Raw genomic sequence first — 72,089 nt, forward strand, 5'->3', positions numbered from 1 at the left:
TTGCCCGACCACCAATCGGGAATCACGGAACACCCTCGCTACTTTCCCTCCCAAATGTCTAACCATCTGGGAGCCCACTAAGAGAGCCTCATACTCGGCCTCATTATTAGTTGCTGGGAATCCCAACCTTAATGACTTTTCAATGACTAGTTTCTCGGGGGATATTAACACAACTCCAACCCCGGCTCCCTTTCGATTTGATGCCCCATCCGTGTAGACTTCCCATGGAGTGATATTTTCCATTCCGATGGACATTATTGTCATCACGGCATCTTCGGGAGTGAGCGACCGTCCGTGAACTCGGCCACGAAGTCGGCAAGGATTTGCCCTTTGATAGCTGTCCGGGGCATATACTTGATATCATAAGCTCCCAGCTTGGTTCCCCACTTTGCTACACGACCCGTATAATCCGACTTCCGCGTGATAGCTTGTAGAGGCAACTGAGTGAGTATTACCACAGTGTGGGCTTGGAAGTAATGAGGCAATTTCCTTGTTGCGTGCACCACGGCTAGAAGCGCTTTTTCCAGCAGTAGGTATCGCTGTTCAACTTCTTGCAAGGACTTGCTGACATAGTATATTGGTTTTTGGACCCCGTCATCATTCCGTATCAAGACAAGACTTATGGAGTGATTTGTGACGGCCAGATAAGCATATAGCACTTCTTCCTTCTCGGGCGTCGATAATATCGGCGGTCTAGATAGGTATTGCTTTAAATCCTCAAAAGCCAAATTGCATTCGTTAGACCACTGGAAATCTTTCCACCTATGCAAAAGGCGATAAAATGGGCGGCACCTTTGTACGCGGACCGTGAAATGAACTGTTCAAGGCAATCATGCCGGCCAAACGCACTTCTTTCGGGTTCGAGGGGATGCAATTCTAAGACGACCTTAATTTGGTCGGGATTAACTTCAATGCCCCGATGAGTAATCATGTACCCTAAAAATTTTCCCGAGCCTACTCAGAAAGAACACTTTTGATGCATTCAAGCGTAACTTATACTTTCTTAATGCAGAAGGTCTCCTGCAAATGTCACATGGTCTTGTCTTCTTACTTTTGATTACCATGTCATCAATATAAGCTTCCATGTTACGTCCCAAGCTAACGCATCAAACATTCTGGTCACCATTCGTTGATAAGTGGACCACTGCATTCTTTAGACCAAAGGGCATTACTCGGTAATGGTAGTTACCATTAGGGGCACGAAAAGCCGTCTTCTCTGATCATTCGGTGACAACGGGATTTGATGATACCCTTGGAACGCATCCAAGAAGCTCGTTCGGGGTGCCCCACAGTTGCATCCACCAATTGGTCAATTCTAGGAATAGGGAAAGGATCCTTGGGACATGCCCTATTCAGATCTGTAAAGTCAATACAGACTCTCCATTTCCCATTCTTCTTTTTTACTACGACAGTATTGGCCAGCCACTCAGGATAGAAGATCTCCTTGATCGCACCGGCTTGCTTTAGCTTTCCAACCTCCTCTTTAACTGCCTCGGCGTGCTCTTGAGATGCTCGCCGAGGAGGCTGCTGTCTAGGCGTCGCATGAGGGTTAATATTCAAATGGTGGCTGATAACCTCTGGATTAATTTTTGGTACATCATAAGTCGTCCATGCAAAAACATCAATATTATCTCGCAGGAATTGAATCAACTCTTCTCTCTCCTGTGTCGGCAGCTTGGATTCGACTTGAAAATACTTCTCTTTATCTTCCCCAATAATTACCTTGATTAGCTTCTCGGCAGATCCTTCATCCTCCACTAGGCCGACTTCCCGAGCAGCCTCCTTTAATTGCTATGATGTCTCAGGAACTTCCCCTTCCAACGAACCTCGGCCTGTGCGAATAGTGGCAGACATTAGACATTGCCTAGCCACCGTTTGACTGCCATGTAACACTCTCACGCTTCCCCCTGTAGGGTACTTCACCATCACATGTAAAGTTGATGAAACTGCCTCCATTGCATGCAACCATGGTCTAGCCAAAATGGCCGTGTATGGAGAATATGCCATAACAACTATAAAGTTTGCACATGCCCGGAACCACTCCACCTTGCAGGCGGCCTAATCATTCCTCGTGGGATCACACAGGTTTCCATCAAAACCGACCAAGGGATGGTCATATTTTTCCAAGTTCTCCTCTTTCAACTTTAATCCATTGAATAGGTACGGATACATAATCTCGGCTGCTTCCATCATCCACCAAGACTCGTTGCACATCATACCCCCCGTCTATTTGTGATGACCAAGGCATCATCGTGGGGTTGAAACGTTCCTCTTTATCCTTATCGGAAAAACCCAAAGTAAGCGTCACCGAGGATCGAGTCTTTTATTTGTTTGATGATTCTCTTCCACGTCCTCGTTTCCCACACTTGTTTTGAGCACGGTCGCTGACGAGAAGGTTTCCCAAAGTCTCCTCTCGGCTGGGTCAAGATGACGTTAATAGTGCCTAAAGATGGTTGAGGGGCCTGATCCCAAAATTTCCGAGTATCTAGTTGTTCCTGATTCCCATTCGGCTTTGCCAATAAGTGATTGATCTTCCCGGCTCTAATCAATTGATTTAAATGGTCACGCAACGTCCGGCACTTCTCCGTGGTATGTCCTTTATCTTGGTGGTAATGGCAGTGGAGGTTTTGGTTCCTCATGGATGCATCTCCACTCATTTTATTTGGTGGCCTAAAATATGGCTCATGCCGAATTTTCTGCAGTATGTGATGCACAGGTTCCTTAAATAGTGAGTTAACTAGAGGAGACTCGGCGGTCCTCGGATGGCTTGTAAAATCTCGTTTGGGCCGAATACCTTGAAACCCCCCTACCCGAAGATCCTTCCTCTCTAGATACCCTTTCATCTTGCCTTTGCTTTGCATCTGATCCTCTTCTACCCGTTTATATTTATCTATCCGGTCCATGGGCGACGCATGTCTATCGCGGCCTTCATTGTCAAAGACTTCCTTAACCCATGCTCGAGTAGGAAGACCCACCTTGAAAGTTCTCACGGCTACACTCTCCACATCCCCATCAATTTCATTATACGTTTCCCAATATCGGTCGAATAGGTTTTGAGTGTTTCACCTTCCCTCGTAGACATAGGCGGTAGAGCATCCAAAGGTTTTGGAATCCTTGTACAAGTTATGAACCTTGCTCCGAATGCCACTAATCAATTCCTCGAAAAGACCTCGGGGAACCTTCGCAAAGCATCGAAACCACCTCATAGCCACGGGCCCCCAATGCGGAGGGAAAAACTCTACACATCAATGCCTCATTATTCGAATAAACGGCCATCTTCTGACTAAAATGACTAACGTGCTCTACAGGGTCAGTCCTCCCGTTATACACAGTAAAGATGGGTTGGGAAAACCTACGAGGTAGCTTTGCCCTGTTTATCCTTGCCACAAAAGGGGATTTGGCAATTTGTCTCAGGGCTTTACCCATTGCATCACTCCCGTCCTCGCGATATATTCCATCAGTATCGGGCACCCTTGTCACTTTTTGCTGCTTTGCCCTAACGCCCGAAGACACACTAGCACGGGTCATACTTCGAGTTGGCTCAAACGTTAGGGGATGAATTCCTCCTGGGTTTGCTTCCGAACTATCACTGGAAGAGCTAGCATTACCCTTACGTCTCCGTTTCTTACTATCCACGCGCTTGCGTAAGTACGCTATCTCAGATTGCATCTGTCGCAATACATCGTCGCGAGACATATGCCCCTCAGTTAACGATCGTTGCTCAGCCCCCTGACCACCATCATATGCCTTCACCACCCCCGAAGTATGTCCTTTCCCCTTGTCATGCTGGAGACTTACAACTACGTCCCTGCTTCGTGAACTCACTGACTCTTCCCCCTCCAGATACACCTCCGCCATACACTTCTAAATGGAATATGCTACGCTGTTGTTGTTCCCACAGACGGCGCCAATTGTAAGGACCAAAAACTCATAAAACCAACTTAAAAACGTTTCTGCTGCTTTATTCACTTAAAAGTCCTCATACAATACATTTGGTAGAGAGGGTTCAACAACAAAAAGCCCCTTTCTATAATGTTCCGAGCTCTATTTATTTATACTATTTGCTCTTTTCATCATGGCCTACACCTCACAATCTACTATGTTTTTCCTTCGACACTGTCTGTCGGTAATGGAGCAGAGCTCTAGCTTTGCGTTCAACACTGTTCAGGTCATATCCACATTAATGCAACGGATTGATCTGGTATTTTCCAATTAATGCGGCCAGAATGGTTGTTGCCGGGCATTTAATGCATCCCTCTAACTTAGCCTACCACCTTCGGATATTTGTAACTCTTATGTCAGCAACGCTCATGCCACCTCATCTTCGGGTATTTTCAGGTAACTTCCCTTACTCCTTTGCTCCATCTTACCTACTGCATTTCAGTCTTCCTCTCTTCGGGTCTTCGGGTTCTTGGGTCCTCGGAACCTCACAAGTTTCGTATCGTAAATGCTCATGAATCATATGATACAGTGTACGTATCATGTGAATCATATTGTATTGTTAAAACGTATGTATCATACGATACATTGACAAATACTTTAAAATGAGATTTTTTGTTAAAATTTATACTTTTATTTGAATCTAACAAGTTGTTAAACTTGTTTTTAACACAAAATTATTAAATTACTTAATATAGCCTAATAAAATAACATATAAGTTTTTTTCCCTCCCTAATAAAATAACGTATTCACTTTATATTTACAAATTTATTATCTATACTATGAATAAGATATTAATTGACAATATAATTATTTTTTAATTTTGTCATTATTGATTAAAAAAATTATTTATTTATTTTTTAGAAGAATTAAAGAAATGATTAATTGTTAGTTTTTTTTTTTGGTACAAAAAGGAAGTTTTGTTTATTCAAGCAGACAATTTAGGAGAGTACACAGTTTGTTATAGAGCACTTTCTAAGAGTGCCCCCTTGACAAACATCCTTGAGATACTTTTCATACATAAAACTTAGGCATGACTCATATACAAAAATTATATCCATTTGCAAGCTTCTCCTTTGTCCATTGTCCTCCCGGTATGTGTGAGCAGGAAGGAAGATTCACTTGCGAGTAATAAGGGACCTACATTCATTAATTAAAACATAAAGTTGTGGCACATAAGAACCGTCATGTGTTAGCTATTGCATACCGGGGTGGAATCTATTTGTAAATTAATATGTTTAAACCCTGGTTTCTAAGCTAGATTTAAACCAAAACGAACAACTTATAATTCGTAGATGAATAGAAAAACCTTTAAACCAAAACCCATTAAAATCATGAAAAACTCCCCTTCCCCCATCTCTACCTGGATTACCAAAAGAACTCCCATCTATGTTTAAAGTGATAAAAGGTCTAAGGAAGGTTGCCAAAAGATGTTTTTTTTTTTTTTTTGTAATATAAATTTTTTGTTGTTGATGTTTTAAAGGATAGATAGTGTAGAAGAATTCAATGGCTAAACAAGTGGTTTTATGAATTAGTTGTGGAACAGAGCTACAAGAAGCTTTAAACCCTCTCATTTCTCAACAACCATAATTGCCAAATAGATAAAACAAACAAGAGTTTCCAAGGTTTTTATTTTTTCAAAATAACATTAATTTTCATACAATTTTGTTAGTTAGCACATTTTCAAAACTATTTAGGAAACTAACATCTCGAGTGCTACACACTCGATTTTGGAGTGCTAATCGAGTGCTGAAATCGAGTCAACTGAACGTGGTTTCATTTAAATTGAAATCGAGCCGTACAGACTCGATTTCTTAGCCGTACTCTCTCCATCTCTCACTCTCTCACATCCGTTGGCAAACATCAAGAACAAGAATCAAGAACAAGAATCAAGAAACCCACTGAAAGATCGAGAGAGAAAACATCACCGTTGTCGCCGCCTGGAGCCTTCGCCACTTGGGTTCAATCGTCGCCACCTCCTTCGCTATCGCTGCCTCTTTGGTTTTTTTTTTCCTTGTCTTCGTGGTTTAAGTTTTGTTCTTTGTGGGTTTCAAGGTTTCTGGGTGTTTGGGTTTTGTTCTTCGTGGTTTTGTTTTTCGTGATTTCTGGGTTTCAAGGTGGTTTTGTTCTTCGTGTTTTTGTTTGGGTTTCAAGGTTTCTGGGTGTTTGGGTTTTGTTCTTCATGATTTTTGGGTTTCTAGGTGCTTTTGTTCTTCGTGATTTCTAGGTTTCAAGGTAGAAGGTTATGAGTGAGAGACAGAGTGTAACGGAAAGGGCATGGATAAGAAATCAAGTCTACAACGCTCGATTTCAATTTAAATGAAATCGAGTTCTACAAACTTGATTTTCATGCGACGATTCTGAAATTGACTTTAGTGAACTCGATTTAGCACTCTCAAAATCGAGTCTATTACACTGGAGATGTTAGTTTCCTAAATAGTTTTGAAAATGTGCTAATTAACAAAATTGTTTAAAAGTTAATGTTATTTTGAAAAAAAATCCGTTTACAAGGGGCCGATTTTCATAACCAGGAAGGTGAAGGGTCATTTTTCTTAAGCCAATTTTGCAAGGGTTCTCGGAAATGAAATTCAGTATTGAATAGCCCAAGGGCAGTCTCGCAATATGTGAATTGTGGACTTAATTTGATTACATCTAGGCCAAATGGGGCCAATCCCATGTTAATGTTGAGATAGAAGCGAGTAGGAAGACGATTATGATGCGCTTTCCAAATGAAATTTTTTTTTATTTTGACATGGAATCTGCCAAATCCATTTCTATTGATTGGCTTGAGTAAATTCTGATTTTGGATAATAAGTCGATTAAAAAGAAGATTTGACGGAACAAAAACCATTATTTTATAACCAAACTAATTTATCCTAACTATTTTGAAAAAGTGGAACCGGAATACCTTAAATGATAGACTTGATTACGATTTGTTCCGGAACAGGCATTGATGAACTATCAAAATCCCAGTATGGGCTTTGCCTAAGGCCCGGATTGCAAAGGGCCTTCCAATAGTTTTCTTAAAGGGCCTCCGGTAACCAAATATCATGCAAGATGTTTTATATTTGTTCCATCTCCAAAATCCCATGCATGTAATTTTAAACAGATTGCAACTACCAAAATGAATTGCTTTTCAAAACTTTTCCCCATAATGAATCCGGTTTCATCCAAAGTCTCCGAGCTTGATTTATAAGCATAGACTTGTTTAACTTTTAAGAAACTTCCTAATAAACTTGTTTCTTTTAGAGTCAGTCTCAAACCCATATCATCAAATTCTTATATCCGCCGAAATTCTATCCGAGGTGAAATAGTGGGTGTTACCGTTCCAGGTTGCGAGACGGTACGAGATTATCGTAAGTCTCAATCCATTTATTGGGTTTAAGATGGGGTTTTAATATCTCAGTAGTCAGTACCAGTCTAGTGCTAATTGTGAGCATTCTTTCAAAATCAAGTGACAATTATTTTCTACTAACATGTCTTTTCTGGTGAATTTCTGCATCTTCTCTCCTTCTCTTTCTTATTCTTTCTCACCTGTTTGTTTTTGCGTGCGATACCCAATTACTCAATTCAATAAATATTTGTGATTTTGGGTCCCAGTGGTAATTGCTTATTTTGTTATTACAAATACATGCAGCTTCACCGATTGCCTCAGCGTGGAGCGGTCAGGGCTCACTCCAGTTACACTACTACAATGTTGTTACATCATCAATCTCTCATATCTAACCAAACCACCACAAAAGCTATGGCATCATTTCAGGTGTATATATACACACACACACACATATCTCCATATATTTCGAGTGAAAAAATAATAATGCATTTTCAGTGTTTGTTGGGTGTTTGGTATCTCAATTGTGTGGTAGATTGTCAACATTAGTTTTCTGTGGCCTCTACAAATGAGTAAGTGTGCGTTGTTTAAAATAAGTGTTTGTTAAAACAAGGAGTTTTGGGTTTTAAAAACGTGTAGCTCTCAAACGGACCTTAAGAATGAGAATTTATGAAATCCTTCATTCTCATTCTCGTTTCTTATTTTGCTTCCTGATTTTCATGTACTTCCCACGTAAAAGTACTTTTAAATGTCCAAATCAAACACAGCCAATCAATAAAGTTAATTTCCAGGGTTAGTGTATTTTTTTAAGTGTAATACCAAATGGTACTTTCCTACATATTACAATTATATATATATATATATATATATATATATGTATATATAAACTATTAGAGGTTACTAATTCAGGAGATACAAATTAAGACTGTTTTGACCAAATCAATTCAAATATAAAACAGCTTTGCTTTGTCACAAAAAATTTCAGGTAATTTGATAGGATGTTTGTAATTTTGCTTTTATGAGAATCTAAGGGATTTGATTAATTGTGATGTTCTAGGATGAATGTGACAGCCCAGCTAAGAGTCAGTTTTCAGATCAAAATGCTGGAGGTGTACGAGGGCGTCAAATTGGGGAGAATGTTTCGAGAAGGGACAAGATCAATTTTCTTGTGAATACAGTAAGTATAACCATATGATTTTTTTTTCTTTAAAATAAATGTTATAGGCAAAGTGTCTATGACCTTTTATCAATAAGATGGAAGTTTAGTGAATGTTAGCTTTTGATGGCAATGATGATTATTGATTCAGACCTGCTTCTTGGGCTTGAGGATAAATTGCTTAGCCGGTTAGGTAAAAGCTCTCAGATTATTCGGTAACTAGTTTTGGCGGGTGTGGTCAGTTGTCCGTAGGAGTTTGATTAACAGCGAAGATTGTTGTACAGTATGCTTTGCAACGTGCAACTAATCTGAGTGAAGTTCTCCTATGTCATAAAAAAAAAAAAAATTTGATTCAGACCTTTGAAACTGAAATGTGGTAAGCATCTTTCTAATATGTTGTATGCAATGAGCTCTATGGATATGATGTTATCAGTTATTTCTTGATCCGTATATACCACAACCTAGCTGCATATTCCAAATGGAAATAAATTATTTTTCACTATTTCTCTTTTTTGTTTTCTGTTTTTGACTATTTCTTCTTTGGAATAATATCATTTCGTAAAACCCTCAAACTAATCCTATGGTGTGTTGATACTTTTAAGTTTTCTTGGATTGTTCCATTCAGGATGATGCATTTTAGCTGCTGGAACCCTTGTAAATCACAGAAGAGCCTGTCCCCTTCTACAACATGTCCGAAATTCAATCCGTTCACACTATGTACCGTGATCATTAGAAGGGATGATTATAAGGCTTTGCTATGATTTCCTTTAGAACTCTTTTTACCCTAATGCTTAGATGATTTACTTGGACTTTCTATGCTGTTTAGGAAGTGATTATCATATAAGACACTACAATTACACTTAGGCTCTTAGTTAGTACTTCCACTAAAAAAAAGTAGACTTAAGTATACTATTGGTCTCTAAGGGTCTATTCGGTTGGAGGGGTGGAAAAGTGAAAGGATGGAAAATTGTGGAAAGATAGAAAAGTGGGAAGATAAAAAATATTTAGTTTTCTCTCTTGTGTGTCCGGTTGGAAAGGTGGAAAAGTAGGAAGGTGGAAAATGTAATTTATATAAATTGACTGTTATACCCTTATTACATAATATGTAAGAAATAGATTTATTTGTACTCATTACATAATATAAAATGTTTAGGTAATATTAAAAAAAAACATTCAGTAATGTTGAAAAAAAAAGAACAACGTTCAGTAAAGTTGAAGGAAAAAGAAAAAAAAAAAGAATAACGTTCAACGTTCAGTAACGTTGAAAAAGAAAAGAAAAGAGAAACAACGTTCAGGTGGGATGGGGGCTTTTTAGTAAAAGCCCCCATCCCAACTTTTCTCCCCACAGTTTTCCTCCCAATTTGGGAGGAAAATATTTGTGGGCCCGGAAGGAAAATTTTCCTCCCGGTTTTCCATCCTCCCTTTATTTTCTCTCCAAACGAATAGTGAAAAATGTCTATTTTCCTCCCTTTGTTTTCCATCCTCTCTATTTTCACTCCAAACAGACGGGGCCTAAAGCTTAGCCCATGAGCAATTTTTGTCCATGAAGTGCAAATGGATAATATTTAGTCCATAACAAACTTAAAGAGATCGCTTTTAGTACTTAACAAACTTAAAGTGATCACTTTTAGTCTATATAAAGTGATGATGTGTTAGATTTAAGTTTAGCTATGTCATCTATGGGACTAAAAGCAACCACTTTAAACTTCAAGGATAAAATCACACTTGGGCTATATTTTAAAGACCAATAGTGTATTTTGGCTAAAAAGGTATTAAACAACTTATGTTTTGGTGATTGAGGCTGATATGTCAACTATATATTTATTATTACTATTATTTGTTCTTAATATATTGTAAATATTACAAATATGTTTTGTTTTTCCATGTACATGCAATTTATTTTCTTGAGAAATGCTGCAATGTATTAGCCAATTGCTGCACTTAAGTTCTGCTCAAATATATTTTTACGTTGTTATAAGTTTTTTCTTGCTTGTTCGTAAGATAACATTTAGTTGATTTTGTCGATGAGTTTTTTATTGTTTCCCAAACATTTTCTCCTTGTTGTCATAATGGTATGTTAGTTTTATTTTGCTCTCTGTTGTCCAAAAGATAGAGCTCGGGTTTATTTATTTATTTATTTTTAATTTATTTTACCTCTTACAAGGCCTATCTAGTCAAGTTGTTAAAATAACCCCAATTCTGCAGCTTGTTGATATTAATGATAATAAGGAGGCTGTTTATGGTACTTTAGATGCCTGGGTTGCATGGGAGCAAAACTTTCCTATTGCATCTCTTAAGAGGGCATTGCTTATTCTTGAGAAGGAACAGCAATGGCATAGGATTATTCAGGTATGAGCCATTCTCTCTCTCTCTCTGTTACACTTTACCACCTTAAACTATGCACCAAATTACACTTTGCACCATAAACTATCCAAATGCACACTTTGCACCATAAACTATTACATTTATCACACTTTGCACCCCGGTGTTACTTTTGCTGTTATGTTTAACGGGATTTTGCTGCATGTGACAAGCACGTGCTTCTTACTTAGGTGGAACAAAATTAAAAGACTGTAATGCCCTTCTTCAAAATTAATTAAAACAACAAGATTTCGTTAAACATAACAGCAAAAGTAACACCGGGGTGCAAAGTGTAATAAGTGTAATAGTTTAGGGTGCAAAGTATGCATTTGGATAGTTTAAGGTACAAAGTGTAATTTGATACATAATTTAGGTAGTAAAGTATAATTTCTCATTCTCTCTTTTGTGTCTGTATTTATGTGCATGCACATGAAAATGAAGCATATGCAATTATGCCTTTCTTTTTTAACTGAAAAAATGAGGAGAAGAAGAAGATCTCTTCCAGAATAAAATGAAGAAACATGAAGGAGAGGAGTATTGGAAAGATTCTCAAGACAACTGCAAGACTGAGGTGAAGAAGAAGTCTTCATCTAATTAAGAGTGTTTGCTCCCTTTTCTTGCTTATGTATATCTTAATCTAGTCTTATTAGCAATTTTGTTTGTTAATAGATCTCAGTTTAGAAACCTCTACTGGCAATACAAATAATCTTAATGGAGAAACACGTATATAACTGGATCACTTGAAGTGTTCATTCTCATTTTCTCTAGCTAAAGAGGTTTTGCCAGATAAACATATTGAACTAACCCGCATTCAATTGATATGAGGGATTAAATTTAAGATATGCATAAATTGAACTACCTGGGCAACGATTTTGAGCATAGTTGGTGGTCTATTCATCTGACCTGCCCACTTGGCTGTCGTGCAAAGAAAAGAAATTGCATCTTCCTTTCCTTTAATCCTTTCTTTCTTTCTTTAAAGTTTGAAAGGAATCAGAATGCCTTCGCTACACTCCAAAATTAAGTGAAAAAACGCGTACCCATTAAAAGTTCTTCATCTTTTCCTGGTGGGGTATGTGTGAAAGTTTGAAAGTGAACTTCACCTTGGACTGCCAATTTTCTATTACGCGTTTGGGCCACCAACTACGAAAGTAGTAGTATGCTACTACTGTAACTTCCCATTTGACTCTCTCAGTCTTCTTCGCCTCACAGCTACTGTCTAAATCTAACATTCATTTCCTTCTCTCAAGCCCATTCCCATTCTCTCAAACCCATTCAGAAATCTCTTCTTCATAATTTTCATTCTCTTTGCTTTCTTATACTCTTAAAACATTTTCAATTTCGTCACCTCTTTCTTTCTCCTCTTTCCTTTAGATCTTCTCAGCCGTTTATATATCCAAATCACAATGGCTCTTCTAACTAATAAACAAGCCTTCTCTTTTTCTTTCACCCAACGATCTAAATATGATGTGTTCTTGAGTTTCCGAGGAGAAGATACCCGCAATGGTTTTACTAGCAATTTGAATGGTATTTTGCGTCATAATGGTATTAACACCTTCATGGATGATGAGCTCCAAAGAGGAGAGAAAATTTCCACTGAACTTTTCGAAGCTATTGAAAGTTCAAAGATTTCAATAATTGTATTCTCTAAAAACTATGCAACTTCCACTTGGTATTTGGATGAACTTGTCAAAATCCTTGAGTGTAAAAAGAAAGGCCAAGTGGTGTTTCCAGTTTTTTACAAGGTGAATCCTTCAGAAGTACGTAGTCAAAAAGGAAAGTTTGGAGAAGCGTTGGCAAAACATGAAGAAAGTTTCAAGTATGACATGAACAAGGTGCAAAGATGGAGGGCCGCTCTAAATGAAGTCAGCAATTTATCTGGTTGGCATTACAAAAATGAGTATGTATTTAATCACTACTCTATTATCACCACAAAATTTTACTATTAAAAAATAGCTCCCAGAAGCTATATAGTTTGTTTCTTTGTTTTTAATTTTTAATTTTTTTTTATGAAACTATTATATTTTGATCATATCTTTCATTACGGAGCTAGTTAAACTACAACGGTTAATGATAGCAGCAGAAGAATATATGACTGATACTTATCAATTAATTAGAAGCCTCTCTCACATAATCTTTAGAAAATCTTCTTTTCCAAAGAAGATTTTCCATGCATCTTTGTGCAAAAAGACTAATATTGATATCCTAGCTGAACAATAAAAAATAAAAAAAATAAAAAAAAGCTATTTGTATTGACAGTTTAGATCTATGAATAATGTGCCATTTAATTTAATTAACAAAATTTCAATTGTAGTTTAGAAGCTAAACAAATTAACAACTTTGAATTCAATTTAGGATTATGCATATTCCTATTTCTAACATTTTTTTACTGCTTTGTGATTGGCAGCCTCCCTCAATTTACGTTTATCCAAGAAATTTTTGAAGAGATCTCAAGTGCTAAATTAAATTGTTCGCAAGTATTTGTTGTTAAATACCCAGTTGGAATAGACTCTCGGGTAGAGGAAATAAGTTGGCGCTTAGATATTAAGTCAAACGATGTTCGCATGTTAGTGATCCATGGTCTTCCTGGAATAGGAAAGACAACAATTGCAAAAGCTATTTTTAACTTAATTGCATATCATTTTGAAGGAAGTAGCTTTCTAGAGGGTGTTAGAGAAAGCTCAAAAACAAATGATGGTGTACTCCAACTACAAGAGGCACTTTATTATGAGATCTTAGGGGGTAGAAATTTGAAAGTGCATGGTGTATCTAAAAGAATCAATGTGATAATGGAAAAGATTCACCACAAAAAAATTCTTTTAATTCTAGATGATGTGGACAAATTAGTCCAAGTAGAAAATTTGCTTGGAAAATGCAATTGGTTTGCTTCTGGAAGTAGAATTATTATCACAACAAGAGAGAAAAATTTGCTATCTACTCTCAGAGAAGATTGTCGTTTAATTTACTATAAGGTTAAGGAATTAGATGAACATGAATCTCATGAACTCTTTTGTCAACATGCATTCAAAAGAAACAAGCCTACAAAAGATTATTTGGAGATCGTACACCAATTTATGGGTTATGCCAAAGGACTTCCATTAGTTCTAAAAGTAATAGGTGATGATTTATATGACAAAAATTTACAATGTTGGAAAAGTGCATTAGATAAGTACAAAAGAATTCCTAAATCGGATATTCAAGAAGTACTTAAAATAAGCTACGATGGATTGGACCGAATTCAACATGATATTTTCCTTGATATTGCATGTTTTCTTAAAGGATTCTACAAGAATTTGGTTGTAGATATATTACAAAGTAGCAATTTTCATGACCCATACTATGATATTGAAAAACTTATCGATAAATCTCTCATAGTTGTTGCAAAAGATGACAAATTATTGATGCATGACTTGATACAACAAATGGGTTTGGAAATAGCTCGACAAGAATCAGAAGTGTCAAAAAAACATAGAAGGCTATTATGTTATGAGGATGCTCTTGAAGTACTAAATAGAGATACGGTATAAGTCCTTTTGATTTACCTTTTCCCATTTCTGACAATGCAAATGTAATTAATTTTTTCTCATTGTGTTTGATTTATCATTTTAATGTTGAAGATAATTTTGTTTTAAATTTAATAATCATATGTTCCCTTGTCTAATGTGATTCTTTGTCCAATTAGGGATTAGATGAAATTCGAGGCATAACATTGTCATTGCCACAATCAAGAAAGATGCAATTGAATCTTGGAAGGATGAAAAATCTCAACTATTTAACAATTCGTAATGTAATTTGTGAAGATCTTAAATCTCTTCCCAATGGGTTAAGATTACTTGATTGGAATGAATTTCCTTTATCGTCCTTGCCATCCACCTTTGAACCTACAAAACTCATTGTACTTAACATGCAAAGGAGCCACATTGAATTGGACAAGCATTTCGAGGTATAATCATAGCATTTATAAATTCTTATTAGGTTTTTTTTTTTGCTAAAACCAAACCATGCACAAATATTTTAAAATGTACACATAACCATAAAGAATTTATGGTGCAAATCAATGAACTATTGACAAATGTTTTTTTTTTTAATTTAAAAAAAAGAGTAGTGTTACATATATTACAAGTTTTACTATATTGAACATACAAATTAAAACCACCGCACATCTTTAGTATGATGGTCACTCCACAAGTATAAGTGTTTATGGGGTGTGGGGGGTAAGGGCCGGGATTCAAATCTTCAAGAGGGAGCTTCACACATATATACACTTAGATCAGGTTAAAATAGAATTTTATCTTGTATAAAAAAAAAAACATACAAATTAATATGTCACAAATTATAAAAAGACAATTCAAATATTTATTTATGAGGTGGTTGATACTTATCAATCACATTTATTGTGAGATTAATTTGTAAGTTTTATATTTAAAAAATTGTAGTACCTTTAGTATTGTTATTTTAGAAGTGTGTATTATAATTCATAATTGAACGGTTATTATTTCTCAATATATGCTCTTAGTTTTTTTTTTTGGAAAATGAGATCATAGCCTTATTTTATTTTATTTTTACTAATAAATTTCAAAAAAAAATTTCTTCTTTTGCAGAGGTGTCGATTCAAAATATTAAAGTATATGAATTTTGCCCGACTTATCGGTTATTGGGCAAAATTTTTCAAATAACTATAAAAATCAAACTATATCATTAGTTAGCCAAAGTTTGAAACAAATTTGGTATCTAACAATTCGAGTCCTTTGAACTCGATTTTGGAATGCTAAATCGAGGGTAATAAACTCGATTTCAAGGTCGTTTGTAGCTGATGTGGACAGGGAGTCCACGTTGGCATAAAACTCGAGTCCAGAGGACTCGAGTTCTGTCAAATAGAAATCGAGTCCTTAGGACTCGATTTCATTTTGTTTCAGAAATTTACGTTCTATTCAAAGAATCGAGCGTTGTTCCAAAAACCAACTTGGTGTTCTTCCAAGCCAAGCCCCAAAAACCGAGTGTTGTTTCAGCAACTCTCCACTTCCAAGCCCCAAAAACTCGTGAACTAATCAAATCCAAAACGAATCAAACCCACTCTCCACTCGGTGTTCTTCGATGTTTTGTTCTCTGGATTTCTTCTTCGGCGTTTTGATCGGATTTCTGGGTTTTGATTTCTGGGTTTTGATTTCTTCTTCTTCGGCGCATGGGTTTTGATTTCTTCATCTCTGGTTCTTCAGCGTTTTCTTCTTCAGCGATTTCTGGGTTTTGATTTCTTCGGCGCATGGGTTTTGATTTCTGGGTTTTGATTTCTTCTTCTTCTTCGACGCATGGGTTTTGATTTCTTCATCTCTGGTTCTTCAACGTTTTCTTCTTCAGCGATATCTGGGTTTAGGTGATACGAAATCGAGTCCTACGGACTCGATTTCTATTTGACAGAACTCGAGTCCGTAGAACTCGATTTCTATGCCGACGTGGACCAGGTGTCCACATCAGCTCCGAATGAGGTTGAAATCGAGATCTGTGCACTCGATTTAGCATTCCAAAATCGAGTCTAAGGGACTCGATTTGTTATATACCAAATTTGTTTCAAACTTTGGCTAACTAATGATATAGTTTGATTTTTATAGTTATTTGAAAAATTTTGCCCGGTTATTGCCCCAAACGTAAAGGAGTTGGGGCTTTTTAATTGCATAAATTTACTTGAGGTTCATCAGTCCGTTGGACTTCTTGAAAAGCTTGAATTATGGAATCTCAATGAATGCCGAAATCTTAGAATTTTACCAACAAAGCTCCAGTTGAAATCTCTTAAAACCTTTTTTCTCTTTGGCTCTGAAAGTCTTGAGCAAGGAACGGAAAGATTAGCGTTGCTTTCATCAATAGGATATCTCACTGGCCTTCGTGAGTTATCAATAAGTTTAAAAAACGTGAAAGATGTTCCAAGTAACATCTCTCATTTACAAAATCTTAGGAGGCTCCGTATGTATGATTGTGAAGAATTTCCAAAAGCCATGGATACACCTGGTTGCTTCCCCAATTTAAAACGTCTAGATATCTTTTACAGCAACTTTACTACCCTACCTGAAATTACTATCGTATTTCCCCAATTAAAGTTTCTAGGGCTTAACTGTTGCTGGAACCTTCCGAAAATTCCAAGACTTCCACATTGTATACACGTTGTATATGCAACAGGGTGTAATTCGTTGAATTCACAATCAAGAAGAAGATTATTGAATCAGGTCTCTCTTTCTTTCTCTCAAAGTTATAGAATTTTTTCTGTTAATTGAAGATTATTACTAAATTTGCTAAACTGAAATTTCTTAATTTTGCTAATGGCAAGCAGTTTGGAGAATGTGTAGGGCTTCAACAATATATCGTATGTGCAAGGGGAATACGGCATCAGGATTCTGATTCTGAAACAAGCTTTGAACTAGAATCAGAATTCGATTTCGATGAAGCTATGTCTGAAACGGGCTCTGTATTTGAAACCAACTCTAATCCTGAAGCGGTATCAGAATTTGAAGTCGATGAAGCTACATCTGAAACGGACTCGACATGGAAACTTTATGATTATTATTCACTTACACTTCCAGGAAGTAAGATTCCAAAGTGGTGGTTCAACCATCAAAGTGTTGGAAGTTCCATATCATTCTCGGTCGGTCGGACACGTCCATCATTCGCTTTCTGTGTTGCACTAAAAGTGGAACTGAAGGATGATGTGCCATATGAATTTCGTAGGTTTACCTGTTCTGTCTACATGTACATCAATGGTTTTGGAAGATTTCATGTGGCTAATGAGTTTTGTTTAGATCTATTATCTTTTATGTGGTTCCAATATATAAGAGATAGGTCTTTGGAAGACATAATTCTAGGGGATTGGAATGACGTTGAGATTCGATTTGAATGTTCAAATTATGATCCTAAAATAGCAAAAATTACAATAGAAAGGTGCGGAGTCCATGTATCATGCATTTGTCGTCCTTGCAACTTCACAGCAAATGAGGATGCTGACTTCAACCCATGTCCACCATTGAAGAAAATGACAACCTATTGATTGAACTTCAAACAAATATGCCCAGGTACCATCATTACTCTGAATTTGATTTTGTTTTTAATCCCAAGTGAGTTACAAGCAGAGTCACCAAATATGAATTCACACTATATGCAGTTGTGGTGATGAAAATTCTTTAGGAGGCACGAGAGGAAGCACATCAAGTATTTGATAAAATGTTACTTTGGGCTGAATGAATGAACTCACTCTCTTACTTTACAAAAGAGGAGGTTTGATATATACATATAATGGTAAATTACTGTAGAGATTACACTATTGTATTTCTATTGTTAGCTGGTTGTTGAGGATTTATCTTTTGGATTTCAGCAAACATCATCAACTTCATTGTAAGTCCAGCTTGCAAGCTCGGCTGGGAATGGAAGAGCGAAGGATATTTTGGCTTTGGCTTCTTCGTTATTTGAAATGGGGTTAGATAACTTGGGCGCTTGGGTCTTAAACACTCCAGTCTAATGTTTCCTGTAAATGAGAACACTTGTTGCCTTATATCAAGAACATTAGCTGCTTTTTCTTAGGAAGTACATTCCCTTTTTGCTTCCTTACCAAGCCAAAGTTTTGCTAGCTTCATCTCATTTACTGTTAAGTGCCCGTTTTGTCAGTGCATTTTTTTTTTCTTTTTGTGTGGCTGAGTTCATTGTGTAACAAGCAGAAGGTTTTTGAACCAAGGAGTGATCAGGCATCAAGCATTTCATAGAATATGCCAAATGTTAGAGTAACTGATAGAGGCAGACCTTCTAGAATTGCCACCACCATAACTGTGATTGCTGCAGTGAAAGGCATGATCAACCATTATGCACTTCATCTCTTATACTTTGAGTTTTAAATATTTGTGTGAGTAATAAGATTTAGAGTATCAGAGCAAAAATTGTTCTCTCTTGCCATCTCTTTAAAGTTGCATATTATGGTTTTGTTATTTTAATTTTTCTGTTCATATTTTTAAAACAAAACATTTGTGTTTTCAAACAACATCCATGGAGAGTGGTTACCTTAAGTATAATATTTTTGCTTTAAATCATGCATCAGTAATACCAGGCTGCTTGTCCTGTGCTATTACTCCCACAAAAGAGGCTTCTCCTTCTTCTTCTTCTTCTTCTTCTTCTTCAAAGAATGATGCTTCCTGGTAGTAGAGGAAAGGGGATTGGTTAAATTCATAATTCTCATGATGATGTTTCAATGTTCCATTCTTTTTTCATCGTAAATGCATACATATGTGAAATTTAGTATTCATAAGTTTTATCGTATTAGATATTGATTTCTTTGATTCTTTTTTCCCCTTCTGTTACAACATCAGCAATTAGTATTCTTTGGCATTGATTTTTGTGGAGATCCCTTAAGTAGATTGGCTTTTAGTGTCTCTGGAAAGTTTCCTAAGTCCTACATGCAGCTCATGTAGTTATGAGTCAATCTTTTGTCATTTACTTTCTGTTCTAACAGTGTTTGTCATTTTCAACACTCTTTCCCTATACGTGGATTGTGTTATCATCTTCATATGTTATAATTAGTACAAGGGAAATACAATGAATTTTAAATGCTTTTATTTTCTTGTAATGAAATCCATCAATGTAGAATATATTTAATTTGTAGGGAATTTTTATATTGAAATCGTAGAAATGAACCTTTTCTGCTTTTGCCAAAAGGCCATTGGTGGGTGCTTGAACATTTGGAAGAATCACTATAGGGATATCTTGACCACATCATCTAATAAACACGATCATGTAGAAAATGTTTATGGATTGTGAAATACATTAAATAGCCAATAGAAGGTCTATATTTCAAGAAGCTAAGATGTGGGTTTCAATAATTTGATTCAGTGTTTCGAAGAGCCGAAAATTGGAGAAGTTAAAAGAAAATGATGTTTTTAAAAGAAAATTGGTCAAAGACTGATAACAAAAACTGTTAATATATCCTGATGTTTTTATTTGTTTGAAGAACCTTTATGCTTAAGAACATGCGATCGATCTTGTTTGCAGAAAAGATGAATGCAATGAGTGAAAAGGCAAAGACCAAGCTGCTATTTCAATAAAAGTACCTGATTGCCCTCACTCCATCCTCTCAGTATTGGCTTAGGCCATTGAGGTATGTCCATAAGCATTACTTTGTATGTTACTCTGCTTGGGATATTTTTGAATTAAGCTATTGAAAACTCTATCGATGTATGATTAACCTTCTCACAAAATGAACTAAAACTTACTTTGAGCTGTAATTTGATAAAATAGTCACCTAAAACAAGCCCTGTTAGAGGACTATATGTGGCCTGGTCATGAGATTTTCATTGCCTGGGCCAGGGCACCCAAAATTAAAGGCATTAACTTATAAATTAGTACGCTTGGTTCACAGCTTCTCATAGTCACCTAGTCACCAAATCAATCAACTTCCTTTTCTCCACATTGGAATATGTTTAAAAAGTTGATGATACATTCTTAAATTACTCTCTCCTTGGCTAGCCGCCTTATTTAGGCCAAATTTATTGCTTCTCTATAATGAACACACTTTTTTTTTTCTTTATAATATTAAGGGGACACTAACATATTTAGTTGAAGGAAAATCAATTTATATTTCAAATAGGCAAAAATTCTTGTTGAACATCCGTGTGTACGGATACATAGGTGCGCAACAACTGAAATCGTGAGATGAAGACACAATTTCCAACTTGAAATCGAGTCTTTAACTCACGATTTAAGTTTTTTGCACACCTGTGTGTAAATACACACTGATGTGCAACAATCACTGCTCTTTCAAATAAGGTATGGCTAAACATAAAATTTTATGCAAGTAAAAAAAGAAAGAGCAATAATTTCCCTGGTGTACCATTGATGTTACCTTAATCCCATCAAAACCTCTGGCTTTCAAATGGGATTAAGTGGTTTTGATATCTGAAAAAGTAGAAGAATTGGAGCGTACGTACGTAACATACATACATACATATATATATATATATATATATATATATATATATATATAAGAAATATTAAAAACTCAATCCCATAGGAGGCAACAGCCACCCAGGTATCCCTTTGCTTTACATTTGATCATGGTCTGCTTAATTGGCACTGCCCTTGCCACATCAGTTGAGATGTTCAGTAGGGGACATGTGGAATTGCAATATTTTTTTAAGAGTGCTGTTAATTACACACTGGTGTGTATGGTGTGTGTGCCCCATGTCAACTCAAATTGTGACCATTTCAAATTTATAACTGAAATCATGTTTTGAACACACAATTTCCAAGTGTTGTGTGTAGTGTGTGCTCTTCACAGTTGCAACAACAATTTTTTTTTTATTATCCTACCCAGGAAAAAATACACCTTCAACTTCCTTTTGTGGTATTGTTGTTCTCTTACTAGAGTTACCATTATACTTAGATGTATGTCATAAGCATTGTTGCAAAACCTAGGGAACTGAGTACTCTGATAATTTCTTTTGCGTTTTTCTTCTTCTTATTGAAGCAAATTAAATTAAACAAACAATTTCCTATGCTTTTTTTTTTTAAATTTCTTCTTCTTCTTCTTCTTCTTCTAACTTATGGGAATTGTTGGCCTTATAATTTGGTTTCAATATGGAAGTAGTCATGAGGCCACTTTGCTCTGAGTTTTATTGGCATGTGCTTCAATGTAATTTTATTAAGTATGATTTAGGCCTTCCGCATTGCTTATTTGTTAAATATGACAAAAATATAACTAACATCAAAGGTGGACTGGTATTATGGTTTGTCAAGTTCGGAGCAAGTTTTCTAATCCACTAAAGTTTTATGGTCCGTTTGGATTGAGAGGGAGTAGAGGAAAGTAGAGTAGAGTTGGCCGAAAATTAGCCTAATATCTGGTCAACTCTACTCTACTCCCTCTTGCTCCTCCTCCCTCTTCCCTCAATCCAAATAGATCATTAGTTTTTTTAATACGATTCTCAAACTAATGATTTTTTTTTTTTACTTTGTCCATTTTAATGTATGAATTTCACCCTCAATCTCATTGGTCATTTATTCCTCCAACTCTATTGCTAAGAAAATTCAAGGACGAATCACTTTTCCTTTGAAATTCTGTAGGAATTTTTGACACTTAGTAAAAGTAATAATTGCTTCGTTGTAGCTATTGATTTGTCATAGGACTGGTCTTAGTTAATGAATTGGCCGTGGGGGGAGAGCTCTTCATTTTACCCTGATGTCATGTTAAAGGCTGGCTAGAATGTAGTCTCTTGAATATATATCCCTTAGTCTCAGCAGCTTCCTTTTAGTGGATATGAACAACCTACTCACTCTTCATCTTCACTAAAACTCCAGTTATCTTTTTCTCAAAGTCTTCAACACAGATTATAGAATTAATTGATATTCATACTCAAATCAAAGACAGCCCAAGAAAGTGTTGCTTTCTTAGTAGGGCTCTGGAAATCTTCACAAGCGATTCAGAATCTTTTTTTGAATGCAGTAGTGGCAATGAAAATCCTTTGGATGGCAAAAGAGGAAGCTTTGTTTTCAAACACTAAAGCCAGCATAAATCAGTTAGCTCGTCATCCAAACAAACAATGACTTTTACTTGAGATCACTTGGGATTCAGTGGGAAACCGAAGAGCAAAACAGGGGAAGTGTTTGGACGAGGTCACCTAATCAATGGATAAACCTTAGTTTTGACTCCATGGCAAGATGTTGTGTAATAATGTAGGCCATAGCCTTGCAAAATGGACCAAAACAAAAGGAGGAGGAGATACTATCCCTTTGTAAACAAGACGCTGACTTCAATCCATGTCTGCTATGCTGTGGAAGAATCCTGATTCAACTACAAAGAAACATGTCAAGGTACAATTATTACATTTAAGATCCTTCTCCCTCTAAATTAATTGGTTCATTCATGTGATTGGGTACAAATCCAATTAATGTAAACAAAATCTCAATGAATGGATGAAATTAGTCACTTTAGATTAGTTGATTTTGTTTTGATGTACATTCTTTTTTCATTGGTTGAGTGTTTCACCTTAAAGAGTTAGGGAAACCAAATTTTATGGGATTTGAAAACTCCTTCACTGAGCTCCTTCAGTTAATATTGTTCTGTATAGTTTTCTTGTGCCAATTGGTTCTATTATGACTTCTATTTTCCTTTTATTCTGCTTTGAATAATCTGAAAATTGGGGAAAGCTACTCCTTGGTTAAATAGGAGTAGAATTTCAACGTGAGTGCAGGTGTAATACTTCTGTTAAAGCCGTATGAATAGAAGAAAAAGTTGAAGACATTAGGCTTAAAATTGAATTTCGAAGAAAGAACTTTGGCTGTCTTTATAGTTTGACTAATATGCATTTGTGGTGCAGTTTATTTAGTGTAGCTTAGTATCGTAGGATAATGAATTATAAACAAATAAAGATCTTGATTTTGGGTGCTAAATATTCTATAATTATTACTTCTTATAATATATGCCATAGGCAACTTACACATGATGAGAAGCATGTCTTATTTTGCAACTGATTCCGTAATTTATCTTTGCTTCTTTGAAATGGTGTTTAATTTGTTCATCATATGGGTAAATTTTAGATTCCCTTTTAGTATATACTTTTAATTTAATGTACATTTTTTTTTATGCATTACAAGTTTTTTGGTTTATGGTTTTTTTTTTTTTTTTTTTTTTTTTTGGGGGGGTAGTAAATGGGGCATTGGCCTAAATTTTTTCATTTGTGATTGGTTGCATTGAATACCTTTTTCAGATTGTACGTTCAGTTCATTGAATGTTCTCCTAGTTATTGCCCTCTAGTCTTACCAATAACTGATTTTCTTGGGATGATATCATGAGAACTACTAGGACTCGGCCTTCTCAAGTAAGCTAGATTAGAAGATTATTTTCTCCAACTACTTAAGTAGATGCCATTTCTGCTGACAAGTTATTAACATGGGTTAGCTCAACATATTTACGTTGTCCTATTCATTGACTTCTTGTTTAACCTCTTTTCCCTGCTTGTGTGTGCCTTGTGTGCCATTTGTATATATGTTGTTGCAGATTCTCATTTAGTTTAATGACCTATCCATTCAGGGGCCAGCTAATCTGATATGTCGTGTTAGCTGCTGGCAGCTTGAGCATGAATGGCAACAGGATATTGCAGCTATTACAAAGTTGGCTATTGGGGAGTTTCTACAGTATGCAAGTAATTGATGCCATCTACTTATCTGATAAATAATTTATGCATCTACTTTTTGGTACATGATGATGTACCTTGATGTTAGCACTTCACTGTTTTATGTGAAATTATAATGAACTTTTGGCTTCTCAAAGTGTGGATAGAAGTAGGATCCAGCAAATTTAATAGCTGACATTTAAACTTGAGATTTCTTAATTTTGGTTGAATAAATTAGAAAAAACTTATGAAAAGGCATCAAGTCTTCTAGGCTAAGATTTGTAGCCACTAACATGAACCTTGAGTATCAACACAGACATAATGTCTAACGAGTGTCATGGGGCACTCATATAAAAAGGTCTTTTAGTATCATGAGCAAGGAATTTTCTTTTGGATGTCTAATGGTTGGGAGACTCAGATTAGAGAGGCGTTAAGATGTTTATAAATGACTGTACCTTTAAGCAAGGTAAATATATATAACCTCTGACATATTAACGAGATACACAAAATATGATATGTACCTTCCTTCTTATATTAGTATTTGTAAAACTATGATTGTTATTTTGTCATAGTGTGGAAATATACTTCACTTCTTCTAACTATTTGCTATAGATTCGTCTCTTATTAACATTTAACCAGAGAGGGTTTGGATCCAAGCCATCACTCGTGCCACTTTGTGTTAGTCTTCGTAGTTTAGCTTCTCTAAAAATAAGAGGTCCTTAATTTAACACATTAATAGATTTGGATAAAAAAACCCAGGTCAAGGTAAAGTTCAGACTAAAACCCTGCTCTAACGAGTTACAAGTAGCCAAACCAAATGAAAGCCTAATTTCTCGTTTGCCACTTGGAAACACAAGCAGGCCAAAACACTGTTCATTACTCCCTTTACACCAGCATCGTGCCCTAAACAATCAACATGTCATTTGCAGGGAGGAGCTATATATTGACTAGGGGCAATGGCCCCCCTAATTTTTTTTTAAAAATATTATTTTATATAAGAACTAATTTTAGCAATTTTATTAGATAAAATTACATTTTGCCCCTCTTAACAATACCATCAATTCTTTTAAGAATAATATTATAGTCACAAAGTTGTTTACAACATCTTTACAAACTATTAAGGTAGCAAATTCTTATTGATTCGCACACTTGCATCACTTTTTACTTACCAATAACCACTTATCATATTAATAATTTGTAAATTTTTTGTAATTTTAGCATTTTTCACTTTTTAAAGGACATAAAAAATTAATAGATTAACTCTAAAAATATATATAAAAGCTCAACAAAATTAGCTCAACAACAAAAATTACTAATAATAAAACTAAAAAAAAGTAAGTCCAATCAACCTATTTTATCCAAAACAAACAACTTGGTCATTTAAAAAGTTTTAAACAAAAATCCTTAGTGGTAAAGTAGTAAAGTCAAAGGCCGGAGTTGCTATACATAGCGAGCAACAAGGCTACTCCTTAACTCCAAGTTCTAGCTTCGTCCTGATTATTTGTCCTTGTTCCCTGTTATAGTATCTATTAACCTTATCATGACATACAAACACATAAATAAATAAATAAAAAGAAAGGTTGTGTGAGAAGAAGAATCTTAGGTGAGAAAAGAAAAAAGAAAAATAAAAAAAGAGAAGGGAAAAGACGAAGAACAAAGAAAAAAAAAAGTGGGTAAGTCGAAATAGAGAGGAAATTGTGTCCTCCTTTGCTTTCTTTTAAGTTTGAAAATAAATCAAATCTTATTTTTTAGGGTGTTTTTATTTACCTATCTTACCATTTTCATTTTATGAATATGTTATTTTAACAGCCCAACAATCCTAAGATTACGTTTCCAATATGAAAGTCATGTAAAGATGCGGCGCTAAGGGAAGCTCAATAAGTTAAAGGTTATTGAACACTTGATCAACAAGAATCCAATACGATAATCTAAATTTGACAGAAAAACTGCTTAAAAGGAAAAAATAAAAGAAAAAGAAGAATTGAAACGGAGTATTTCATATCACACGTCTCATTGAAATTTTACCGAACATATGCCAAATAACAAAAAAAATTGCAACACTCAGTGTCTCAGATTTTGGAACTACCGAAGCTAGTGTTTCCTAATATGATACTAGAATCAAATTGTCAACAAGGCCCTTAATTTAAGGCCTTATTTTGTAACAGTGTTTAAACAACAAAAACTGATGCTTAAACATTACAACACGTATTTCCACACTTTTTTATCCATACGTATTTTTACAAAATTTAAATAACGTTAATAAAATCTCTTGCCAAACGGGCCTATGGCATTGATAGATTTGGACACAACTTGCCTAAATCTACGAACATGACTAAACCATTTTTCCCATTTAAAAATAACAATAATAATAAATTAGCATATTCATACGGGCAGTGATTTACTACATTCTTTACAACCTGTAAATTACCATTGTACCCCAATGTAGCAGTATCTTAATATTATAATATGCAAACACTCAACAACAAATACCTTTAATCTAATTCAATTGGGCCAAATTGTTGCCAAAAAAAAAAAAAAATCAATTGGGCCAAATCAGTCATCATCACTGTATATATAGCATAATGACAATATGACATCACCAACCAATACAGACTCAAAGTTTTTTTTTTGGTAGAAAGACTCAACGATTTCAACCTCACCGTATCTGCAAATGATAATAATTAAAAATCTAGAGGCTACTTATAGCTTGTAGATGATTTGAGCCCATAGCCTCACGAAATGGGCCGAAAAAGAAGAAAGAAAAAGAAAAAAGAGAGAGATACTATCCTGGCCCATTAAACGAGAGTGGAGAGGACCACTGATGGATACGGGGTTGTTTTTACTTTTTACTGCCTCAGCCCAAAGATGCTATGCACACACTGCTGCCTGAATGTATGAATTCCAGTTTCTAACAAATTCCTTGTTGGTTCTGCAGTAATTGATACAGATTTGAAAACATTATATCCTGAAGTTATTCCAAGTTGGTGCTGATATAATTTAAAGGTTCTAATAGGGCCAATATTTATGTTAAAAAAAATTTATTTCTCTAAAAGAAGAATGAATCCCAGTTGGTTTGGGTACTTCTCACTGATGAGAGTTAAGACACTGAAGCCTCTCAGCTTGTCTGTTTCCCTTTTACTTTAAAAAAAAAAAGGGAAGAAAAGATTTAGACATCAAATATCTAACTGAAATGCAGTCATTGTTGCTGCGCAGCTGTCCAACCTGAGATTTCTATTCTCTACTTTTGTAAAGGACCTTGGTCCTTTGAGATATTCACATTGAAGTAGGTTGTCAGGTCAGGTAGATGAGTTTTCTTCTTCTTTTTTTAAAGAAAAAGGTGGAGGATTTTTGTATCTCGAAGGAAAAAAAAAAAGGTGTCCTGATTCTCATGACCGAGAAATCGAGTTGGACTGCTTGACCAGGATATACATACTTATAGAAATTGTGGGTTGTTTTGGGGCAGATAACTTGTTGATGCTGGTCAATACAGGTGAAGTAGTTTAACAGAACTACAGTATAATAAATAATAGAAATATCATTGAGAGAGCGAGGCTTTTTATTTTATGTTTAACCACTGACTTATTCAAAATGTTGATATAAATTTTTAGCCACTGAAAAACTTGTTTCATACAGTAACAAGATGATAGAAACTGTACTATGGTAAATGCTATCGACCAGCTATTTCCAAATTCAGAAATTAAAAAGGAAACTAATAAAGGTGTCTTAAGTACTGAAATACAACAAATGTCCCTATGAAATGTGCACCATTACCTGAAGTGTGAAATAGGGCAAGGCTGGCAGACATTGGTTGTGAGTCGATCTACTAGACGGAGGAATATATATAGAATGCATAGACCTAGAAGTATTTCTCCAAATAGAAAGCGGGGGTCACATTTTTTACAAGCAGAAGAGTATGTCTATCTTGGGTTTCTCTCTCTCTCTTTCCTGTTCAGTTTCGTTCCCTCTCCGCCATATGTCAGACTTTATAATTTCTGCGCCAGATATTAGTCAAGAACCAATTGTTAGGATGGTTAGGGCATTTATGAGTAACTAATTATTAGAAACTGATTTATGCTTTAAGTTTGCAGTTCATGTTTGTGCAATCTTTTTCTAAACTTCTCATAATTCTGCAGCATGCAAGTATTGGATTGTGTTCTAATCTCATTTTGAGAATTGAGAAAATTGTATTTAATTATTTTCAATTTCTGTTTCACTGATAAGAATATATATGTAAGACCAATTCATTATGTTTCTTTTATTTTCCTTTGTTAATCTCTTAGGTGATTAAATGGATGCTAAGCAAGGGACAGGGAGCCACAATGGGAACATATGGGCAACTAATACGAGCTTTAGATATTGACCATAGAGCAGAAGAAGCACACAAGATTTGGGCACAGAAAATTGGCATGGATCTACATTCAGTTCCTTGGCAGCTGGGCAGACTCATGATATCTGTATATCATCGAAACGAGATGCTGGAGGATCTTGTAGAGGTTTGCTTCTCCCTTTTTGCTACCAGTTATATACTCTATGTGACGTGTGAATAGATAAATTACTGTTTTACTTGCATAAAATTATTCAATAATTTAGTGCACATGTGCATTCCATATTCCTGATCTGGGATCGATTTGTTTGCCTTCCTAATCATATTAAATCATGAGTTTGTAGTACTTATTCTGTATTTTTAAATGGAAATTGGAGGAGAAGGCATGTTGGTTTCTTTAAGTTGTACCATGCTTTGGAGAGATATATCAGAGGATAGTATATGCATTAATGTGAAATTTGGCAGCCATTTTATGGCTGAACTGAAATATTCCCTCTTAAGAAGCTAAAGCTTAAAAAATGTGAAAGTCCTTCCATTCTAGCAGCTCATTCAGTCAAACTTCATGTTGCTGCATACTCACAAGTGGCTTGATTGTTTCTGACAGCCATTCTTTCTAGCTGCCCTTCTATATGCTCTGCAAAGTTGGAGCCTACAAGTGGCTTAATTGTTTCTAGAAGCCCTTCCAAGGGGTTCATCTAGAACATATCTAGTTTATTAAGCAATATCCTCTCTACTTCCCCATTAATCTTCCTTATCTATGAAAGGATGGAAAGAGTGCTATACTAGGTTGCACAGACATGACAATTTTGGCCAAGTACCCGTGTTCAACACATGTTGGATGCCATACTGGTAAGACACTCCCCAAAAGCAATTTTGCCATTGGTGTACTTGTTTGGAGAGGGTGTAAAAGTAAAAGGAACGGAGTGGTTGTTAATTTTACCACTTTAAATTTGAGGGATCAAATATGTAAAAACTCTTTTCCCTTTCCCACTATTTACCTTCCTCCCTTCTCCATCCTCCCCATTTTCTCTTCCATCAAGCAAACCCCATATGAAAGCTGTCATACGCCCAAAAAGTAAATAAAGCAACAACAACTACTACAACAACAAGCCTTAGTCCTAAAATTTTGGGATTGTTTTTGAATACTCAACAGATTAGTTAAGGTTGGCCACATGAATTCTTTTCCTCCATTCTATTTTGTGCTAAGTCATATGCTCTGTTACTTCCTTAATTCATATGTCCTTTTTTATTAATTCTACTAATGTGATTTTTGATCTTCCTCTACCCTTTTTTGTTCCTTTACTTGGATCAACTTACTCTTTTTTACCGGTGCTCCTCTGAATATAACCAACCATATCAAGCAACTCTCTCTCATCTTTTAATCAATAGGGGCTACTCCCATCTTTACGCAAATTTCCTCATTTTAAATCCTATATTTCCTTAAATTTTCACTTATCTATCTTAACATTCTTATTTCAACAAAAAGTAATTAAAAGAAAACATCAATTATATAATCACCATTAATAATTTGTTTAGAAAAGTGAACATTGAAATTCAATGCACATGAAGATGCGCTTGTAGGAGGCAAAAATTTATTGAGCCAATTACAAAATGCCATATCAAAATTTAGTGACAAATTCCAAATTTTTGTGTCATTAAATTAATTAAATCAAATGATGACATGTGTCATCCAAGATGATATCACATTGGAATATTCAAATTTGTCACATGTCATTTGGCCCACAAAATAAAGATAAATTTTCTTTTCAAAATTAATTGATAATTATCTTTATCAAAATAAATAAAATAAAATAGAAATAATTGTCTACAAGTAACAAATTACAGTAGGCCTTTTTGTTGATTATTATCTTTATCAAAAGAGAATATTTGTCACGATAGATAAATAGAGATAATCACCTATAAGCAAAATTTGGGTCAATCAGAGTCTACTAATTATCTTCAAGGAGATCAATCCAAAGTGGGACTTATCCTCTAAAATCACTATAAATAAAGGACACCCCTCTCATTTTCCTCAAACTTTTCAAGACGTCAAAGCTTTGAAGTAATCCTGCCTCAATAACACTCGAAGAACATTCAAAGATTTTCATTTGAATTCTTCTTCCAAGACTTGAAGTTATATTGGAATCAAGCTCAAAAGCCTCCATAAACTTCAAGAAGTCGTAAATCATTGATGTTCAATGAATTAAACCTCTAAAGTCCCAAAAAATTTCAACCTAAAATCCTTTAAATTCAAAGAATCTTCGAAGAACTTGAAGAACAAATCTCTAACAAGCTCAAAGCTAGAGATTCATTGTGAAGATCGTTCGATCCATCTTCCAACCAAAGTGAAGAAACTTTCGTGTTCGAGTCAAGGTTGCAAAGAAGATAGAATTAGAGGACCGCTCTTTTGTAAAAGGGTTGTATTCACTATTCAATTAATACAAATTTACATTTGTGAAGCACTTTCAATTTGTGTTTACAAAATTTTTAAAAATTTGTAAACAAAAAATTTCTCAAGTTTGAAAATAAAACAATTGAAAGTGATTCATAAATATAATTTGTATTAATTGAATTGTGAATACCATTCTCTGTAAAGGATTTTTAGAGGCTTGATTCGTTGAACGTCAATGATTTAGAGCCTTTTGAAGTTTATGGAGGCTTTTGAGCTTGATTCCAATCAAATTTCAAGTCTTGGATGAAGGAATTAAATGCATTTCTTTGAATATCCTTTGGGCGTCCTTGAGGCAATATTTCTCTAGAAGTTTGACTCGTGAAAAGTTGGTGGAAAATGAGAGGGTGTACTTTATTTATAGTGGTTTCAAATGATAAATTTCACTTTGGATTGATCTCCTTGAAGATAAGTAGTAGACTCTAATAAGCTCAAATTTTGCTTATAGATAATTATCTCAATGGGTAAAACTTATATACAGTACCTTAGGTTTTCTACTTAAAATTTTGACATCTATCCAATTTAACAACCCAAGCAAACGGCGTTAAAACTTTTTTTTTTTTCTTCTTCCTTCTTTTTCCTATACTGCAACTACAAGAGAACTCATGAATTCAAATTTTTATCCATTAAAGATAATTATCCATTAATTTTGAATTGGAAATTTATCTTTATTTTGTGGGCCAAATGACACGTGGCAAATTTTAATTTGCCAATGTGATATCATCTTGGATGACACATGTCATCATTTGATTTAATTAATTTAATGACACATAAATTTGAAATTTGTCACTAAATTTTGACATGGCATTTTGTAATTGGCTTGACAAATTTTTGCCTCCTGTGCTATTTATCAGAAATTTCACCTCTAGCTGAAGTTAAGGAAGTATTGAATTTTTGCTATTATATCAGTTTACATGATTATATATGAACTTTTAAGATGTGATATGCTCTACCTATCCCAAAAAAAAAAAAAATGTGGTATGCTTGGCAGACTTATTAAGTTGATATTTGAGTAGATTTAATCAACTACTTTTCAGATTATATTAGACTAATATATTGTTTTCATAATTGCATATGAAAGCTCTTCAAAAACCTTGAAGCTTTTGATCGAAAGCCTCCAGAGAAATCAATAGTGCAGAAAGTGGCCGATGCATATGAGATGTTGGGCTTACTACAGGAAAAGCAGAGGGTGCTGGAGAAGTACAATGATCTTTTCACAGAAAATGGATCCCCCAAGAAAAGCAGAATAAGCCCATATAAGAAAAAGAAGAAATAAGGCAAGGCCTTGTAGGCCATGACGCAATGTTTAATCTATATTTTTTGGTCGATTTCTGATGAAAATGAAAACCCACTGTATAAAGAATTTGATTACTTACAAAAAGGGGAAAAAAATTGTACAAGCTGTTAAAAGTAAATTCCTTTTTTATTTAGAAGTTGGCTCTTTGGCATTTGTTGATTTATATAGTTTCAAAAAATATTTACATTTCAAGGCTACAAAATGTTATTACTTGCAAGAATTATGCTAGGTAGAGCAATTCATTGACTGCATGCATTTGGAATTCTGCTGATGAGAGCTGCAATAGGTTTTTTTAGAAAATATACAAATACTCTGGCTTAACTTAGACTTAATCTAATTAAAATATCAATAATTCAGTCTTTTAACCAAAACATGAATTAGGGGAAAACTAAGAACACGAAAGTTTTAAGTTTAACCAAGAACATATTTGGATTTATACAACTTACACTCATCCGGTACTTATCGCCCATATAAAAATGCGAAAATGGTTATTGACATCATTAAATATTGTTGGTAAAAATATTGTTCCTTCTTTACAAAAATTGGAGGAATATTTTCTTTTTAAAATTTTCCTAAAATATGTAAGAGTTTTCGAGGGAGCATGAAAGCTATAGGGATAAAAAGGCCTGAAGTGCATTTTTTGGGTTATGGGCTTTGTCTAAGGTTGTTCACTTGTCCGAGGACAAATTAATAGTGATGAAGATATCAGACCTAAAGATCCACAAACAAATTGTGACAGAAGAAACTAAGGGAGGTAATTCGAGGAGGGGTGTCTCCTCAGCTAAGTGAAGTAAGGATCAAATGGTACGTCATGTTGTCCAGAATGATCTTCTAGGAGGTCTTGTTGATGAAGATATGTTTCACGGGGTCACAGAGAGCAGGAACAGTTATGAAATATTTAAGAGAAAGCTACTACCACCGCATTGAATGCTTTATATCCAAATCTCTGGCCGCCTTAATGAGGAAGTGATATCTAAACAATAATTTTCAGCCTCACAGCTATTGCCTAAAAACTTCCGCAAGGTGCTGATAGGACAAGTATCAACATTAGTAGTCTAGACCTACACGTGGAGTACGAAAATGAGAGGAGAAAGGAAGCATAAGAGGGAAGAAGGTCCCGAAGAAGAGGGATCAAGAAAAAAGGAGGAAGAGAAAGGAAACACTGTAGACATAAGAACAATATCTGTAATTTATCATTAAGAGAGTAAAATATAAGAACCAACCTTCTCGGCTTAAGACCGAGGACAATTTTTACTATTCAAATTGTTCCAGTTTCCTTTTATTGTGATTTCAGCCCAACGTTATTACTAGCAAAACTCATTAAAACCTAAATTTCTAGCCTACTCTCTAGAAATTCATTGTATTGGATTCTTTAGGCTTATCCCATTCCCATTTGTGGACTTAGGTGCAAAATGTGACCTTACAAAAGCAATATTTATCTATTTAAATTCCGATATACTTTTATAACCCACTGGCCTTTGTGCATGCGCTCATGCACGTACTCAAAGGCTCTTTTATTTATTTATTTTTCTGTAAAAGTTAATAATTTGCATTAAAAAGATATAATTTCTAAATTATATTCAAAAAGTTAATATAATTTAGAAATATATATTTTTTATTTTTCAAACAAATAAAAAAGATAAACTTTAGAGATAAGCAGTAACTGTAATTTCTTTTTTGAATATGAAGGAAAAAAATTCCTAAATTTTAGGAATTTTCTTTTTGAGTTCAAAGTGAAATTTGTTATTTGACACTTATGACCATATTTCTAAATGAAATCACCCTTTATGAATGAGGGTATTTTTGAACCACATAAAAGTCCAGTTGAAAAAAATGAATTCTTTTATATATAGTATAGATTTTTATTTCTTGTTATATTTGTTCAATTCAAAATTTGAATTTCAAAAAGAATTTATAACAAGAGTATCCATAAATATATATATATATATATATATATATATATATATATATATATATATATATGTGTGTGGGGGGTAAAAGGACCCAAATGGGCATATGGGCCTTTGGACTGTAGCATGGAGGGCCGACCTGCTCCAGAATTAAACTCTACGAATTGGCTCATACACCGTGGATCCAAGGGTACAGCCGAGGGCGAGCTTCTCCTCGGACAGATCCAAGAAAGCTCAAGACTTCATTATGAAGGTCAAGACACAACTCTGGAAAGACTAATGGTTAAAGGGGGACACCCTAAACCTTCTAGATGTACCAGTGTTAAAGAAAATATCAAGGGCAAAGGCTGCCACCTCCGCATTAAAGGCTCTGCACCTACCTCCTTGGCCGCATTGATGGGGAAGTAACCCCTGAACAGTAGGGCTGAAACTTCTAGTCACTGTCCAAAAGGTATCAGGGGAGGAAGTATTTAAGGGGGGTGGAGGCCAGAGAGAAGGGGGCCAGAAAACAAAAGAAAGAAAGAATTGTAACCTTTAAGAAAGAAAGAGAAATAATACAGAAGTAGTCCTCGGCTCACGTCCGAGGAGGTCTATTTGTAATTATCGGTTATTATTTACAAGTGTTTGTAACTTTTAGCCTGTCCTCAAGTTCTCAGTACTTCTAATCTAGATTTCAAGCCCACACTCTACAAGTTTCATTGTTTAAGGCTCATTGGGCCTGAGCCCGTAGTTGTCTTTGGGTCCAGGTGCAATTGTGCACTTACAATTGGCGCCGTCTGTGGGAAATCTGGTCTAGAAGGAGTTGGGATACTATGGCAGGCCTGGGTTCTCACCATGCGGAGTCACAAGGATCACAACCGGAGGATCTTTTCGAGCGTCTTGAGCATCGAAGGGATCGTGAAGGAAGTGTCCATACAGAATACCCCGGGGCTAGCCATACTCATGGTGGGGGTAGTACCATCCATGAGGATGGTGCTAAAGCCATGCAGAAGGAGATTAATCGTTTGAAGAGAAAGTTACGCCGCGCCAGACGCAGGTTTTCACCGTCCTCATCTAATCCTTCCTCAGAGGAAGTACGGGGAGGTAGCTATAGCTCAAGGTCATGCTCACCCACCAGTGCAATGTCCTCTGGTGAGGAGGAGGACTCGACCGGCTCGGTTCGTACGCAAGAAGCTTCCTTCTAGGGGCTTAGGGAACGATGCTATGAGTCGGGCGTTGCACCAACTCTCCAAATCTCCGTTTTCATGGAGGATTGAGAAGGGGAGGCTTCCCAGGAGGTTTACTCAACCCACCTTTACCATCTACAATGGCCGGACTGATCCGGTGGAGCACGTGAGTCACTTTAACCAGAGGATGGCGGTGCACTCTCACAACGAGACCCCCGATGTGTAAAGTTTTCCCTCTAGCTCGGGACCCGTTGCTATGAGGTGGTTCAACGGCCTTAAATCGGGGTCTATAGGTTCGTTTGGAGAGCTTACTAGAGCATTTGTTTCGCGGTTCATTACGTGCGAGTACCTCGGCCATTGGACTCGCCGTTATCCATGACCATGAGGGAAGGGGAGACGTTAAAAGCATACTCCGATCGTTACTGGGACATGTTTAATGAAATAGATGGCGACTTTGATGAGGTGGCTCTCAATACCTTTAAGGTAGGTCTTCCTACTGATCACGACCTGAGAAAGTCTTTGACTAAAAAGCCCGTCCGCAGCGTACGTCGCCTCATGGACCGTATTGGCGAGTACGAGAGGGTGGAGGAAGACCAACAGCAAGGAAAGGGTAAGGAGAAGGTTATCCCACAGGAGAGAAGGGATTTCAGGTCGGACAGGTACCACAATAACAAACCGAGGAGAGATTACGTTGGGCAGTCTGGCTCGGCAGCACCTCAGGCCATGAACATTGTGTTCCGAGAACCAGTACATCAATTGCTGGAGAAAGTTCGTAAGGAGCCATTCTTCAGGTGGCCTAGCAAGATGGCAGGAGATCCCACAAAGAGGAATCAGAACCTCTTCTGCCAATACCATCAGGATGTGGGCCATACTACAGAGAATTGTCGGACCCTTTGGAACCACTTGGAGCAGCTTGTCAGTGAAGGAAAACTGAAGCAGCACTTGTGCCAACCTAGCAGGCAGGGCAGTCAATCTGGCTCAAACAATCAGAGGAATAATTCATATCGGCCGGCGTTAGGAACAATTAATGTTATTTTTGCTGCACTTGGTAGGACCGGCTCGGGTCCCATCAGGGTGATGGCAGTTTCACATCCTCAGGCCGAGGAGTCGGGCCGCAGGCCGAAGAGGTTGAAGCTAAATTTGCCTGTCTTGGGATTTTCCGAGGAGGATAAGGTAGGGACTATCCAACCCCATGACGATGCTCTTGTAGTTACGCTTAGGATAGGGAACTATGATGTGAGGAGGGTGATGATAGATCAGGGCAGCGGTGCAGATATCATGTACCCTAATCTATTTAAGGGGTTAAGATTGAAGCTGGAAGATCTTACTCCTTATGACTCGCCACTTATAAGCTTCGAAGGGAGATCCGTTGTGCCGAAGGGACAGATCCGTTTGCCCGTTCAATCCGGCTCAGAAACAGTTGAGGTGGATTTCATTGTAGTTGACGCGTACTCCCCATATACGGCCATCCTCGCCAGGCCATGGCTGCACGCTCTAGGAGCTGTCTCCTCTACCTTGCATGTTAAGGTTAAGTTCCCCTCGGGGGAATGTGTTGAAGAGGTCCTCGGCAGCCAATCGGTGACCTGGTGGCAGTGCAATGCATATCGGCCGCAAAGGTCGCACCGACGGAAGCCGAGTCTTTGGCTCGATCACCAAAGACTTATAAGCAGCTATAACGGCCTCGATGCACCTGGAATGGTGACAGGAGAGGAGGCTCATTGTGAGGAGTTAGAGAAGTTTCTGATAGCCGATGATCCAAAGAGGTTCTTCCAAGTCGGCATACGTTTGCCACACCAGGAGAAGATGGAGTTGTTGGAATTTTTGAAGGACAATGTTGATATTTTTGCGTGGGACCTTTATGAGGCTCCAGGCGTAGATCCGAACTTCATTTGTCATCGTTTGAATGTCAACCCTGCCATTGTGCCGAGAAGGCAGCCACCTCGGCGTTCTTCCAAAGAGCATGCCGAGGTCAGAAGGAAGAGGTGCTCAAACTCAGAGGGGTCGGGGCTATTAAAGAAGTTTTCTGCACCTGTAATGGTTGGCGCATACGGTTGTGGTTAAAGAGAAGAATGGAACGTGGAGAGTATGTGTGGACTTGCACGCATTTGAACAAGGCTCGCCCCAAGGATTCGTTCCCAATGCCGCGTATTGATCAACTCGGTGGATGCCATCACGGACATCCTCGAATGAGTTTTTGGACGCCTTCCAAGGTTACCATCGATTCCACTAGCATTGGAGGATCGGAGAAAACCGCTTTCATTACTCCAATGTGAACTACCACTATAAGGTCATGTCATTCGGTTTGAAGAATGCCGGGGGCTACCTACCAAAGAATGATGACTAGAATGTTTGAACAGCAATTAGGAAGACCATCGAGGTGTATGTAGATGATATGGTAGTGAAGAGCAAAACAATACCTTCACACGTCAAAGATCTAGCCGACACCTTCCAGTGCTAAGAAAGTACAAAGCCGCGCCTTAACGCCTCAAAGTGCTCTTTTGGCATGGGGTCCGGAAAGTTTTGGGATACATGATTACTCACAGAGGCATAGAGGTGAACTCAACAAGCGGAGTCAAGGCTATTCAGATTTCGGCCGCCTCGGAACCCAAAAAGAGATCCGTAAATTGACCGGAATGATTATTTGCCGCATTGAATAGGTTTATTTCTTGTCGGTGACCGACCGATGCCGTCCTTTCTTCCAATTGTTGAATAAATGGAAAGGGTTTCAATGGACCGAGGACTCGCGTGTTAGCTTTTCGGCGGCTTAAGCAATATCTTTCTTGGCCACCCATCTTGTCTCGCCCGAGGCGACGAGGTCTTATTTGCTTATCGGCAAAGGGTGGCCGTCCACGCGGTCGGCCCGGTCCTTATAAGGAATGAAAGCGGGGTGCAAAGACCGGTCTACTACGTTAGTAAGTCTTTGAATGAGGCCGAGGTGCGCTATCTGCTCTTGGAGAAAGCGCTTCTGGCCATAGTTCACGCCACGCGCAAGCTTTCTCATTATTTCCAGTCTCACACTGTAGTGGTTCTGACCCACCGCCTCTCAAGGCGGTGTTACGCAGCGCCGATTACTCTGGTAGGGTGGCAAAGTGGGGAACCATTTTAGGAGCTTTTGACGTTAAATACAAGCCTCGCACCTCGGTGAAGGGCCAGGTCCTCGCTGACTTGGTGGCAGAGTTTACTGAACCATTGCTAGAAGAAACTCTAAAAGAAGCTCACATGGATGGAAAATCAGTTGGTGTGATCACAGCCGCAGTGCCTTCGACTTGGAAAATGTATGTGGATGGGGCAGCTAATCAGAGAGGGTCTGGTGTCGGACTTGTTCTGATATCCCCTGAGGGAATTATCTTCGAAAAATCTTTAAGGCTGTCATTCTCGGCTACTAATAATGAAGCCGAGTATGAAGCAGTCTTGGTGGGCATGAACATGTTACATAAGATGGGTGGAAGGGAAGTCCATGCGTTCTCGGACTCTCAGTTAATGGTCGGCCAGGTCACGGGGAGCATAGAGGCTAGGGACCTAAGAATGTAGGAATACTTGGCCCAGGTCAAGCGTCATCAAGCAAAATTTGACTCCTTCGTCTTAGCTAACATCTCTAGATGTGGAAACACCCACGCCGATTCTTTTGCTAAGTTAGCAACGTCCTCGGCTGAGGGTTTGCCCATGATTATCCTTGTGGAGGATTTGCTAGAGCCAACTCTTACCCCCGCCAAGGCGGCCCGCATCCATCTAATAAGGCTCGGACCTAGTTGGATTGACCCGGCCATATCTTTTCTTAGGAATGATATCCTTCCCGAAGACAAGTCGAAGCGTATAAGATACGTCGAAAGGCGCCACGTTTTTGGTTGTCCGAGGACCGTAAATCGTACAAACGATCCTTCTCGTGACCGTACTTGTCATGTGTGTGCACCCCGAATCAACGAAGCACTTCCGGAGGAACCGCATGAAGGGATTTGTGGAAGCCACACTCGGGGAAGGTCCTTAGCCCATGTGGCCCCGACTCGGGAGTTATTGGTGGCCCAATATGCGGAGAGAGGCTCGTGACTATGCCGAAAATGTGATCAATGCCGCAGGTTCGCCCCTAATATTCATCAACCCTGAGGGGTTCTCAACCCTCTCTCCGGTCCTTGGCTTTTCAGGCAGCCGGGATTGGACATAGTGGGGCCATTTCCAAGAGCTGCAGGAAACAAAAGATGGCTTCTCGTGGAGACAGACTATTTCACTAAATGGGTTGAAGCCGAACCCTTAGCAAATATCAGAGACGTTGACTCCAAGAAGTTTGTTTGGAAAAACATCGTCACTAGATTCGGTATACCACACACACTCGTCTCAGACAATGGCGTTCAGTTCGACAGTAAGGCTTTTAGGAAGTATTGTGGTGATATGGGCATCATAAATAGATACTCCACCCCAGCTTATCCTCAGGGAAATGGGCAAGCCGAGGCCGTTAACAAGGTCATAGTCAGTGGGCTCAAGAAAAGGTTGGACGATGCGAAAGGCAGATGGGTAGAAGAGCTCCCACATGTTCTGTGGACGTATCGAACCACACCGCGCAGGTCCACGGGAGAAACGCCATTCTCTATGACTTATGGAGCCGAGGCAGTAATACCTCTAGAATCTTGTTTTCCCACTTTCAAGATGAGTTCTTTTAGCCTGGAAAATAACGATGGACTCCTGGAGAAAGGTCTTGATTTAATTGAGGAACGACGCGAGGCAGCTATGGTCCAAATGGCTTATTACCAACAGAAGCTAAAACGGGGTTATGATGCTCACGTGAAGCTAAGGCCGCTTGCGCCTGGTGATCTTGTACTAAGAAAAGTTGTGGGCACTTCTAAGAACCTACTGGGGGTAAGCTAGGACCAACCGGGAAGGCCCCTATCGCATTGTTTCGGTGGGTGCATAGGGTCGTATCGACTAGCAGACCTAGATGAAAGAATTATACCACGCCCATGGAATGTAAATAACCTTAGAAGGTATTATTATTAATAAAACGTGCTTTTGTTGGTTAACATTTCAAAGTTATAAGTACCTCTGGCGTTTGCAGTTACTATTCTTAAGAATCAAACAGAAACTTGGTTAAGTGTAGTCCTCGGACCACAAACCTTGTGGAAATTGATATCTTATCATTTTTTAAACAGAACCTTAGTTATGCCGGGTCCTCGGACCTCCTACTTTGGGGAAATTAACATTTGGGGTTACTATTCTTAAGAATCAAACAGAAACTTGGTTAAGTATAGTCCTCGGACCACAAACCTTGTCACTGTTCTTAATATCTTGTCACCGTTCTTATTCTTATCACACGTTTTATGAAAATCATTATCTCACCATTCATTAATTTGGATCTCAAGTTCCTCATTTTTAAGTGTTAAACAAATTTTTGTAAGGGACGGTCTTCGGACCTTACATCCTACTGAAAGCAATATGTCAGATTACAAAGGTTTAACCATCATGTGAGTTGTCTAACTGTGACATTATTTAATATCTAAATTAAGTTATGTGGCTGTTTTGAAGTCATAGTGGTTTGCATGGTGGAATTATACTTATTTGTTCTATTTTCCCTTTAACTATTTGTTATTGAAAACTTTCATGGCAAGCACAAAAAGAATAAATTAAAACAAAGACAACATGAACGAAAGTTGAATAAAAATTTTCTTCATTAATTATATACAAAAAAGGAGTACAAGAGGTTCTATCCTAGGCCTTAAGCTTGTGTAGGGGGGTCTTGGAGGGAGCTGCTGTCAGCCTCAGTACTCTTCAACTCCAATTCAAAGGTGGGCAAAACTTGCTTCCCTTTGTCTGTTGAAGGAACGAGGGGCTCCATGTCTTGAACTTGCTCCTTCTCTGCGTCATCACACTTGTCCTTCTCTTTATAGGAACCTTCAGGTTCTGTAGGATCAGGTACAAGTTCTTGCACCACAGGAGGAAGGGCAAGTGAGAAGCAAAGAACAGGAGGGTCTTCAATTTCGTATGTCTAGGGGAAGCCAATTTTTGTCGGGCTTCCTCAGCTCGGAAGCTTGAGGAACCCTAGCCGTGCATTCATGGCCTCTCCCCTGCACTGCGCCGACAAGACTCCCGGCACAAGGCCGCAAAAGCCTCGTCACCGTTCTGCGTTCGGTCACCCCCTCCTGATAGTTGGCCTTCTTCGCGGCCTCCAGTGCGTGCTTGTGCGCGCGAGCTTCCTCCTTTGCCCGCGTAAACTCCTTTTCCAAGTCAGAGCGTGCTTGGTGGACTTGGGCGAGCTCGTCATCCTTTTGACGGAGAAGCTTACGCTGCCCCTCCACTTGGGTTTCCATCGTTTTCAAGCTGGCCTTGTCACCATCTCTTTCTCTTTTCAAGTCGGCCACCGTGACGTGAGTTTCCATTTTACCAGGGCTGTGGCCAGAGACCTCGCTCTTGCCTTAGCTCTTGCTCCATCCCAGCGCGCTTCCGAGAATCATCCACGAACTTCTCGGCCACAAAAACTTCTTGGATGGACTGCAAAAATGTTAGGAGGTTAAATACGGTAAAGTGTTTACAAATTAAATATAAAGTACAATTGCAAGGGGGAACTTACCAGAGCTAAACCCCTTTTTAACGAAAGGAACAATTTGCGGCCGGCCCATTTTCTCCAAGGATTCCATATCCTTGGGCGGCAAAGAGGACGCTCCAGCACCTCGGCTAAATGGTGGGCATGGCCTTGTTGGACTGCCCTGATGCTGGAGTGGCAGGGAATTGGTGCGCCGTCTAATCGCAAGTCAGGGGACCAGGTAGTTGGTGCTCGGCGCACCTCGGCAACGTCCCTGATCTCCCCGCTTTCAACTGAGCGGGCGCGCCCTTTACCCTTGTCCGGGCCTGCTCGGGGGTGGCCGTGGCTGCCGTTTCGGGCCTTCTTTGGCTTTCGCCACTCGGGCCTCGGCATCCACCTTTCTTTTCTTCTTAGAATCGTCGGTGGGAGGTTTGGGCTCGGTTGGAGGAGGAGGTGGTGGCAAGGCAGGAGGAACTTGGGACCCCCTCGTCCCCTTTTTCGCCACTCTTGCGCCTCTCGCTGTCATAAGGCCCTTCAGCTCGTCCATCTCTTCTTCAAGGGAGCTGTCATCTGGACACGCTATCACAAGACCTTCGACCCCAGAGGCCTCAGCTGCTTCTTCTTCCTCGTCGGAAAGGATAACAAACGGGTTTTCGCGAGGTCGTGGGGAGTTCTCGAGCCGAAACTGGTCTATCTCCTTGTCCAACGTGTTCGAAGAAGACACTCGCTCCTCTGGGACAGCAATTGCCTGAGAGTGCACGACGAGTGGGATGGCCGCGATGGGCTGTGTGTACAATACGGTGTGAGGGGCGTCAGGGATGTCGTGATCGGCCAAAAAATGAGGTATGGCTACGTGGATTCTCCTACGCCTTCGGTCACCCGCGATTATCGCGTTCTCGATCTCCTGGAAGTCCGAGGAGACGGGATCGTACCCCAGAATCAAGTGGGCCGCCCTAAGTTGTAAGTCTCTGCTGACGAACACCTCGGAGCGTAGCACTCTATTCAAATCTGCAACGTTGCAGTGACTCAAGCGTGGGCGTACGTTTTGCTTATCTACAAAGAAAAACATCCAGATAAATAAACACGGTCAGATGCGTAGAACATATAATGAATTAAAGGTAAACGCTCAAATAAATGCAAATACACATTCCTAGATGATTTAGGGAGTTATGGGATGGGAAGTTAAATCCTAAAGGTGTCGCACCTGGATCTCCCCACTCAACTGGGCAGTGGGGGCCGTCGTGCCAGTTGCCAGAGACGATGAGGTAGTCATCCTTCATGCCTTTATTGGATTTGGGCAAACAGGAGATCAACCTAACTACGCTGGAGCGGGATTTGATGTAGTAACCTACTCTAGTGAGTTTGTGGCATTCGTACATAAAGACGACATCATGCTAGGTGAGGTTCAGGCCCATTTGCTTGTTTAGAGCGTCGACGCTACCCAAAACTCTAAAAACATTTGGGGCGCATTGATCGGGACACAACCGGTGGTTGCGGAGGTACTCCCTGGTTACAGGTTTCATTGGGAGGGTCATCCCACCTTCTACGAAGGCTACCATTGGGATGATAACCTCTCTAGCCTTCCTAGAACCGGCCACGGCTTCCGCCGGGCAATATTCTAAACCTACGTCACTGGGAATACGATACTTGGCTCTAAAGCCTTCCATCCCAGCGGCGGTATCAACTAGACATTTAAACTTTCCCATTAGAAAGGAACGAAAAACTAAGTTCTAAGAGGGAGAACTGTTATAAGGGGAGCCGAGGACAGGGTCCGAGGAGAAAGGGTTAAGAGAAAAGAAATGAGAACTTACAAATTTCAAGTTGTGCAAATTTCCACGGATTTCTGCAGACAAAAGGTGATTGCTGATGTTTTGATGGGATTAGCCTCTGGAGAAATAAATGAAGGCACGATGCTCCCGAAGCGTCACGACGTGCGGGAAGCGGCCTCGAAATTGTATTTGTCCCGCCCAAATTTTCGCGATGGTAACAAGGACCGTTGGACGCTCATCTCACCGTTGAACGTGGGGGACAAGGTATAACTTACGGTAATAAATGCGCGCGTTTTTGAAAATAAAACCTCCGTGTGGCATCCTCTCGGAACGCGAAACGGTCTTCACACGTGTAGTTATTTACGTAACGTGTGGGGAAAGTTTTCGTTGGATCAAAACCCTATTTTTCTCCTCGGATGAGGAAAAATAGAGTTTCGAGGGGCTATTGTGGGGGTAAAAGGACCCCAAATGGGCATATGGGCCTTTGGACCGTAGCATGGAGGGCCGACTCGCTCCGAATTAAACTCTACGAATTGGCCCATACGCCGAGGATCCGAGGGTGTAGCCGAGGGCGAGCTTCTCCTGGACAGATCCAAGAAAGCTCAAGACTTCATTATGAAGGTCAAGACACAACTCGGAAAGACTAATGGTTAAAGGGGGACACCCTAAACCTTCTAGATGTACCGCTGTTAAAGAAAATATCAGGCGCAAAGGCTGCCACCTCCGCATTAAAGGCTCCCGCACCTACCTCCTTGGCCGCATTGATGGGAAGTAACCCCCGAACAAGAGGGCCGAAACTTCTAGTCACCGTCCAAAAGGTATCGTGGAGGAAGTATTTAAGGGGGTGAGGCCGCAGAGAAGGGGGCCAGAAAACAAAAGAAAGAAAGAATTGTAACCTTTAAGAAAGAAAGAGAAATAATACAGAAGTAGTCCTCGGCTCACGTCCGAGGAGGTCTATTTATAATTGTCGGTTATTATTTACAAGTGTTTGTAACTTTTAGCCTGTCCTCAAGTTCTCAGTACTTCTAATCTAGATTTCAAGCTCACACTCTACAAGTTTCATTGTTTAAGGCTCATTGGGCCTGAGCCCGTAGTTGTCTTTGGGCCCAGGTGCAATTGTGCACTTACAATATATATATAAGAGTAAAACTGTCATGTACATTTTAAAAAAAAAGCTAAATAATACTAAATCATACCCTCCAAATTTGACTTATTTTAAATTCATCCGAATGGTTTCAGTTTGTTCAATTGAGCCATTTAACTTACATCTCTCCATCCCTTTTGAAATTAAAAGCCAAAGACAGTTATAATAACACCATGATTGAGTTTACTTAGAATCTAAAGTAAAATTATGTCTATCCAATCTATCTATCTTTTTTCAAGACCCTTATATTCAATTGGTTGACACTTTTTGGAGTTTTTAATAGAAACATTGAAAATTTATCCCACCACCATTTTTTTTTTTTTTGAAGGGGAAAGTTTCTTTCTTTATTACTCATGAAAAAGAAGAGGAAAAAAAAAACTATTTTTATTTGCAAGCAGCTCACACCTGTCACCATGCGCAGCACATTAATATGAACCCCATCAAGCCACCAACCCTCCCACCAACCTTTCCATTCCAGCAAGAGCAGAAATATTGATACTAGCGGTACTATACTACAAATCTAAACTTCGAAAAATCCTAAAATACCACAATTGTACATGTAGACTATAAATGGAAGAAAAAAAAAAAAGTGGGTCTATGTAAAATTGATTGACATAGAGGATAATTGTGATAAAAGTTGTGTTATTTATATTGCACTTTACTCTTGGATTATTTCTTGTTTTTTGTTTTTGTTTTGTTTTTAATCTCTGTAGTCCATATGGTTCTCAAGTGAAAGGATTCAAGTTTGACTGTTTGAGGATCAATATTATTTTATTAATTTGTTAGTCTGACGCTTATTTATATGTTGGATTATTTCTGTAATGGTCACAATTTTGCTGTTCTTTTTTTTTTTTTTTTTTTTTTTTTCCGAATAGTTATTAGCAATACTTCATAGTTCATACTAAATTACTAATAGGCAGTGATTTTTTTTTTTTGAATGGTTAATTTGCTGCGTCTTTAGTTATGGTAATTATCTAAGTGATGCAAATCTGTCCCCGCCCCCCGCCCCCCGCCCCCCGGCGGCGCCGGGGTCAATTTGTTTTGGCAGAAAAGTTTTCAATCTATTAGCTTTAAATGCACGAAAAAAAGGTCTAAACCTTCACCTATCTAGGTGGAGATTTAGGGCCATAAAAGAGCTTTAAGAGCTCTAAAGCTATTTTCGGAACACAAATAGTGTGTCTGCAAACCCACTAAAAAGATTTTAAGTGGTGCTTTATGGCCAATTTTACTTCTCATGCTCTATAAATCAAGCACTATTCATTGTAATTTGTCAAACGCTAAAAACACTAAAAAGTACTTTTAGTTAATGCTCTATATCACAAAAGCTCTACTACTAAAGGTCTACTTCCTACAAAAATGTCAAACAGGCAAATAATTTTGAAGTTCAGGGGAACTTAATGATTTCTTTTAAGTTTGTCCTGCACACCTGAACATGTTATTGCTTTTATGGGTCTATTTTTCTGTAAATATTATTTGTCATTTCATAGCTTTTATGTCCAACCATCCTCTTTTTTCTTTTATAATATATTTTTTATTTTAGATAAATCAGAAACCCCCTTTTTTGGTTCAATGAAATGATGAGAAATGTGTTATTATCTTTCAAACCGTGTTTCCTGGTATTTCTGACTTCATTGTGCTTGAATTGCTTGTTGGACATGATATGAAATCGATTCAAGATGAGATTTGACATTTTCAAACTGCAAGCGTTAAGCTATGATGCACGGACACAGACACAGACACGACACGGACACGGATACGACGATACGGCAATTTTTGAAAAATAAGGACACGACACGGCAATTAAATAATTAATTAAATTTTATATTTATACATGTTTTTAAATATTTTTAGACATAAAATACGTTTATATCTAGAATTTAAATTATGTACTAATTACAGATAAGTAAACTAACATCCAAAGTAGTATAATAATACACATAAAATGTTTAGAGTACAAACTAAAAATTTAAATAGACTACATTCAATATCAAACTAAAAACATAAAATGAAATAAGCAGGACACAAAAACAAAAATCACTAAATTCATAATAAACATTATAATTTATAAGACAAGGTTGAGTAAAGAAGAAAAAAAAAATATATATATATATATAAACAAGCAGTCAAATGATAAAAGAAAAAAAAATCGCGAAACAGAGAGAGAGAGAGAGAGAGAGAGAGAGAGAGAGAAAAGAAGCTCGGATCTGTCCACGCCGAGAGAGAGAGATCGGAAGGAACAGAGGAAGCTCGCCAACTCGCCGATCGGCCTGATGTAGCTCTGGCGAGGGACAGAGGGCAGCGGGCAGAGGGAAATCAATGGTTGGGCTGTGTGGGTTTTTGATTTGAGATTTTTCACTTCTCTCTTCTGGGTTGTGTGGGTTTTTGTTTTTGTTTTTTTGTTTTTTTTGTTTTTTTTTCCCCTCTGTTGGAGTGTCCACCGCGTCGGTGCCGTGTCGGAGAAGTGAAAAAAAAAAAAAAAAAAAACGACACCGCTCGGACACCGGAGTTCGGCGAGTCGTACCGGTATGTTGGCAAAAATGCCGTGTCGGTGCGACCTAGGCGTTAAGTGAGCATCACCATCTTTGCTGATATAGAAGTTGTCACTTACTGAACTGTGTTTCTATTATTTGAAATGTTGCAAAGTTTTTGTGACTAGCTATCAAAGGAAATAGTCTTGTTATAGATGATTACCATGACAAATTATTGGGTCATTGACAGAAGCATTTTTCAGACAAGAACTGGTTGAATGGCATCTTGCTGCATATGTTTCTAATTTCTCACATGGGAATTAAGTTTCTTTCTTTTTGCATGTTAAAATTTGCCTTGCAAGATTAACCTTGGTTGGGCCCTGGCTAGGTGAGGAGTGGGGTAGGCATTGGCTAGATAGGTCTTAGGTTCAAATATAGAAAAACTACGTTTTTGCAAAATGTGCATCCTTTCGCATAAAACATAGGCTTCTTTTAAAATATGAAGATATAGAACGCCTTTCCATTTGTCCTTCAAAACTCAGAAGTAGCCTCATATGTAGGGTTATTTGCTTGACTCTAATATTTGTATGTTAATCAAGAATTTATTATATTGTGTAGGTTCAAGCGCGGATATGTCAACTGTGAATATGTTGACTGTTGAGAGTCCCAATGTCTTGCTTGCCCAAAATTCCACCCTCCAAGCCTTAATTTAGAGTCCATCTTCCTTTGGTTCTGTAAAGAGCGTCTCCAAAACATTCGGCTTGAAGTCTTCTCCATCCAAAATGTCTGCAATGGCAGTATACAAAGTGAAACTGATCGGACCAGATGGTGAAGAGAATGAGTTTGATGCCCCTGATGATGCTTACATCCTTGACTCAGCTGAAAATGCTGGACTGGAGTTGCCTTACTTGTGCTTCAGGATTGGTGGATTAATCAGATGGATTGTTTCTGGATGACGAGCAGATGGAGAAGGGGTATGTGCTGACCTGTGTCTCCTACCCGACTTCAGACTGTGTGATGCACACATATATGGACGGTGATCTTTACTGAGTAATGTCATGTGCCTAGACTGTTGGTTACCCAAATGGGGATTATGGATCTTTTCGAGACCAGCATTCTATTTGTGAGCTAGATGGTAGTTTGGCTATTTAGTTTCAGCGCCACTATTTTCCTTGGTCTATGCATGATTACTGTTTGATGATGTTAACGTGTATAGTATTGTGGGCTTTAGGCCCAACTAGATTACTTGTATAACACACATTTTTGTACTACACTCTTACTTGTACTGCACTCATATGCCTCCTATATAAAGACACTCATGTATATTCTTTCACTAAGAAATACGATACACACTTATTCAATGTTTCTAACATGGTATCAGAGCCACTGTTCTAATTTTCTTGTGTCTTGCAGTCTTATCTTTGTTAGTATTTTCTGCTGCCTCAACTTCTACGGTCAGTAAGCCCTTTCAGTGCCCTCTCTCAACTGCTCCGCTTCTGCCAAAGGTCCTCAGGGTTGAATCTCCGCCGCCAAGACCACTGCCATCGTCGGATCTGTCACCTCTGACCTCCGATTATGACACAAGATATATCATCGTGTAGCCTATCAGCCAATTTACTTAAAGCCGTCAGAAACTTCCACATCTGAGCCTCCACGCTCTTTCATGCGTTGCTCAAAGTTTCGGCGAGACGAACCACGTGCCTCACGCGCTGCCATGCGCCAACACTCTTCCTTCATGCGTTGCCACGCGCCTCCACGCGCCTGATCTGGACTTGCTGACATCAGCAATTTCATCATCCACGCCATGTCAGCCTTAGGTGACGTCATCAGTTGATGTCACTGCCATGCCATCCTAAAGTCATCTGCTTACGTCATCTAGGTCAGCTGCTTACATCATCTTTGACCTACCGCCGTTGACCTTGACCAGCGTTGACTTTGCCTGTTGACTTTGACATGCATTGACCGTTGACTTTTTGCCAGAGTTGACTTTTTGCAGTCCATGTGCTCCTTACCTAGTTTTTCGCGTAGATTTCATTTTTGTAGTCAATTTTTGCATATTTTGATTTTAAATGAAGAATAAGGACAGGTCTTCTTCTGGTTGTAATAATTGTCCCCGACAATCCAGCAAACGTTTTTACTATTTCTACAAATGTTTTGGCCACAATATTGAGACTTGCTATCATCGCAAAAAATCAGTTGATTCAATTTTTGCTACTATTGTTGCTAACATTGAGAGTGTCCAACCAATGGCTCCTGTCCCTGCACAGTCTAAGTCTTCTAGATCCACTTTCACCATTTCCAGAGATGACCTTATAAACATCATCGCTAATATCATTCGTATGGTTGGTAATTCATCTTATTCCTTTTCTCTCTCAACTTTATCTGGTATGTCTCCTACCTCTTGGCTTATGGATTCTGCTAGTTGCAATCACATGACACCTCACTCATCCTTATTTTCTGAGCTTAAACCTGCACCACACCCTCTTAATATTCGCATAGCAAGTGGTTCCACAATGTCTGGTCATAATATAGGTTCTGTTTTGACCTCCAACCTCTCAGTTCCTTGGGTCTTTAATGTTCCTAATATTTCTTACAATTTATTTTTTGTGGGACAATTAGCTGAGTTAGGTTATCGCATTATCTTTGATTATTCTAGGTGTATTGTGCGGAATCCGAAGACGGGATAGGAGCTTGGGACCAGTCCCAGAGTTGGGCATATGTTTCCCATGGACAACCTTTTCTTCCACTTGTTGCTCCTGTTTCTGTTACTGTAGCTGCTAGTGTTTCTTCTATTCATTCCCTTGCATTTTGGCATGCTCGACCTGGTCACACATCTTCCTCCCAGGTTCAAGAATTGGCTTCTAGAGGTTTGTTAGGTTTAGTGTCTACAGAAAATTTTGATTATGTTTCATGCCAATTAGGAAAACAACCAGCTTTACCTTTCAATACTAGTGAATCAATATCCACTAATATCTTTGACCTTATTCATTCCGATGTTTGGGGGCCTTCCTCTGTCTCTAGTATTGGTGGATCTCAATATTTTGTTGTCTTTGTTGATGATTACTCTTGCTATAACTGGATTTTTCATATGAAACATCGTTCTGAATTATTGCAAGTATGTTGTAATTTTGCAAAAATGGTTGAAACTCAGTTTTCCAAACGCATAAAAAATTTTCAATCTGATAATGCTCTTGAATACACTCAATATGCTTTCCAAGCTATTGTGCATTCCTATGGCACTATTCATCAACTAACTTGTTCAGGTACCTCTCAACAAAATGGTAGAGCCAAACGAAAACTTCGTCATATTCTTGTTACTGTTCGTACTCTCCTTCTCTCAACCAAAGTTCCTGCTCATTTTTGGGATGAAGTTGCACTTCATGCTATTCGTGCTAGTAATTGCATTCCCAGTCCTATCATCCAAAATCAAACTCTATATGAGCGTCTTTTTGGTTCATCTCTAGATTATCATCACCTTCGCTCATTCGATTCTGCCTATTTCGTTCTTCTTCAACCACATAAGTATAACAAACTTGAGCCTCGGTCAAGACTTTGTTGTTTTCTTGGCTATAGCGAAACTCAAAAAGGGTATCGGTGTTATAGCGAAACACTCATTTCTTCTGTCGGACAGGAAAGAAAGAGGGTGATACGTTCAACTTGTGGACCATGATCGACGGGTCGATCCCCGGCATGTCCTCGTGACTCCATGAAAAAACGTCTTGGTTTTCCTTGAGGAATACTGCAAGTGCTTGTCAGATTGTTTGGCTGGCCAAGGTGCTGATTCTTGCGGTCCGTTCGGGCCTAGAATCATCGAGGTGTACTTCTTTTAATTCTTCCGCCGGTTCTGCTCCTTGATGTTCATTGCTTGCAGGTGGTCGTCCATTTCCATCATGGCGACGTAGCATTCCCGTGCGGCCATCTGATTTCAGCGCAGCTCTCCAACTCCGTATTCGGTGGGAAATTTGACCATTAAATGGTAGGTCAGCCTTCCATGCATTGAGAGTGGGCCGTCTGAGGATGACGTTATAGGCAGAAGAGCAGTCGACCATAAGAAAAACTACATCCTTGGTTATTTACTGGGGGTAATCTCCGACCGTCACAGACAACGTGACGACACCTAAAAGGTAGACCCTTGTCCCTCCGAAGCTAACAAGGGGTGCATTTGTTGGGATCAGTCGCTCTCTATCTATCCCCATTTGCTGGAACGCGGGGTAGTAGAGGATAATCAACCAAAACTCGATGCATGTTGTAGTTCCCTGCCCGTATATTGACGACAAGTGCGTCGTCATGTGGGTGATAAAGGCGTCGTGCATCTTCTTCCGAAAACTCGATGTTGGGGTTATCAAGTCGCGCCATTTTTGGTGAGGAACCCGTTAGCTGGATGCTTTGAACCATCCGCAAGTATGTTTTTTGGGCCTTTTTAGATGACCCTGTAGAAGTAATGCCCCCTACAATCATTCGTATGTCTCCTACAGGTGGTCTAGGACGCTCGTTTCCCGTTGGGGGGTTTGCTCCTAGGGTTGGTTCGTTCTTTCCTTCCTTACGAACCTCTGCAACCTTCCTTGCCTGATAAGGGCTTCAATTTGTTGTTTTAAGTCATAACAATCCACTGTGTCGTGGCCATGATCACGATGAAAACGGCAGTATCTGTCCTTTGGCCTTTTGTTAGGATCTCCCTTCATCTTGCCAAGAAACGTCAAGGCTCCTTCATCTTTAATCTGCATTAATACTTGGTCGATTGGTGCAATGAGAAGGGTGAAGTTCGTGAATCTTCTCGTGGGTGGTTTAGATCATCGATCTTCCCATCGCTCTCCAGTTCTAACCATCTTCCGTCCCTTATCCGATCGTGTGTCTTCCTGCCTTTCCCTCTTCTTAGGTTTTTCTTCTCGAGCCAGTAATGCATCTTCTGCGTTTATGTACTTCGTTCCCCTGTAGAGCACATCTGACATTGTCTTCGGGTCATTCTTATATAAGGAGAATAAGAACTTACCCTTCTGCAGCCCGTTTGTGAAAGCTACTACTAGTATCTTGTTGTTCGCCTCGTCTATCGAGAGAGCCTCTTTGTTAAAGCGAGATATGTATGACCTTAGCGTCTTGTCTTCTCGTTGCTTAATACTCATCAAACAGGCTGTGGACTTCTTGTATCGGTGGCCTTTAATAAAGTGCGAAACGAATTGAGCGCCCAACTCTTTAAAAGTGCTGATCGAATTCGGTGTCAGTCTACTGTACCATATCCTCGCAGGTCCCTTCAGCGTAGTGGGGAAGGCTCTGTACATGATCTCATCCGGCACACCTTGAAGGTGCATAATGGTCTTGAAAGATTCTAGGTGATCTAAGGGGTCCTTGGACCCATCATAACTCTCCACCTGAGGCATGAGAAACTTTAGGAGAAGGGGGCATGAACTAACAAGTGTTGTGAAAGGCGAATCGGTTCGCTGGACCAAGTCATCGAGGTCACTGGATACTTGACCCTTGAGGGCATTCATAATCACATCCATCCGTTCCCTCATCATTTGCATCTCAGCGGCTATGTGAGGAGGGAGAGTGTCCGAGAATGATGGTTGGTTAGTGTCCTGCCTCTCCGGTCTACTCGGAGCATGGCTACCTTCGGGTCCTTCCTGATTTCTTCTTTCAGCACTTGTTCCTTCCTGGTCCTCCTCTTGTGTGCAAAGATGCGCATTCCTTTGTCACAACTGCTCCTCCAAATCATGATTCTGCTTGGTTAGGCGTTCGACCGCTGCCGCGAGTGTTTGGACTTGCTTATCCAAGGCCGTGGCGTGCGGTTCGTCACCCTGATTGTTGGTTGTTGCCATCGATCGGGTGAGTACCATGCAACTTTTTGACTCAGGGATAAAGCAAAGGTTGATCACTGCTTTCCCATAGACGGCGCCAACTGATGATGCCGAAAAAATCACCAATAAACTGCAAGCACTCCCAAATCGAAACAATACCTACAAAACGAAATGAGAAGACCTAACAGAGAGCACCGGTGTGGTGCCGGCCAAAAATCCTCCGAAGGTCAAGTTAGAACTTTTTTCACAACCCTAGAATGCCAAAGTTGAGTCAATAATGCGTACCTTAATTTGTGAGGGTTTTGAGGTATTAATAGTGGCATAGGGTTAGCATCCCAGCCTTGACCATGAAGTCCTTTCCTTCTAGAATTGGAACTTTTTCCTTTTACATACCTTTTGGAGTTCTTTTCCTTATAGGAGTTCTTTGATCAAGGCTAAACGTGTAACGCAAGAATTCTTCTTATATACGTTTGCGTGGAGATTAAGCAAAGCCACGTCAGACTTAATCGTAAAGCGCAAATCCTATTTAGGGATTCTTGGAACCAAAGCTGGAAGGATGACTATTGCGTTGTATTTGTCCGTCCACTGTGGATCCGAGCTCCTGGGCTACCAACTATCAATCCGTCACCCTTGTTCCGTCACATTTAGCCATGTAGATCCGTTCATTTTTATTCCCCTTCACAATTAAACTAAGTACTCCTATATTATTGCAGATAGACAGGCCATGGAGGGCTTTCGGGACCAGATCACTCAATTCCTCAAGCTCTATTTCAACAAAATTTTTCATTGCAATAAGTAATTGCAACAAAATTTTTTTGCAATAAGTTATCACAACAAAATATTTCTTTACTATAGTTATTGCAACGAAACATTTTGTTGCAATAAGATACAGTATAAGTTATTGCAACAAAGTAGTTTACTATACTATACTTACTATACTATACCTCTTTCTTCCCTATATTTAGGTCACCAAAGAAACTTTATTGTATTTGTTTTTTTGGGAAAAAGCTTCGATGGCAACCTTTTTTTGGAATAACCTTCAATAGCTACCTTACGAGTATAGTTGAAATTAGGGTTGGAATTGATCAAAAAAAAAATAGTGTTGGAAGTAGGCACAATTGGGGCCTTTACTTCTTTTTCTTTTTCTTTCTTTTTTTTTTATTTTAAAAAAATGAGTATTTATTAAATGGGTTGGTGTTTAGAAAATAAGAAAAATTGGAAAGTAGGGTATTAGAAAATAAAAAGGATTAGAAACATATATCTGCCACTAATCAGATCAAACTCTCCAGATTTAAATACTAACCCTTTTGTAAACTAAAATTAGAAATCCATGGAAAGGGCAATGGCCATTGCAACCACATCTTTGGCCTGCAACAATAAGGAATTCAAGAATGTGGTAGCGGTAATAAATTTGTTTTGAGTTGTGGGCAACCCTATTCACCGAATCGCAGACTACTCCAAACCAAATATCGTTTGGTCTGACTACCTTTTTTTTAAACCTACTTAAGAAACTCCAATTTAGATCAGAAAATACATATTTCTCTCTATACCCAAAATTTAATATCCCGGCAATGTGACCAAATCGTCTCCACATGCAACTGAGTCATGGATTTTCTATGAGCCAAATAAGTGGTCCAAAGGCTCAATGACTCTCCCTCTAATTGAGTGTTTTTCTTGAATTTGTATCACAGCACAGCTATGGCAGCCATCTCCTTTGGATGAGATTTTATTGCTGCATCACAAGACATTGTAACACTCTTATAAACCTTGGATGAAACTTGCATCTCCCTAACAATGTAAGTAAACCTAAAATTAAAAAAAAAATGGAAACTAGGGTATTAGAAAATAAAAAAGAATAGAAACATACCTCTACTATCACTAATCACATCAAACTCTCCGGATTTTAATACTGACCATTTTGTAAACTAAGATCGGGAATCCATAAAAAGGGCAATGGCCATTGCAACCTAAAATTAGAAAATAAGAAATATATATATATATATATATATATATATATATATAATTGCAAAATAAATTTTATTGCAATAGATAAGCCATGGAGGCTTTTGGACCGGATCACTCAATTCATCAAGCTCTATTGCAAAGAAATTTTTCATTACAATAAGTAATTGCAACAAAAAAATTAGGCGAAAATGCACTTTTGATCCCTACATTTTGGGTCAATTCCCATTTTGGTCCCAAAATTGATTTCTTTGCTAATGTCATCCCTAAAAAAAGAAAATCGTTTTTAAAATGGTCCTTTCCGTCAGGCTAGAAACGGAGAAATCCTACGTGGCTAACGGAATACCCTATTTGCTGACGTGGCGCTGACGTGGCTATTAAAATATTATTAAAAAATATTATTTGGCATATTTTAAATGCCATGTCAGCATTTTAATTTTTTTAAATAAAGCCACGTCAGAAATTTTATATAAAAAAGAAATTAAATTTAAAAAAAAACCTTAAATCTAATTTAATTAAAAAAACTTGTTTCTCAAAAAAAAGAAAAAGAAAAAAAAAGAAGGTGTTCTTCCCCATCAAACCCAGGAAGAACTCAAACCCACATTCCCAAAAAAGAAACCCAGCAACCAAACAACAAACACATACCCAGATCGGCAGAACCACAACAGCACACCACAACAGAAACAAAAACCCAAACCAACAGCACACCACACGGCCAAACCCACAAATTTGACCACCACTTCCACCGTCACCCACCAGCCACAACCCCAAATCACAGCAACAGAAAAAAAGAAAAAGAAAAAAATCAACCACAACAAGAAATCACCACTTCCTCCACAACTTCTCAAGAAATCACCACCATCCACAGCAAGAAAAAAAGAAAAAAAAGAACCCACAAACCAAATCAACCAAATCGGACCACGACTCCTACGATCCACGCTCCGGCCCATGAACAATCAGACCCACGCTTTGATCCACCATTCGATCCACGCTCACGACTCCTTCGATCCACGCAGACCCACGAAGAGAGAACAAAGAACAGAGAAAGAGGGAGAGAAGAAGAAGCCTCCGCGACATTGGGTGCTGGGTTGGTGGGTTTGGGTCTCGGCGAGAACAGAGAAAAGAAAGAGAGAAGAAGAAGCCTCCGCGACGTTGGGTTCTGGGTTGGTGGGTTTGGGTCTCGGCGAGAACAGAGAAAAGAGGGAGAGAAGAAGAAGCCTCCGCGACGTTGGGTGCTGGGTTGGTGGGTTTGGGTCTCGGCGAGAACAGAGAACAAAGGGAGAGAAGAAGAAGCCGCCGCGACGTTGGGTGCTGGGTTGGTGGGTTTGGGTCTCGGCGAGAACAGAGAACAGAGGGAGAGAAGAAGAAGCCGCCGCGACATTGGGTGTGGCGAGAACAGAGAACAGAGGGAGAGAAGAGAGAGCAAAGAAAAGAAGTGAGAGAGGAGAGATAATTAGATTTAAGGTTGGGTTGTGTTTGTTGTTGGGTTTGAGTTCTTCCTGGGTTTGATGGGGAAGAACACCTTTTTTTTTTTTTTTTTTTTTTTTGAGAAACAAGTTTTTTTAATTAAATTAGATTTAAGGTTTTTTTTTAAAATTTAATTTCTTTTTTATATAAAATTTCTGACGTGGCTTTATTTAAAAAAATTAAAATGTTGACATGGCATTTAAAATATGCCAAATAATATTTTTTAATAATATTTTAATAGCCACGTCAGCAAATAGGGTATTCCGTTAGACACGTAGGATTTCTCTGTTTCTAGCCTGACGGAAATGACCATTTTAAAAACGATTTTCTTTTTTTAGGGATGACATTAGCAAAGAAATCAATTTTGGGACCAAAATGGGAATTCACCCAAAATGTAGGGATCAAAAGTGCATTTTCGCCAAAAAATTATTGCAACAAGTTATTGCAACAAGTTATTGCAACAATATATTTCTTTGCTATAGTTATTGCAACAAAACATTTTGTTGTAATAAGATACGTTATAAGTTATTGCAACAAAGTAGTTTACTATACTATACCATACTTACTCTACTATACCTCTTTATTTCCCATATTTAAATCACCAAAGAAACTTTATTGTATTTGTTTTTTTTGAAAAGACCTTCGATGTCAACCTTTTTTTGGAATAACCTTCAATGGCTCGTATAGCTGAAATTAGGGTTGGAAGTGGGCACAATTGGGGACTTTACCTCTTTTTCTTTTTTTTTCTTTTTTTAAATGACTATTTATTAAATGGGTTGGTATTTTGAAAATAAGAAAAATTGGAAAGTAAGGAATTAAAAAATAAAAAGGATTAGAAACATACTTTTACCACTAATCAGATCAAACTCTTCAGATTTAAATACTGACCATTTTGTAAACCGAAATCAGGAATTAATGAAAAGGGCAATGGCCATTGCAACCACATCTTTGGCCTGCAACAATTAGGAATTCAAGAATGTGGTAGAGCCAACAATCTATTTCGAGTCGTGGGCAACCCTATTCACCGAACCACAAACTACTCCAAACCAAATATCGTTTGGTCTCACTACCTCTTCTTTCAACCTACCTAAGAAACTCCAATTTAGACCAGAAGATACATATTTCTCTCTATACCCTGAATTTAATATCCCGACAACTTGACCAAATCTGTCTCCACATGCAACTCAGTCATGGATTTTCTACGAGCCAAATAAGTGGTCCAAAGCCTCAATGACTTTCCCTTTAATTGAGTGTTTTTCTTGAATTTGTATCCCAGCACACTCTAGCAAACAAGGGAATAGACTGTTTGTCCTTCGTTATAGAGGACATGACAGTCATCTCCTTTGGATGAGATTTTATCGCTGCATCACAAGACATTGTAACACTCCTCCTGTAGGGAATCCATAAACTTGTATGAAACTTGCATCTCCCTAACAATGAAAATAAACCTAAAATTAGAAAATAACAAAAATTGGAAACTAGGGTATTAGAAAATAAAAAAGATTAGAAACATACCTCTACTGTCACTAATCACATCAAACTCTCTGGATTTGAATACTAACCCTTTTGTAAACCAAAATCGGGAATCCGCGAAAAGGGCAATGGTTATTGCAATCTAAAATTAGAATATAAGAAAAATATATTATAGCAAATTAAATTTTATTGCAACAGGTAGTCCATGGAGGGTTTTTGGGATCGGAGCACTCAATTCATCAAGCTCTATTGCAATGAAATTTTTCATTGCAATACGTAATTGCAACAAAAAAATTTTGCAATAAGATATCACAATAAAATATTTCTTTGATATAGTTATTGCAACAAAACATTTTGTTGCAATAATATATGGTATAAGTTATTGCAACAAAGTAGTTTACTATTCTATACTATACCTTTTTTTTCCCCATATTTAGATCACAAAGAAACTTTATTATATTTGCTTTTTTCCCCATATTTAGATCACCAAAGAAAATTTACTATAATTGCTTTTTTCTAATAATATATGGTATAAGTTATTGCAACAAAGTAGTTTACTATTCTATACTATACCTCTTTTTTCCCCATATTTAGATCACTAAAGAAACTTTACTATATTTGCTTGTTTCCCCATATTTAGATCACCAAAGAAACTTTACTATAATTGCTTTTTTCGGAAAGACCTTCAATGTCAACTTTTTGTTGGAATAACCTTTAATGGCTACTTTACAAGAATAGCTAAAATTAGGGTTGGAAGTGGGCACAATTGGGGCTTTTACCTCTTTTTCTTTTTCTTTCTTTTTTCCTTTTTTTGAAAATGACAATTTATTAAATGTGTTGGTGTTTAAAAAATAAGAAAAATTGGAAAGTAGGGTAGTAGAAAATAAAAAGGATTAGAAACATACATCTACTAATTAGATCAAACTCTCCAGATTTAAATACGGACCCTTTTGTAAACCGAAATCGGGAATCCACGAAAAGGGCAATGACCATTGCAACCACATCTTTAGCCTGCAACAATCGGGAATTCAAAAATGTAGTAGAGGCAATCGATCTGTTTCAAGTCGTGGGCAACCTTATTCATCGAACCACGAACTACTCCAAACCAAATATCGTTTGGTCTCACTAACTCTTCTTTGTAGATATTTAAGAAACTCCAATTTAGATTAGAAGTTACATATTTCTCTTTATACCCAAAATTTGATATCCCCAACAGCGTGACCAAATCCGTTTCCACATGCAACTCAGTCATGGATTTTTTTTGAGCCAAATAAGTGGTCCAAAGCCTCAATCACTCTCCTTATAATTGAGTGTTTTTCTTGAATTTGTATCCCCGACACATTCCAGCAAACAAAGGAATAGACCGCTTGTCCCTCGCTATAAAGGCTGTGGTATTCATCTCCTTTGGATGAGATTTTATCGTTGTAACACTCTTATCTGTTGAGGGAATCCAAAACCTTAGATGAAACTTGTATCTCCCTAACAATGTAAATAAACCTAAAATTAGAAGAAAAAAAATGGAAACTAGGGAATTAGAAAAAAAAAGAAAAAAGATTAGAAACATACCTCTGCTGCCACTAATCACATCAAACTCTCTAGATTTAAATACTGACCCTTTTGTAAACCAAAATCGGAAACTCACGAAAAGGGAAATGGCCATTGCAACCACATCCTTGGTTTGCACAATATATATATAGAAAAAATAAGATAAATGTAAGAAAATTAAGCACACTAAACACTATATAAGTATTAATCTTTTTACTAGATAAACCATTAGACTTACGAAATGATGATATAAAGAGCCATTATTTCTCAAGAGTAGGGGGGAGACTTAGTTTCAATTGTCATAAAGAAAGGATTGTATAGTAACAGAGAGAACAAAAAACCAAGGACCAAACTAATCAAAGGAATAGAAATAGATATTTCCTGCCACATCTGGCTCCATGATTATTCAACAACAATGGTACAAATACAAAATATTAACTTTGAAGGCCTGGTTGCCTAGAATACAATCATAGAAATTTGTTTAAAATATCTGTTTAAAGCTAGTGCCATCCCTCCTGCAACGACATTCTTCCAACCCCAATATCTCTGTTTCTTTTAGCCCCATGATCTCCTTGCCCTTAGCTTCTATGCCTTGTACCATTCCTTTATATTTATAGACACAAAAAAGGTGTGGTGTGTCCCTCTCTGCACAAATTAAAGTCACCTAAGCACACCCACGGGTCCTATATCAACTGTAATAAAGCTTCTAATTCCTCCTACTTTTAACTCAATATGGAGGCTACAAAAACCAACCAAAACCCAATTACAAAAGTCTTCAGAGATCTTCACTATAGTAATATGGCTATTAGAATCTTTAACTTCCACTATTGCTTCATTTGACCACAACATACATATTCCTCCTAATGGATTTTCTATGAACCGGATAAGTGGTCCAAAGTCTCAATGACTCTCCCTCTAATAGAGTGTTTTGATGTCTCTTGAATTTGTATCCCTAGCACACTCTAGCAAGCAATGGAATAGACTGCTTGTCTCTCATCACAAAGGTTGTGGCATCCGTGTCATTTGGAAGAGATTTCATAACTGCATCATAAGAGACTGTAATACTCTTATCTGATGAGGGACTCCATAGCTTTGGATTCAAATTGAATTTCCCTAACAATGTAAATAAATCTAAAATTAGAAAGCAATAAAAATTGGAAATTAGGGTATTTGAAAAAAAAAGGTTAGAAACATACATCTGCCATTGTAGATTTAAATACTGACCCCTTTTTACTATACTGTAAGCGCGTAGATTGTTGAGTCTTTTAGGCTCGAGTTTGATGACAAAATTCATACATTTAAGACTCTAGTTCCAGTGCTGGCACACAGTTGATGTGGAGTAGTATCCATGTGGAACTTGAGTCAAAGAGGGCGTTTGGATAGCACAGTTGCGTCCACGTCTGGCCATTTTTTTTTTCCACGCGCATGTGTTACTGTTCATTGGCCATGAACAGTGATTTTAGGCCAATGAACAGTACTTTTTGGGATGAACAATAATTTTTACACATTAAAAAATTATTTTTGTACAGTGTTTTCAGTTTTCAGCAATAAGTTCTATCCAAATGGACTCTTAGAGACTCAAGTTTTTTAAAGCATGTACAGACTTAGAGGGAGAAGGAAGGAGAAAGAGTAGGAGGAGGAGCAGGAGTAGGAAAAGAAGAAGGAACAAGAGGAGGAGGAGCAAGAGCAGGAATAGGAGAAGGAGCAAAAGTAGGAACAAACCCAACACGCACAAACCCAAATTTTTCTTTGGTAGGCAAAGACTCAAGATCTACGTGAATTTTTTCTTCCACATCATATCGCCACAACTTTGAACTCAAGGCTTAGAGACTTGAATTCTTTCACTAAACTCGAGTTTCAGAGCCTTGAGGTACTAATTTGCAAAATAGTTTTATAAACTTGACAACTAACTAATTAGTTGAGAAAATAATGCTAAATGCCAAATTTCCTCCTATTTTTTAAGAGGAAAAGCTTGACTAGATACTATTGTGGACCCACACACAAAACAATGCAGTTCTTTTTTTTTTATCTTTTTTTTTTAAATTTTTTTATTTAATTTAAGGGTTTTGATTGGAAGTTGTAACTATAAAAAAAGTACAAATCCTTCTAATAAAAAAAAATTACAACACTATTGCTTTGTTATTTGTGAGTTAACTAATTACAAGGCGGTGACCTTAAGCCACCAAGGCCTTGTCCCGAGGGGTGAGGTGACTGATTAAAGCAAGGCGCCACATAATATAGTTATTATATGTAGATAACTTTGTTTATCTAAGTCACTAAAATATTATTATCTTTTTACATGTGTTGCATGAAGAAATTAGGTGGCTTAATTATTTTCAAATAGGCTTAACAAGTTTTAGGGATTTTAACTCTATTAATTATTCTAACAATAGGTTTTACAACAAGCTTGTGTAAATTAATTAATTTGACAAACATAAGCTTTTTTTTAATTAAGTAATCTAACAACAAGCTTTTACAACAAGCTTTTTTAAAATTAATAATCTAACTATGGGTTCTAGAACAAACTTCCAAAAAAAATCCGTTGATGGGTTTTATAAAAAATTAAATTAAATTAAAAAATGATTTAAAGCCTTTTTCATGGTTTAGGGCATTCACCTTGCTTGCCTAAGCTCCAAAGGCGCCTTGCTCGCTCGGTTGCCTAGGTGAGCACCCGACTTTCCTTTGAATAACATGACTAATTGTTATATATGCTAGGTGTTTAGTCTAGTTTAGTTTATTAATCAACAAGAATTGTGACATAGGACAAAATGGAGAGTTTGTCCATACGTGCCTATGATGGGTATAAGATTTGTCTTCTTACTCCCTCCTTTCCCATTCCTTGTGTCTTTTATCTATATTATCCCCAAAAATAAAATTATAAGAATTTGTGGGTCTAGGGTTTAGAATTGTTGAAGAAAGGATTATGGGGTTGTGTTAAGAATTAAAAGATGGTTTGATGTGCTATTTGATGTAAGAAAGCATGGAGGGTTTATGGGTTTTGAAAGGTAAAAGTTAAGGGCTTGATTTTTTGGGTTTGAGGACGGAAAGAAAAAAGAACCATACTCATTGCACAAATCTCCCACTTTTGTGGGGTCTTGTGTAGAGGTCATGGTAGATAACTAGACTCATCATCACTACATAACATTTTCTGAGTCCCTTTTTTTTTTTTTTTGATAGATAACCTTTTCTAAGTCCAAAAACTATAGTCACATATACTATAGTTTAAAATTCGGATAGAAAAAAGTCCATTTAAAATTTCCGCCTTAGGCCTCAAACCACCTTGGGCCATCCCTAACTGCCTTAGGCCTCAAACCATCTTGGGCCATCCCTAAGGGCAATTGCCACCTCTCACCCTCTAGCTCTGCCCCTAATTGACATTAAAGATGGTGATGTCTAAGCCATCAAAATCATCAATGATAAGCTTTTTTGTAGTATAGTTGTGGTCGTCAAGAAAGTTATAAATCTATGGGTTGTGCCTTTGTGGCGCGTGCACACATACACACACACACATAAAGTCAAGCACAAAGCCAAGAACAAAATAACCCAAAGAAAATAATGTCAAGGCGGGAATATGTGAGGTGTTAATAATTATGGTGGCAAAATTTCAAGAGATCACCACCGCCCATGATTTGAGAAGTGGTACCTCCCTTTATCATGAGGGCTTGAGAGTGTCCATAAGTTTGCATGTTCAAGCTTGAGGTGGGTTTATGATGGGTTTTAAGATATTAGAATTTTAACCAAATACTACATATATATATATATATATATATATATATATATATATATATGTATAAATAAAGAGATCAACCAAAAACCAAAATTCCTTCAATTTATATATATATTTGCTAGTACCGAAATAAGTATCACAAAAAATATTGTACTATTGAATGTGTATTTCCCTTCTTATTAGTATATGCTGATAAATAATAAATAAATACTAGTCGCTAACCCATGCGATGCATGGAAAAATTATCAACTCTGAAAAAAAATTCAACAATGAGTAAATAGGCATTCTGAAAAAAAAAATTAATTGGAATTAATCCAAACAAATAATTAATCAACAAAAAATATACCTTTTAATAAGAAAACAAAAAATCACATGAACCTAAATAAAAAGCATTTAAGGTGAAGAATTAAAATTAGTCTACTGAGACGTAAATACCAAAAACCCCAAGATTTAAAATTTCAAAATTTATAGAATCCCCAAATTCTACTTCAGAACCAAACCAAATTTAACAATTTTATATATAACATACCAAATAAAAATGTATCATTCCCTAAGCTAAAAGACATAGGTTGCATTTTTTATTTTTCTTCAAAAAATGGAGATGCTTAATTTGCCATGTACAATAAAAAAAATAATTAATAGAAATTTCAACCCAAAAACCAAACCTACAATTATCAATGTGAGTCTAACATACAAAATAAAAATTTATTATTCCCTAGGTTGAAAGACATAGGTTGCATATTTGATTTTGCTTCAAAAAAATAGAGATGCTTTATCTGCCATATACAATAAAACAAAAATAATTAGTAGAAATTTCAACCAAAAAACCAAACCCACGATTATCAATGTGAGTCTTTTTTTTTTCAACGTTAGTCTTTTTTTTTTTTTTAGTCCTATTGTAATTTTTGTATTTATATAGATTATCAACATTTGAGTTGAAGTTTAAGTTGGACTTGTTAGAGAGATAGAGTTTCACTTCTTGTTAAGTTTTGATTAAACAAAAATAATTTTATTTTAAAAAAAAGATAACGATGAGTTTGAGTTTAAGTTTAAGTTGGACTTCTTAAAGAGATAGAGTTTCACTCCTAATTAAGTTTGAACTAAAAATAATAATTTTATTTACATAAAAAATTAATTTTAATTAAATATTATGCTTACGTTAAATGTATCAGTTATATATATATGCCAGCCCATTATTAAGCAAAGTTGTTGGGTCAAACTTTTTTTGTTTTTTTATTTTTTAGAATCTGTTAGGTCAAACTTGTACTACAGAATGTGTATATTATAGATGGATAAAATCTCATCATCTATTGTTAGCCTTGTAATTAAGGATCTATAATTTTAATTCTACATTAATAATAAATAATAAAAAAATCGTTTTCTATCCCAAAAATAAAAATAAAAATAAAAATAAAATCGTAGCCGTATGGCCCGTATCTTTCTATTCCAATAGTTGTTCTGGTTCAGCTCGCAACTTTGAAATGTAAAACTAGTTCAGCTCGTAGTGTTTGTCTTTCTCAACAAACAAACAAAAAGATTAAAAAAACAAAACAAAAAACAAAACGTTTCGAAGTTGGAAATGCACGTGGTGAATTGAATTTACAGGAATCATTTGGATTTCGAACCGGTCCAAAGCATGGCACTCCTGTAAATCCGTACGTAAACAGGGGTCAAAAATGGATAAGTCAACGCCTTTAAATTCGCTTTGATTCCAACTATTCATTTTCAGACCCAAAAGACCAGTGAGTGAACGATAAAAAAGCATTCTTTTTCTTTCTCTCTTTATCTCTCAGATTTTCTCTCTCAACAAAAAAATAAACCCCAATTTAGTGAGAGAGATAGAGATATATATTAACAAATAGTACTAGATAAACAAGCACAACAACAACAACAAAAAAAATCTATTTATAATTTTTTTAAAAAAAATCGAAGGCAGCCATGGAAGACAATCACGGAGCTTTCGAATCCAATAGCAACGAAGTTACCACCGGCAATGACCATGGCTGGCAAAAGGTGACATACGCGAAGCGTCAGAGGAAAACCAAGCCAAATTCTTCCGATTCCGCCTCCGGTAGAATCGTTTCCAACGGAGCTGTTCCCGGCGCCGACAACGTTTTCCGGTCTCTGGAGCAGCAATCGGCGATCCGCCGCCTCCAAATTCTCGAGGCGCAGAGATCCGCCGTTGCTGTGGATGCCGATTTCGACGCTCCGGTCAGATCGAAGAACGAGTACGATAGTAGCGATGAGGAGAACGAGCGCGTGGTGGAGAATGGGAAGGCCGAGGAGGCCAAGAAAGTGAAGCCGAAGAAGCCAAAGAAACCAAAGGTTTCGGTCTCCGATGCGGCCGCGAAGATCGACGCCGATGATCTCTCGGCTTTTCTCGTCAATATATCGGTGAGTATGAGCTTTTCAATTTCAAAGTTCATTCATTTTTTATTATTCCTTATGCACGTGAATGTGTAGTGAGAGAGGGATTTGGTTTGATCTGTTTGTTTTTGGGGATAGGAATCGTATAAGGGACAGCATGAAATACAGCTGATGCGATTTGCGGACTACTTCGGCCGAGCATTTTCGGCTGTGACCGCAGCTCAGTTTCCATGGGTGAAGATGTTCAGGGAGTCCACCGTGGCGAAATTCGCTGATGTGAGTAAAATGCAATTTCATATATGGATCTGTAGATTGTGGCATTGTATAGATTGTGGTTGATAAAGATTTAACTTTTGTTGCAAAATGATATAGTTTGCACAACTTAAATTGATATGGAAGCACATTTGGCTCAATATAAATTTAGTAAATTTTGAATGTAAATCTTTTGACAAATTTGTGGCTTAATATAAATTTCATAATTTGGAATGCAAATTGTTTAACAAATTTGCGCTAGTCTGATAGTGTCAAGGTGGGATCTGGAAGATGGTATGGTGATTGGTGAATAAGATGGTAAACGTGCTCAATTCTCACACATTTCAGAATGTAGAGAGATTCCTTCAAAGGTTGAAATCATTATTGATTTGTACCCTGTTTGAGTCGTCTAGGGTTTGGGCCTTTACTCATTGTACCTCTGTTTTAGAGTTCCATGAGGACCATGACTCTTAGCTTTGCTGTGTAAATTTTCTTGACCCTTTGTGTTCATCATCGTGAACATAAAATGTTTTTCTTCAATAAAGCAATTACACTATCAAAAAAAAAAAAAGATGGTAAAGGTGATGATATTACAGGGTGCCAAAGAAGCTGCATTGCTCAGCTGCTCTAATTGTGGGCTTACCTTTCTCTATGTTCTTCATGACATGGCTTTTACACCTAACATCTGAATCAATTAAAAAAGTTTGTCTGTTGGGCTGGACACTGTACCTGTTTTGTATCCTATTTTGAAACCGTACCTTTTCAAAATAAAGCTTTTTAAAATCTCTCCTTTTTAAAGGTACAGCTTCTTCAAACATCCCATTTCCAAAAAGCTGAAAAAATAAGCTGTATCAAACGTGCGGTAGGTTAGGTTTGTACACGCAAAGTTTGGTTCTTTATCTTTTTGGAGTTCTTGGACTGCCATGATTTGAGCTGCTTATTTATATACTTACAAACAGACCTGGTAGGTCTTGAACCTATGACCTCACACTCCACATTGCTCTTACAAGGGAGGAGGTGCGATTTGAGCTACAGCTCATTGGTGACTGGTTATTTTTTTCTTAGCTAGGGGTTTCTCCTGGATATGTCATAGGTAAGAATTGATGTGTGTGTCATAGGCCAGTAATCTAATGTTTAACAGTTAACCAACTTTGAGAAGTAGACAAAGGTAACTGTGTGCTTTAATACTGTTTCTAGCGTCTTTATATGTCCTATTGTCTTGCTTTGATCCTTCTCATTTTAGTGTTTAGGTTCCTATTTGTACTAAAAAAACAATCCACGTTTCTCTATGTAAGATGTTATTTTCAATTAATTTTATTTACTGTCATGGTTAACTCAAAGATTCTTCATGGGTGAGTCACTTGCAAGTTTTAAAGTTACATTTGCAGTAAAAAAATATATACCTATTTTAATATTATACTGATTATATTATGGTTAGGAATAAACTGACAGTTAAGGCTACTAAATCTATGTTGTTTGAAGAAATATGAGATTGTGATGTTGACAGTTCAAGTTAAAGGTTATAAGTGCTGAGATTTGGAAGCGTGAGAGTTACCCCTTTTCTTGGAACATTTTTGTTAGAAGTCCACCTGAGTTGCTTTTTTGACTGCAGCATTAGGGAAAATATTGAAAATGGGTAATTTGAGAGAAAAGGGCAATTATTGTTTTGGGTTAGTGTTGTACGTGTAAGTCTGATGGGGAGTTCGTGGATTTTCTTCTTATTTGTTGTCCTATTGCTAGGGAGCTGTGGGACAAACTGTTGTGTCTGTTTGGTGTCACTTGGGTAATGCCAGTTCAGTAACTGCCATGTTGGCTTCTTGAGAGGGGAAGCTAGGCAATCTTAGGAGTGGGATGGCAGCCACTTCATGTCTTTGGTAAGAGCGGAATTGTTGTACTTTTGAGGGAAAGGAGTTTCCCCTGCCATATCTGAAGTTTCTCTTTCTCAAGAATTTATACAAGTTGACTTTTAATCCCTATAATTTCTCCACGTTCATGGACTTTTTAGATAACTTACTTACAGCCTTTAAGTTTTTCTCTCTTTGTTCCTTTTTGCTTCTCTTTTCTATTCTTTTGTATACAGCCCATCTACTAGGACAGCGCTTTATTTTGGGCCTATTTTAATGAATTTCAGTTACTCATAAAAAATAAAGAAGCATATACGATATGGTCCATATCTTATTCACTAAAATATTATTGGCCTCATTTCTTACTCTCTCTCTCTCTCTCTCTCTCCATATATATATATATATATATCAATTCATGACACATGTGAAAGCTAAGTAGATCACATATAGAGGCTGAGTGCAAGCTTGTCATTTTGATTTCTTAAAATTGAGTATGAAATGCTTTTTACACTCATTCTTGTCATCATTAATGGAGCAACTTGCCTTAATTACTCCAAATTTTGGATTTTTTATCAGCTTCATGCCTATCATTGTAGCTCCTGTTCAAAAATTGTTTTGTTTGTTTTTCATTTCTTCTCCCCACCCCCCATCCTTTTCCATCATGGGCTCATCATGCAATCCATCTTGTTCATGTCTTCATAACGTAATTTCAATAGAGTAACAAACTAAGAGCAATTGCAGAGCTAAATAGCTATATAGCTATTTTAGCTCCACTCAAACACAAAAAATCCTCCTGTAGCAGTGGAGGTAAAGCAAAACAATTTAACTAAAGTGCTACAGTGCTCATGTATTACATGAGCACTGTAGCTGAGAGCTATAAAAAAAAAAAAAAAAAATTTTATTCACCTTTCCAATTAAATTGTGATTGAATATTTTTTGGGTAGTGGGATATATTATTTTATTGTAGTAGATATATTATTTCATTGTGATGTTTATATTATTTTATTGTGTTGAAAGCTAAAATAGATCCACTGCTGCAGCATGTTTTGTAAAATGAGTAGGTAAAATAGATAAAGTAACTTTTTGTGGAGCTAAATTGCTAAAATTTTAGCTTCACTGCTGTGGATGCTCTAAGCACTTATATTTCGTGCATGTTGGTTTATCACATTTTTTCCTTTTTGTCTTTGTAATGTATGGGGACCTAATTAATGTGTATACTTTTCAACAGATTCCTCTCTCTTATATTTCTGAAGCTGTTTATAAGATATCGGCTGACTGGATCAACAAATGTTCCAATGAGGCATTTGGTTCCTTTTTATCATGGTCTCTAGACAGCATTTTTGCTGACTTAGTAAGCCAACAAGCTAGTGCCAAGGGCTCTAAAAAGGGTGTGCCACATGTATCATCCAAATCACAGGTAACTTGAGTGGGCTGTTGAGTATGTCTTATGCTTGTCTTTGCTTTTGGTGGATATTGCTGTTTACATGTATAATTGGTATGCCATTAATGTTCATTGGTTCATTGCCCTTAGGCTTGTTTCTTTCACTTATCTTTTTTGATAGAGACACAAAAGTTTCATTCATATATTGTTGATTTCTTTTCATATTGGAGAAATTATTTATATAGGTAGCCTTCATTAGAATGTTGTTGGGTCTATAATGTATGCAATTTCTTTGTATGTGTGACAGGTGGCCCTCAACTTCTTTTATCCTTCCTAACTTCTTTGCAAGCTTCCTGTGATCATCACCTTGTCCTTCATTGATGTTTAATTTACATATTATAATCACAGGTAGCAGTGTTTGTAGTTGTAGCAATGGTTTTGCGAAGGAAACCTGATGTATTAGTTGATTTCTTGCCGACGTTGAGGGAGAATTCCAAGTATCAAGGACAAGATAAGCTTCCAGTTATTGTATGGATGATAGTGCAGGTGAGTCAATAACAATATACCATGAGTGCAACTAAGGATCCTTCCCGACCAAGATTACAATCAGTTCTTTCTTTCTTTTTTTCTTTGATTATGCTTCTCGTGCCAGATCTCACAATTTTTGTTGTAGGCCTGTCAAGGAGACCTGGCTGTAGGGCTGCATGCATGGGCACGCAACCTCTTGCCTCTGGTCACTGGCAAAAGCAGTAATCCTCAGTCAAGGGACCTGGTTTTGCAGCTGGTGGAGAGGTATGAAAGCACGAACAGTTTTGTAATTGTGTATATGTGTGTGCAGGTGCATGTATTTTTTTAATTGTTCCTGCTTTGTTTTTATTTTTTATTTTTTATTTAATAATCTTTATTTATTTGGTATTAGAATTATGTCTGCCCCAAAAGCTCGCCCTATTCTTGTAAATGGTGCAGTTAGGAAGGGGGAGAGGTTGATGCCACCTTCTGCGTTTGAGATACTCATGCGAGTTACCTTCCCTGCTTCCTCAGCTAGAGTAAAGGTGGGTATTCTTGGGGAAATTGCAGTATCTGAGGATAGATGTATTGTAGATTAATTGTTCAACATTCATTTGACTATGTGTTTCATGTAGGCTACTGAAAGGTTTGAGGCCATATATCCCACCTTAAAAGAGGTGGCTCTTGCTGGCACCCCTGGAAGCAAAACAATGAAACAAGTCTCACAGCAGATACTGAGTTTTGCTGTCAAAGCAGCAGGAGAAAGTATGTAAACTAGAGATGACTGCCTTTTCATTAGTTTCTTTGATACTTGTATTTATTGGGGAAAATGGTAGGTTTTCAAGATGGGCTTATAGTTGGCTGTTTGTCACAGGCATTCCTGAGTTATCCAAAGAAGCAACTGGTGTTTTCATTTGGTGCTTGACGCAACATGCTGATTGTTTCAAGCAGTGGGTGAGCTACTTCATCTAAATATCATAAATTCGTGTTTTTTAAGAAGATGGAATCTTATTCTTATCTATTGTTTCGGAATTTGAAATTGTAGATTTACTAGTCTTCTAATTTAGTAATTTTACATTGCATGTAAATAGGACATGGTTTATGAGGACAATCTAGAAGCAAGTGTTGCTGTTTTGAGAAAACTTTCTGAGGACTGGAAAGAGCTTTCTGTGAAACTGTCTCCTCTTGACCCTCTGCGGGAAACTCTCAAGAACTTTAGGAACAAGGTAATCTTCTATTATTATTGTTGCTGCTGCTGCTGCTGTTATTTAATTATCCTACTGAAGCATTAGATTATTTGTGTAATTATTTTGAAGTAAAAACATAAATAGGCTCATTTATACTTTTTGATTGCTTTAGAATGAGAAAGCATTGGCTAGTGGGGCAGATGCTGCTCACCTTGCACGCTTCAAGGATGCAGACAAGTATTGTAAGGCAATATTGGGAAAGGCATCACGTGGCTATGGGTGTGTTAAAAGTGTGGCCTTTGTTGTCATTGCCTTGGCTGTGGGTGCTGCTTACATGTCCCCAAACATGGAGTCTCTCGATTGGAAGAAACTCTCTGTAGTTTTCAGTTCTCAACAATCTTTCTGAGCAAGATTTTATGCCATACCAACCAGTGGTGCAAACCATCCATTTGTACTTACGATACGTGGTACCTTGTTTTTTTGATATTCGGCAAGGGCAAAGTAATCCAATTTGCCCTGTAATAAAGTGGCTGAGAATGAATAGTTCCCAAGTCCCAATTTAATACTGAACTAGAAGTAGTTGAATGGCCTGGGCAATACTGCTTGATGGTCTGATTTGGTCCGGGCCATTAGGATGGATTTGATTTTCCTTTTTAGAAAAAAAAAAAAAAAAAATTCTTTAGAACCTTTTTAAGTTATTTACCTCTAACATTGAGATTTGAGAGTACCACCAAAATTTAAAGGGATAGATACACATGTATTTTTAGATAATTATGTTTAAATTCAGATGAAATTTTGATTACATATTGTTCTTTCCTTTTCTGTTGTTTAAGTTTAATGTTAAATCTTCATATTTATCTGCATTGGTTGTGGTAATATGTACCTGGCTTTTTCAAAGATCTTGTTAATTACATGAGAAATGCCCTGAGCCAAAAATAAAAAAGGGAAATGCAGCAGAGGCATTTGCTTTACATAGAAGGAACTGTAGTGCCCATCCTTGCTTAGATCCCTTGTGAGGGGAGAAAGTTGATGGAAAGCAAATCCTGTTTACTGTTAATGCTTGCATATAATTTTATAACTGAATTTTTTATGTTGAAGAAATATATTTCCTTGACATATTCACACCAATACACCAACCTGTTAAAATGGGGCTTACATGAGTTGAATAATTTAATGGAGCATTTTGAGGAAGTTTTGCACCATCATGATTCTCCATTCTTTTCTGGTCTAGATTGCTAAAAGAAGATAAAAGGAAAACATTTTTTCTTGTATGTGATTGTAGTTGAGATAGTTTTGTAACATTGGGTATGCTTGGAATCAAGGGAGAGAAGACGAGAATGGATGGTAAGCATATACTGGCATCTCCTCTAATCCTATTTATTTATTTTGGATGAATAATCTCCTCTAATCCAAATATGAGAATGGGTGGTCAGCAAATATTGCCTTCTCCTCTAATCCAAATAGAGGGTTAGTCTACCATTTTCTGCGCAATATATGGGGAATCTGTCCAAAGCTCACACCTGAAAACTAAAAACTCCAATTTTTGATCGTAAACCCCAAAGCATAACCCCAAACCACATATGGTGCCCCACACCTCATTCCTCACTAGCCAAAGCTAAAAAATCAAACCTGAAAACCC

At 37.6% G+C, this 72,089-nt stretch overlaps 4 protein-coding genes across 14 annotated transcripts; 3 read left to right on the top strand and 1 right to left on the bottom strand.

Moving 5' to 3' along the window:
• The first annotated feature begins 4,129 nt into the window (after positions 1–4,129).
• LOC142628675 (pentatricopeptide repeat-containing protein At4g18975, chloroplastic-like) lies at positions 4,130–32,072 on the top strand. The gene is made up of 6 exons (XM_075802721.1): positions 4,130–4,201; positions 7,577–7,699; positions 8,328–8,447; positions 10,632–10,775; positions 28,195–28,407; positions 31,769–32,072. The coding sequence occupies exons 1-6, from the start codon at positions 4,130–4,132 to the stop codon at positions 31,961–31,963; spliced, it is 867 nt and encodes a 288-aa protein (XP_075658836.1). The 3' UTR covers positions 31,964–32,072.
• LOC142629346 (uncharacterized) lies at positions 16,373–24,168 on the top strand. Of its 11 annotated transcripts, none has more exons than XM_075803310.1 (7): positions 16,373–16,999; positions 17,104–17,839; positions 17,929–18,062; positions 18,139–18,658; positions 19,800–19,905; positions 22,246–22,613; positions 23,833–24,168. In XM_075803310.1, exons 1-2 carry the CDS (start codon positions 16,742–16,744, stop codon positions 17,812–17,814), a joined length of 969 nt encoding a protein of 322 aa, XP_075659425.1. In that variant the 5' UTR covers positions 16,373–16,741; the 3' UTR covers positions 17,815–17,839; positions 17,929–18,062; positions 18,139–18,658; positions 19,800–19,905; positions 22,246–22,613; positions 23,833–24,168. The 11 variants fall into 11 exon arrangements, 10 of the variants coding, with proteins under 10 accessions (XP_075659425.1, XP_075659426.1, XP_075659428.1 ...); XM_075803311.1 differs by having other exon boundaries at positions 18,139–18,605; XM_075803313.1 differs by having other exon boundaries at positions 18,139–18,290.
• A 19,664-nt stretch (positions 32,073–51,736) lies between the features above and the next one.
• LOC142628676 (uncharacterized) lies at positions 51,737–52,465 on the bottom strand. The gene has a single exon (XM_075802723.1). The coding sequence runs from the start codon at positions 52,463–52,465 to the stop codon at positions 51,737–51,739; it is 729 nt and encodes a 242-aa protein (XP_075658838.1).
• A 12,174-nt stretch (positions 52,466–64,639) lies between these two features.
• On the top strand, positions 64,640–71,252 carry LOC142628135 (uncharacterized). Its single transcript, XM_075802143.1, has 10 exons — positions 64,640–65,306; positions 65,418–65,555; positions 68,604–68,792; positions 69,165–69,302; positions 69,430–69,548; positions 69,676–69,808; positions 69,899–70,028; positions 70,138–70,217; positions 70,355–70,489; positions 70,623–71,252. The coding sequence occupies exons 1-10, from the start codon at positions 64,851–64,853 to the stop codon at positions 70,854–70,856; spliced, it is 1,752 nt and encodes a 583-aa protein (XP_075658258.1). The 5' UTR covers positions 64,640–64,850; the 3' UTR covers positions 70,857–71,252.
• Positions 71,253–72,089: the final 837 nt, after the last annotated feature.

Source organism: Castanea sativa, chromosome 3 (genome assembly GCF_040712315.1).
Source record: "Castanea sativa cultivar Marrone di Chiusa Pesio chromosome 3, ASM4071231v1".
Taxonomy (NCBI): domain Eukaryota; kingdom Viridiplantae; phylum Streptophyta; class Magnoliopsida; order Fagales; family Fagaceae; genus Castanea; species Castanea sativa.

Excerpts from the sequence above, each read along its gene's own strand:
- LOC142628675 (XM_075802721.1), top strand. The coding sequence starts at position 4,130 with ATGGAGCAGAGCTCTAGCTTTGCGTTCAACACTGTTCAGGTCATATCC. Across the intron at positions 7,700-8,327 it reads AAGCTATGGCATCATTTCAG|GATGAATGTGACAGCCCAGC; the intron begins GTGTATATATAC and ends GTGATGTTCTAG. Across the intron at positions 10,776-28,194 it reads AATGGCATAGGATTATTCAG|GTGATTAAATGGATGCTAAG; the intron begins GTATGAGCCATT and ends TTAATCTCTTAG.
- LOC142629346 (XM_075803308.1), top strand. The coding sequence starts at position 16,742 with ATGTATGATTGTGAAGAATTTCCAAAAGCCATGGATACACCTGGTTGC. Across the intron at positions 17,000-17,103 it reads GAAGAAGATTATTGAATCAG|TTTGGAGAATGTGTAGGGCT; the intron begins GTCTCTCTTTCT and ends AATGGCAAGCAG.
- LOC142628676 (XM_075802723.1), bottom strand. The coding sequence starts at position 52,465 with ATGCAAATGATGAGGGAACGGATGGATGTGATTATGAATGCCCTCAAG.
- LOC142628135 (XM_075802143.1), top strand. The coding sequence starts at position 64,851 with ATGGAAGACAATCACGGAGCTTTCGAATCCAATAGCAACGAAGTTACC. Across the intron at positions 69,303-69,429 it reads TTGTATGGATGATAGTGCAG|GCCTGTCAAGGAGACCTGGC; the intron begins GTGAGTCAATAA and ends TTTTTGTTGTAG. Across the intron at positions 70,490-70,622 it reads TCAAGAACTTTAGGAACAAG|AATGAGAAAGCATTGGCTAG; the intron begins GTAATCTTCTAT and ends TGATTGCTTTAG.